This window comes from Clupea harengus, chromosome 15 (genome assembly GCF_900700415.2).
Source record: "Clupea harengus chromosome 15, Ch_v2.0.2, whole genome shotgun sequence".
NCBI lineage: Eukaryota > Metazoa > Chordata > Actinopteri > Clupeiformes > Clupeidae > Clupea > Clupea harengus.
The window spans coordinates 56,838-127,443 of NC_045166.1; the positions used below are offsets into that span (position 1 = coordinate 56,838).

The 70,606-nt window shown below is 43.2% G+C and overlaps 6 protein-coding genes, 1 long non-coding RNA gene and 1 pseudogene across 10 annotated transcripts in view; 3 read left to right on the top strand and 5 right to left on the bottom strand.

The window, feature by feature from the left end:
- LOC116223776 overlaps positions 1-229 on the bottom strand; it is an 829-nt gene extending 600 nt beyond the window's left edge. The window contains exon 1 of the long non-coding RNA XR_004165264.2: positions 80-229. This is a non-coding gene — a long non-coding RNA (uncharacterized LOC116223776). The remainder of the gene's footprint in view (positions 1-79) is intronic.
- A 3,255-nt stretch (positions 230-3,484) lies between these two features.
- On the top strand, positions 3,485-7,711 carry LOC105896983 (annotated as a pseudogene).
- Positions 7,712-11,111: 3,400 nt separating this feature from the next.
- On the top strand, positions 11,112-14,030 carry zgc:153157 (uncharacterized protein LOC751674 homolog). Its single transcript, XM_031581637.2, has one exon. It carries the CDS (start codon positions 11,901-11,903, stop codon positions 12,912-12,914), a length of 1,014 nt encoding a protein of 337 aa, XP_031437497.1. The 5' UTR covers positions 11,112-11,900; the 3' UTR covers positions 12,915-14,030.
- Positions 14,031-15,392: 1,362 nt separating this feature from the next.
- Positions 15,393-27,358, bottom strand: LOC116223781. The gene is made up of 6 exons (XM_031581709.2): positions 27,174-27,358; positions 26,580-26,695; positions 24,505-24,714; positions 24,295-24,387; positions 23,767-23,864; positions 15,393-17,472 (listed from the first exon to the last, which is right to left on the bottom strand). The coding sequence occupies exons 1-6, from the start codon at positions 27,187-27,189 to the stop codon at positions 17,247-17,249; spliced, it is 759 nt and encodes a 252-aa protein (XP_031437569.1). The 5' UTR covers positions 27,190-27,358; the 3' UTR covers positions 15,393-17,246.
- Positions 27,359-29,113: 1,755 nt separating this feature from the next.
- zbtb1 (zinc finger and BTB domain containing 1) lies at positions 29,114-35,321 on the bottom strand. Of its 2 annotated transcripts, none has more exons than XM_012823981.3 (2): positions 34,986-35,321; positions 29,114-33,615 (listed from the first exon to the last, which is right to left on the bottom strand). In XM_012823981.3, exon 2 carries the CDS (start codon positions 33,609-33,611, stop codon positions 31,572-31,574), a length of 2,040 nt encoding a protein of 679 aa, XP_012679435.1. In that variant the 5' UTR covers positions 33,612-33,615; positions 34,986-35,321; the 3' UTR covers positions 29,114-31,571. The 2 variants fall into 2 exon arrangements, with proteins under 2 accessions (XP_012679435.1, XP_031437475.1); XM_031581615.2 differs by lacking the exon at positions 34,986-35,321 and adding an exon at positions 34,039-34,248.
- Positions 35,322-35,353: 32 nt separating this feature from the next.
- Positions 35,354-38,652, top strand: zbtb25 (zinc finger and BTB domain containing 25). 2 transcript variants are annotated; one of them, XM_012823824.3, is made up of 3 exons: positions 35,354-35,826; positions 36,816-37,013; positions 37,261-38,652. In XM_012823824.3, exons 2-3 carry the CDS (start codon positions 36,841-36,843, stop codon positions 38,462-38,464), a joined length of 1,377 nt encoding a protein of 458 aa, XP_012679278.2. In that variant the 5' UTR covers positions 35,354-35,826; positions 36,816-36,840; the 3' UTR covers positions 38,465-38,652. The 2 variants fall into 2 exon arrangements, with proteins under 2 accessions (XP_012679278.2, XP_031437479.1); XM_031581619.1 differs by lacking the exon at positions 35,354-35,826 and adding an exon at positions 35,841-36,139.
- Positions 38,653-41,344: 2,692 nt separating this feature from the next.
- Positions 41,345-45,463, bottom strand: si:dkey-1h6.8. Its single transcript, XM_031581703.2, has 2 exons — positions 44,116-45,463; positions 41,345-43,288 (listed from the first exon to the last, which is right to left on the bottom strand). The coding sequence occupies exons 1-2, from the start codon at positions 44,226-44,228 to the stop codon at positions 41,662-41,664; spliced, it is 1,740 nt and encodes a 579-aa protein (XP_031437563.1). The 5' UTR covers positions 44,229-45,463; the 3' UTR covers positions 41,345-41,661.
- Positions 45,464-45,553: 90 nt separating this feature from the next.
- Positions 45,554-68,724, bottom strand: mthfd1a (methylenetetrahydrofolate dehydrogenase (NADP+ dependent) 1a, methenyltetrahydrofolate cyclohydrolase, formyltetrahydrofolate synthetase). Of its 2 annotated transcripts, none has more exons than XM_031581577.2 (27): positions 68,379-68,724; positions 67,995-68,060; positions 67,815-67,899; positions 67,042-67,101; positions 66,387-66,440; positions 65,831-65,967; positions 64,549-64,649; positions 63,375-63,511; positions 62,283-62,394; positions 61,744-61,871; positions 60,949-61,046; positions 58,861-59,034; positions 58,445-58,581; positions 58,185-58,231; positions 57,877-57,984; positions 57,528-57,602; positions 57,346-57,441; positions 56,813-56,953; positions 56,217-56,285; positions 55,049-55,160; positions 53,850-53,989; positions 51,853-51,953; positions 50,738-50,915; positions 49,038-49,145; positions 48,727-48,879; positions 47,782-47,867; positions 45,554-47,342 (listed from the first exon to the last, which is right to left on the bottom strand). In XM_031581577.2, exons 2-26 carry the CDS (start codon positions 68,027-68,029, stop codon positions 47,796-47,798), a joined length of 2,658 nt encoding a protein of 885 aa, XP_031437437.1. In that variant the 5' UTR covers positions 68,030-68,060; positions 68,379-68,724; the 3' UTR covers positions 45,554-47,342; positions 47,782-47,795. The 2 variants fall into 2 exon arrangements, with proteins under 2 accessions (XP_031437437.1, XP_031437436.1); XM_031581576.2 differs by having other exon boundaries at positions 67,995-68,104; positions 68,379-68,723.
- Between the last annotated feature and the right edge of the window lie 1,882 nt (positions 68,725-70,606).

Here is a 70,606-nt window from a genome sequence, read left to right on the forward strand (position 1 = left end):
AACCATTCATAACTTTGTTCAGTGTGGTGGTCAGATGCCAACTATACTCACAATGTGAGGGTATTTAATGAGAACTCACGTCCCCATCCCCAGTTCCCGAAGAGCGAGAGGGGCCAGGCTCCGGCGGATCAGGCCGTGGTCCAGCAGGATTTGCCTAAAGGAATGCATTGATGTAGTGAGTGCCAGGAGTGAGTGGGATAGGAGTATTAGTTAACACAACTTGCATTTACCAAATCGCTGAGAAGGCGGAAAGTGTGTCCTCATCGTCTAGACCGACCTCCTGTTAGTGAATTAGGAATGATTAGGAACTGTGGAAAATTGCCTTGGGTTTTAAAAGACACACACAATGAACATGTTTAGAATCATTACACAATGATGCAGCAATATCAACTTACATCAGCAGTGGGCTCCTCTCCCAACACATTGGTAGGTGGCTGCAGGAGTGTGAGTGAACCTTCTACTACTGCAAAATGTGACGATGGTTAACCAAATGACTAATTATGAAGGAAACTCATAGAATGAAATGCACCTACCTTGGACATAGGGATTCTCTCCTGCCACCACCTCTCCAGAGGAGCTGCCCCCAGCTATGCCCTGCATAATGGGCCTACCCCTGTTATTGGCCAGGGCCAGCTCCTCAGCAGGCGTTAACTCGGGACCTCTGGGTCCCCCCCCCCCGTCTTCGCCATGTCAGCCCTTTTCTTGTTTGCTAAAATATGAAGGATATGACACTGACAAGCTGTTCAATACATTACCATGGCACATATTGTATTGACTCACCAGCCTGAATGATGTTTTTGTGCTTGACTTTGACTTGCTCCCAAGTCCTTTTAGTGGCCGGGTTGCAACTACATTGCAAAGCACTCATAATTATATGACAGTGTTATTAGTACACCATACCATATCATTATTGTTGAAAATGATTAAAGTGGACTCATGATACGAAGAGAGAATCTAACACAATTTCTTTTCACTGCTTCAATTGATTGAATTTCTGATTATGAATAATACATACATACATACATACATACATACACATACTGTGATCCGCCCATACACAGATTTGCACTTAAATATTCAAACTCCTACTTCTATATGGTCATCTACACATACATGCATATACACATAGTACGTGATATATAAGCGCTTTCAGTACATATATGTGAATTCGTATCAATTACATACTCTTTGGCCTTGTTTTTATCTACTTATTCTGAAAGAGTTGAGATCATTATTTTCGCTAGCAAGATCTCATTCAATGATTATTTCCATTAAGCCTACTGCCAGCAGGCACATTTAAAGAAATGTGATCTGATTGATTGGGGTAATGAGGCACTTAAGATGAGCCTATACATTTTCCCAAAACGTACGCATTTAGCTTATCGGCAATTTTTTCCAAGCTGCCTGTCTTGCTCTGCCAGCGGTGGCGGTGTTTGATTTGGCCATAATAACGTCTTTATGGTCTTCGTATAGCAAAATTATGATAGCTTGCTCGGAAGCGGAAAAAATGACAGCTCTCTCCTTTATCTTTTCCGCCATAATACCGTTAGAAAATCATGGTTTTGGTGATCGACCTTTCCTGCCTTTTGAAGTAGGACGTGCACGCGCAAATGCCATGATAAATTTAGCCTGGTTGAAATTAACCACATGATTAGGATGCGGATCAGCCGTTAACGAACCGATATTAGCTGTTCTCAATCAGCTCGTTATCATGGCATTTGCGCGTGCACGTCCTACTTCAAAAGGCAGGAAAGGTCAATCACCGAAACCATGATTTTCTAACGGTATAATGGTTCTAAACTCAAAGAAAAGGGCTCTTTTTTTCTCCGCTGGCGAGTAGGAGATGAACATGAACGCTTATGAAGAATACAAGACCATAATCATGGCAAAATTCAACACCACCACCGCTGTGAGAGCAAGGTGTGTTGGGATGTTTATAGGGTGATATCTATGTATGAATACCTGACGGCAAGTGTCCACTGGCACAGAGGTTTCCTCTACCGGTTTGAATCTGCATGGTTGCTAGTTCAAATGCCCTCACCTCCTTCCTCAATGTAGTTTTACATTTCCTTGGAAGTCGCTTTGAATAAAAGTGTCTGTTAAATGACTAAATGTATTAATAACAAATGCAATACATTGAAGCAGTGAAAATAAATTGTCTGTATTTCTCTCTATTCTTATCATGAGTCCACCTTAATCATTTTCTACAATAATGATATGCTATGGTGTACTAATAACACTCATATAATTATGAGTGCTTTGTTCTCCGCATCACCGACACTACAAAAATGTACCACTCGCAAAAAAGCGCAAGACAGTCAATGTTCGACTGTGGTGTTTGCAATAAATGACTCGAGAAGGTCTTGTAAATTAATAATTCCTTGTCGGCTGAATCGGTAGCGCTCATACAAGAATAATGGATCTTGGCGATCGCAAAGAACTCTCTCCCTCCGCTAATCTAACTCTAATATCAGTCCTTGGTCAATGGAATCCCTCCTTTTTCCGGGGGTGTGGCAAGCTTATCCAGCTACACTTAAGTTAGCCTGCCCTGGAGCAGGTTAGTGCTAATCGATATGTAACTATGGTGATTTATCAAACCACAAACCAAAAAGAGGGGCGCTTTTTATCTTAGCCTGAAAATTAGCTCGCTAAACCGCTTAGCGAGCTACGACAAATACCCCCCTGGCGGCCAGCACCAATTTTATCCCCGGGGGGTAGACACAAACACTAAACAATACACAATGACAAGACAAGACCCCGAGACACGAACATAGATTTCTTCAAATTATAAAACAAAGAGATAACTACCGTAAATCCTCAAATAGTGGCTGGGGCTTTTATTTACTTAGGCTGCACAGCGCACCGGCCTGTATTTGGGGCAGGCTTGTATTAGGGGCAGGCCTTTATTTCTTACGGCTCTTCAGAATGTTCAAAAAAGTTCAGTTGATTTGAATGTCCAGTGTCCAGATTAGGCATCCGTAGATGTATGTACACAGTGAATACCCTGAGTGATCAGTGACAGCCAGGAAAGACTGGATGACAACCATGAAGAGTGTGGTGACTACTGGAGAGTCAGTGACAATATACCCCCAGGGGTGCCCGAGAGGGGGGGAGGATGAGCACCTCAGTCGGACGGACACAACGGTAACCAACCCAGGCAACGGACAAATGACTATGAGCAAGCAGTGTACAGAACATCCATGGCTTAAAGATCCACCGAGCGAGGATGAAGTGCCCGTTGGGAGCAGATGCAACACAACGCACAGGTGTTACACCTGGTGAGACGCAGGAGGGGCCAGGCCCGGAGTCACCCCACAGTGCCCAGAACCTCCAAGTGTTGCAAACTAATCCCTTGAGCATCAAGTCTGACAGGAGGCGGATCAAATGGCCTGCAGCTAGCATGACCTCACTCTGGAAGCAGTTCGATGTCGACCAAATTCTGGAGGCAATGGTGGAAGGAGAGGCCGACAGGAAGCTACGAGCTATGACTACAATCATTGTCAGCATCGCAGCTGAACGGTTTGGCGAGGAGGAGAAGAAAAGCTCCGGAACATCTTACTCAAAGAATCAAAGAGCTGTAAGGATCCACAACATCAGGCAGGAGATGAAAGCGCTGAAATCCCAGTACAAGGCGGCAGGACAAGAGGAACGCATTGGCCTGGTCCAGCTAATGTGCATCAGACATCAGAGTTCTCCGCCGGGCTGAGTGGCATCGGAGGCGGCGGCGCGAGAGGGCACGTAAACGTGCTGCTTTCATCGCTAACCCCCTTCAAGTTCACTAAAGGATTTGCCTGGGGCAGAAGCGCAGTGGCAAACTGGCCCTCCTCGCAGGAAGACATAGACCAACATCTTGAAGCAGAACGTACAGCGACCCCCGCAAGAGAGCAGGAGTTGGGAGTGTGTAACAACCTCATAGAACCCCCTGAACCAGAAGTGCAGTTTGACATGTCGGAGCTGCAGCTAAAGGAAGTCAGGGAGGTTGTCCGCAAAGCAAGGGCAGGCTCTGCACCAGGACCGAGTGGCACTTCATAACAAAGTGTATAAGAACTGTCCCAAACTCCTGCTGCGTCTGTGGAAAAATCCCGCAAGTCTTCTGGAGAAGAGGGAGGATCCCTGAACAATGGAGAGTGGCTGAAGGGGTATGGATCCCGGAGGAGGAAAACTCCACTCAGCTAGACCAGTTCCGCATCATCTCCCTGCTATGTGTTGAGGCAAAGGTTTTCTTCAGTGCTGTTTCCAAACGGCTGTGTACCTACCTGGCAAAGAACACCTACATCGATACATCTGTCCAGAAAGGTGGCATTCCAGGAATGTCAGGATGTCTGGAGCATACTGGTGTGGTGACACAGCTCATTCGGGAGGCCAGAGAGAACAAGGGCAACCTGTCAGTGTTGTGGCTTGACCTGGCAAACGCATTCGGTTCCATTTCACACCAGCTGGTGCAGCTCACCTTGAGAAAACATGATGTACCCAGCAGGTGTAGAGACCTCATCGCTGATTATTACAGGAATTTCAGGATGAGGGTCTCTTCAGGAGCAATAACATCCAGTTGGCAAAAGGTTGGAGATCGGTATTATCACAGGGTGTACTATCTCTGTGACATTGTTCTCCCTAGCCATGAACATGCTCACTAAGTCTGCTGAGCCAGAGTGCAGAGGGCCCCGCACGAATTCCGGACAACGGCAACCAACCATCAGGGCATTCATGGATGACCTCACAGTCATGACAGAATCAGTCCCAGGCTGCCGGTGGATTCTGAAGGGACTTGAGAAGCTGGTGGAGTGGGCCAGGATGCGTTTCAAACCCGCCAAATCCAGATCAATGGTGCTGAGGAAAGGGAAGGTGGAGGACAAGTTCCGGTTTAACATCACTGTGACGGTCGTGGTGCGACCGCACATTAACTGCACACTCCTGCCCCATATTTGCACCCACTAGCGCACCCAAACAGACATGGTTTGCGCACACACGCACACACAAACACTCATACCACTGATTACAATTGGATCCACCTCATGGACACGGCTAATTGCTTAGACTGGCAGAGGAGACACGGAAAATGGTCTGGGCCAGGCCACCTGGATAAAGTGGTTGGTTTTACAAACCTTTCGAACATTATTTTAATACATAGTTTATCTCTTTGTTTTATAATGTGAAAGAAATGCTATGTTCGTGTCTCTGGGTCTGTCTGTCATTGTGTATTGTTTAGTGTTTGTGTCTACCCCCGTGTGTAAAAATGGTGCTGGCCACCAGGTGTATATATGTTCATTGTTCTGTCTTGTTGGGAGAGTCAAGTCTTGTCAGGTATGTGCATTTATGTGGACCCTTATGTTAACTGCTGATTTTTGTCCTCTACCCCATTTAGAGGCTTAGCAGGTATTTTAATAGAGATTGGTACTGCTGCATGTTGTCCTCTACCCCATTTAGAGGCTAAGCAGGTGATATTCCTGGAGACTGTTGCTTTTTGTCCTCTGCCTATTGAGAGGCTTAGCAGTTCTCCAGAATATTTGGATGCGTAATAAAACTTTATATTTGAACCCTCACTCTGTCTCTGAGCTTTTGGGCCAAACCCACAGGCTCGGACCGTCACAATCACAGGCACAGCCATTCCAACTATCACAGAGAAGCCAGTCAAGAGCTTGGGCAAAGTTTTTGACTGCTCTCTGAGAGACACAACATCTATCCAGTCGACCTGCACTGAGTTGGATGGCTGGCTGAAATCCGTGGACAAGTCAGGCCTACCTGGGAAGTTTAAAGCCTGGGTCTACCAACATGGCATTCTTCCCAGGATCCTGTGGCCCCTCCTTGTCTACGCGGTCCCTATCTCAACAGTTGAGATCTTGGAGAGGAAAGTCAGCAAACACCTCCGGAGATGGCTTGGATTACCAAGGAGCCTGAGCAGCATTGCACTCTCCAGGAACACCAACAAACTGCGACTGCCTTTCAAAACCTTGGAAGAGGAATTTAAGGTAACTAGAGCCAGAGAAGTGGTTCAGTACAGGGACTCAAGTGATCCGAAGGTGGCTAACGTAGGGATCCAAGTGAGGACTGGCAGGAAATGGAGGGCAGAGGAAGCGGTTCAAGAGGCAGATGCAAGGCTGCGTCACAGGAGCCTGGTGGGAGTGGTCACACGAGGTCGAGCAGGGCTAGGATCCTTTCCAACTCCCCAAATGAACACCAGGGGGAAAGAAGGGCGACGACTTGTTCAGGAGGAGGTGAGAGCAGCAGTGGAGGAGACGAGAACCTGCAAGGCAGTGGGAATGAAGCAACAGGGAGCTTGGACGAGGTGGGAGAATGCGGTTAAAAGGAAAGTGACCTGGGCTGAGCTTTGGAAAGCCGAGCCTCACCGCATCAAATTCCTCATCCAGGCAGTGTATGACGTGCTTCCAAGCCCGTCAAATCTGCACATATGGGGCATAGCAGAGACACCAGCATGCCCACTGTGTTCCAAGCGAGGAACCCTGGAACACATCCTCAGTTGCTGTACTAGGGCACTTGGAGATGGTCGGTACAGGTGGAGGCATGACCAAGTCCTCAAGACCATTGCTTGAAGCCATCAGCGCAGGACTGGCGTGGGCAAAGCAGTTCCGATCCTCCAAGAAAACCATCACCTTTGTCAGAGCTGGGGACAAGCCAACTCCTGCCAGAAGAACATCATCTGCAGGCATCCTGACGTCTGCAAGAGACTGGCAGTTGTTGGTGGACCTTGAACATCAGCTGAAGTTTCCCAGCCATATTGTAGTCACCACCCTGCGACCAGACATTGTCCTTGTGTCTGAGTCCACCAAGCAAGCAGTGCTGCTGGAGCTGACAGTCCCGTGGGAAGATCGCTTGGAAGAAGCCTTTGAGAGGAAGCTCTCCAAATACGCAGGACTGGTCAGTGACTGCCAGCAGGCTGGCTGGAGAGCAAGGTGTTTCCCTGTGGAGGTTGGATGCAGAGGATTTGCAGCCCGTTCCTTGGCCAGAGCCTTCAGCAGTTTAGGCATCGAGGGTGAGAGAAAGAGGAGAGCCATCCGCAGTACCACCGGTGCGGCAGAGAGAGCCTCAAGATGGCTGTGGCTCAAAAGAGGGGAGCCATGGAGTCATGGTAGCTAGCTAGCCATCTGGACACAAGCTGGGGTCTGATCAGCCCCGGCTGGGTCACCTGGAGGAGGGCGTATGATGTTGAAAGACCCGAAACGTCCAATGATTCCAGGAACATCACTGAAGATGTGTCCAGATTAGGCATCAGTAGATGTATGTACACAGCTAGCATAGGGTATGAGGTAGAGTAAGTGTACGGCAGTGCGGTGGGTGCAATTGGCCGAGGGTTTCTACGGGTAGACCGACAGCACTACTTTTAGGCATTTCATTTTTTTTTATTGAAATAGAATGTTAAAGAGAATGAGTGGTCATGGCTAGGGACTTAAATACTTTATGAATGTCTTTGTGCTCTGTAGGTTTCTGTAGGTTGATCTGTAGCTTCATCTATAAGCTGGGGAGTGCTGAAGTATTTTCAGAATCTAATCACCTAGTTGGGAGACTGAATTCAGCACAGAGGACTTATGATCCAGATGTTTATCTTTTCACTCCCATTTACCCTCCAGCATAATTATCCATCTGTGATGGTCGGCGTCGTCCCCATGGCTCACCTGTTCTGCTTTATTCCCCTTCTTCCTCCCCTCCTCTTTTACCTTCATCCTTTTTGTTCTCATACATTATCATCTCTTTACTGTACTGTTGACATGAGGCAACACAATTACTCTGAAAAGTGCTTTGAAAAATGATTTAAGTTTTCTAGAATTCAATCACATTTAAAGCGTTTTGCATAGTTCCCTCTCTATCTATAATTGTATTTTCTTTAAAAAAAATGTACAATTCACAATTCTCTTGCCATAGATGCAGACTTGGTGCATCACTTACCATTCCAGAAGCTTCTCTCTTCCCATTTCTTTCCCATCTTCACTTGTGCTGCTGTTCTAGGCAGGGCAGTGTTGGGGGCCATGTTGGCCACCCTACAGTCCCATGGAGTGTTGAAAGTTTGAACATGGAGTTTTTCACGATTCAAATGATTAGCTTTAATACTCTAATAACCTCAGAGGTTGACCTCTCAATTCTCCTTTTTCTTCCTTTTTCTTCTTTCTTCTCCTGCTGTACGTATTACTGTGAGTGGCAATACAGGGTGACCCTTTCTTGTCACGATGGAGATGGTCAGAAAGAGTCTGTTTGACTGGTTTTGGCTTCATCATCTTCCTGAATGATTACTGGCTGTCTGACTTTGCAACATCCAGCTTATCACATGACAACTACAGGTAAGAAACAAACCACAAACGTCTAGGATTTATTATGCTCATCATTGAGAATCTAACACATGGTTTCCTCGCTCTGGAAAACCCCTAGTTCCCCATGATGGCATAGTTGTACCACTACAATGGTAATTATAAAGGAAAATGTAGGTAAATGTCTTTATGTCCTAATGGATGGAGCTCACAATTACAGTCTTTTATTTATTTATAATTTGCATTCCTGCTGCTTTCGAAAGGCTTTCTCCTAGCACCATGTTTACCACATATCTCCTCAGGTGTTGAGAGTATTACATGAAAAACGTGTGTGTGTTTTTCAACACTCAATCACATTGCATTGAATTAATCAGTACACCCTTTCCTGTTTCTGTCTGCTTTCACCTTCATCTCCTCATCCTCGTTTTCATTCTTTTCATCTAATATTACTCCTTCATCTTTCCTCGCTAATTCTCTAGGCTTTCATTTTTTCTTTCCTCTGGTCTGATTCATTACAAAGACCAAGGCCTAATTGAGCTGAGCACAACGAGGAGCAACTCATTTACATTTAGTCATTTAGCAGACGCTTTTGTCCAAAGCGACGTACAAGGGGGAGAACAGTCAAGCTACGAGCAATAGAGACCTAGTGTAACAGTAATACTATTTTACATAAGAAATAGAAAAAAAAGTGCACGAATGTCACTGCTGTAAGTGCAAGTTAAGTACAAGTCGAAGTGGGAGGTTAAGAATTCCTTAACCTAACTGACTACAAATTGGCATTTTTCTTGGAGTGTGCTTCAACATAATATTAGCAGCAACTTTGGATATGCAATTTGAAACGGTCACAATCAGAAATGTATGCTGTATTGCTCTGCCATTTTGTATACCACATGTCAATGGAGAGAAAATGACCATTGAAAGGTTAACTGTCTAGTAGTCCATGTAATGCTTGCTGGTATTTGGCTTTTAGTCAGAGATAAGAAATGCATTCAGAAGAATTTTTAAATAAATATGAATTAAATAGAAAGTTGCTTTGTATTTGTTAAGAATTAATGACAAGCTAGGATTACTGGCCTGATTTCACTTCATAATTGGACTACTAAAATGCCATTTAGCGAAATTGCACTACTAGTAATATCCAACAGGAGGAGGTATATTCAATGTCTTTGCACGTTTTCAGTTTCTTCTGATCACCATGTGAATCTCTGGAGCAGGTAAAGTGCATGTCATTACATTTCAGAGACAGGACTACATATGAACACTGGAGTTTATTTGAACGCACACACTGAACGGACAGCAAGAGGACCTTAAGAACTAATTTGCTGAATTGCTGACAAAGTGCTTTGGGTGAGAATCATGGCCATTAAAGGGACAATTCTGACAGAGAAATATTCAAGCATTTTCAGAAACCTGCATTATACCTCATTATACCTAATAGACTCAGAAAGATCCAATAGAACAGAAATCCAGTAAAAAATAGTGATGATTCTTGATTTAATGATTTTGTTGATTACCAACAATGGTCTTACAGTGTGCTAAAGGTTTCTATTTCAATCTCAAACATTAGAGGTGCTGGGATACCAGTACTCTACTTTTAGGTTGATGAGGACATCTTGGACATGGTTATTATTTTTCTCTAGGGTGGTCAGGAGATGTAGGGTACTCTGATCAGAGGAAATTATGTTTTCCTGGTCAGCCCCTCCCACAGCTATCAGAGCCACTCGACTCTCTATACAGACATGGTAACAACAGGAAGAAGCAGAAAATAAAACATGGTTATACCTTATCATTAATGTTAGGAATGACTAGCAGTCTAACAAATCAGTTGTATTTTGACATGATTTTCGGAAGTTATTTTGAATTCAAATGAAATGGAAAACAATCTCTAAGTGTGAATGTCTTCAGTGTGTTCCAGAAGTGATCGTAATTGCACTTGTGAGGTGTCGTCTTTATAAAATTGCATTAATGAAGTGATTTTTCTTTCAATTGTAGATAGTGGTGACAGCATAGCAAGATATATTTCCAGTACATTGTCATATTGTAGACTGCATTTAAATGAAATATCGACGCGAGTAGTCAGTGCTTCTCTTTGTGTCCTCCGTCTGAATGAGCAGCGTGAGTGCCAGACACAGAACACATGTAAATCAGTGACAACCTTGCCTTTGCCTAAGGCACACTGTATGAGTGTATTCACCCACCCTTACAGAGGAAACTACACCCGGGGCATTTACATGTGACACGCTGACTTCCGGGTATCTAAACCATATCTAACATCAATGTCATATCAGTCAGAGGGGAAACTTGAATTGATATCCACGCCACTCTTTCAAAGGGGAACACTCAGAAGACATGTATAGAAAACTAATATAGGTAAAATAGCTTTTAAGTTCTTTGCTTCCCATAAATGGAACACTGTTCAAGTGGAGTTGAAATGAACCAAGTATTTGTCTGTCAACCAATTTAAGAGCCTTTTAGATAATAAGGATGTGCCTCAATGCTGTTTGTCTGTTTTGTTTTGTTATGCTTTGTTTATTTATTGTTCTTCTGTACTATGTAGCCTCAATCAGGGCATTGCTGCAAAAGAGCAAGTCAATTCTCCCTGAATAAACAATGATGATGTGTATCAGTGATGACCATACCATTTGCCTAAGGCACCCAGTAAGGGTGGACAAATCCATGCAGATGCCTCTGTGTAGTTTCCTCTGTATTAGTGTAACACACTGACTTTCAGTTGCTAACAGAAGATAAATGCAGACCTTAACAGAACAGGGAAGCACGATCACTTTCCAAAATCGAGCATTCCACATACAATTCCACATTAACACTCGACACAAATTCCTGCGTGTAGTAGCTTTAAACTCGCCATACCAGAACTCAAACACAGGAGCACGTGGCTGTGTACTTTACAATATGTAATAGATGACTCCAGATTGACTTAAATAACTATCCAAGATGCTGAATCAATCAACCGTTGAAAATGTTCACTTTTTAGATTTTCAGTATTCTGCCCGACATTATTAAACGCATCTTCTGTGCATGCCAGCAGAATGTTATTAAATCACATAGGGTATAAACACCACACCACGTTACAACAGGGGTGGAACGTAGATATTCATTTTGTTTGTTTTCAGAACGAGCCACACGTCAATTCCGTCACGGACGTCATAGGCTACTCATTGGTAAGGCCCACAGATACTGGCAGACGGTGCATCTACAACACAAACATGACGACACCTGCAACGGAAATAGTCTTTGCAAGACGTTGAGTGACGCCACAATGCTGTGTATTTGAATGCCCGCCTCTCTTATTGGGTTTGAAAGCAAAACCGCTGCCTCATTTGCTGAGTATCGTTGAGGACGTCCATGTGTACGCTCTGATCTCATTGAGCAAGTCTTACAACACATCTCCTTGCCATACTGCGGAACCTACTTGCTCGGTCTTTGTATGGGGTTTTGGTGGCAATGATGAAGACCTCGGGAAACAGTTATGCAAGCGTAAAGTAAACCAGGATAGTTTTTGTTATGATACTGGTACACTGACAGGCGGGTTTGCGAGATGAATGACAAAAACAATCGTTTATTATAAGATACAAAGGGAGTGTGACTTGACACGTTGCATCGTTTTTCTGGGATTAATCAGATTATATGTTCAAGACGGGAGACGCAGAACGGAATACAAAAAATCGCAGCCACATGAAGGACAGAGACTTCATGCCTAATATGGAGCGGGGGAAACCCGCCACATATACTGGGGACAAAAAGGCTAAAATGGCTGCGAAGACAAATAAAAAGTGGGTGAGACTGGCTACTGTCTTTGCTTATGTATTGTCTGTTTCTATTGCCGCGATAATTCTGGCTATATACTACAGCCTGATCTGGAAGCCAACATCTGGCTCAACACCGCTGTCAGGAGGAGCAGATGTACCGGTGACCATCGCAGCCACCACTGAGATTGTCACCACTGGCATGAATATCATCAGTATTCCTCAAGAAAATCAGAGCATAACCGACAGTCCATCACAAGGTTATTTGTGGACAACATTACATGGGCGCGCAGGTGCCCCTTCGGAGGTACTGCCCCAGAGGGAAACTGGATATGCAGGCCCAACAGTCGTATCAGAGGACGCGGCTCTAGAAAAACATAGTGATAGTGGAACTGATGTACGATATTCAGCGACAAACAGGACGCCCTCGACAACAAAATCAGTTGGTACAGAAATAGTTGAACGGACGTCTGAAAGCGCCGCCAGCGAGCTAAACTCCAAGACGCACGTTACCGATAATACGCAGTACAAAAATGTCTCACTTCAGAATGTTGACTCAGTTCCAACAGCTGGGATTAAGGAGGCAATAATAGACGGATCTGGGATGAATTACCCAGAGGAACGCGCACTCTCGGAATTTATTGTGTCGAATACGCCTGAGCAGGAGGATTCAACATCGCCTACCACAGGTTCACAAGGACCCGTGGTCAGTGCCTCTTCGCAAAATGCAGTCAGGTACACCGAATTGGAATTCACAGAGGGATCCGCTTTCATCTCATCGGACCTCCATACCACAGAGGATGCATCATCTGCTAGAGCCACGCAGGTTGCAGAGAATGATCAAACTTCTACCACGCGAAGCACGGGGTCTATTGTGGCCGGTGATGAGCATTGATTTATGTTAGTGCGTGAAATGATGTCTCCCACCTCTGTTCACTATCAACAATTAAAAAGACTTTACATTTGTAATTGGTGAACAAACTGTAACATTAACTATATTAGAGATTTGAGGCGGGACATCTGTGGACTAAATGCGTAAAAAAGACTGAGCTGTTAAACAGCGACGAAGACAAAGCCATCCTTGACCGATGTCCAATAAGGTCGGGATTTTTTTGGGGGTGGGGGGTTATGCGCTGTAACAGGAGGTCGAATGAAAAGAGAAACTTGTAGTCCCACTCAGGTATGTGTACAAGTCTACAGTATAACTGTGAATACAGAAAGAAGGGCATGAGATGAAGCTGTTTTTTGCAAGAGAGCACAGCACCCTCCGGCCTATGTTGACTTTTTAGCCAAATTATGTAGCCTCATTTTTATGAAACAATGTGCAATGCATACAAATATAGATAGAAATAAATTTAGTTTTGAATGAATATATATTCATTATATACACTGAATATAAGTGCTCAGGCTTCCGCAATATCAATAGTACATACTTACAAGTTTCAGTTTTCAGTACTTACAAGTTTCCTCAGAGCAAATAATGTCATCCAAATACTACGGTTGTAGTTACTCAATATGTTGTACCATCACTGTTTTTTAGTAAGTCATTTTTGAACAGTTCTTAATAAAAACAAATGAGGAATACAAGCAGACCATTGGACTCCTTGGGTTGAATTTTGAACATTTCTGACATCACCAGCATACATAAACCACAAATGACACCGGTCCAAGAAAAATATCTTCAGTTTTCAATTAAATTTAAAATTCAGGACACATTCACATCAAAGGAGTGATGCAATGAAATGATCTGTTTGTTATTTTTTGCAGATAACATGAATAGACCTTCAGATGTATATGAATGACCAGTATGTATTTATGCATTTGCATTGTTGAAATAAGGCATGAATCTATCTGCTTCCAAGCTCCTGTCATGTCCCAAATTGCTGAGTTCAGCGTGTTTGTTAACTCTTCTGTTTATATCAATCTGGGAGGACAAATGACCGTAAACCAGTGGAAAACTGAAAGAGTGGAAGCCATAAAGGACAATAACACGTTTCATGTCTTGTGAAACCACTGTCAGAAAAAAAAAAAAAAACTCGTTGACCTCAGCCTGACAGCAAGGTTGTAATTGCTGTGCGTGGGCGGGGCAGTCACTGAGACGGGTCTCTGGAGGGGATACTCCATGGCAGCAGCAGCCACAGTGGGTGAGGTGGCACAGCTTGCTGTGCGTGGGCAGGGCAGTCACTGAGACGGGTCTCTGGAGGGGATACTCCATGGCAGCAGCAGCAGCCACAGTGGGTGAGGTGGCACAGCTTCCATCAGGACACCTTGGGACACACATCTCACATCCTCAACAACTCCATATTGTCCCTTTTCCCTCCGCAGGCATCATTCATGTACAATGGAGTGGGCCTCAGTTGCTAGTGGCTTACCAATACCTAGAAGTATTTTTGAGCTGAATGTGTGTAAAATATCCAGCCTCTTACCTGTTCAAAACGCCTTAGTTTTTAATTTCTTATGTTTTTATGGAAGAACCTTAGAAGACACTGTACACCATATGCTGTATCTATATACTCACACATCTGGATGTCTTATTGTTATGCAGACCTGACATAACGAGGCACTTTGCAAACAGACCTGTGGCTTAAGCATCATAGTCTCTGTTTTAATGAACATTTTTTACAGAAACTGTATGGTAGTGGTTTTTACTGTAGGTTAGTGTGATATACATTATTTAATGAAAATATGTCTGTATAATATATCTAAGTCTGGATTACAATAAAAAAATAGGGAACTATATTTTAACTAGCATTTGCCACTGGACATGAACTTAACAAATACGTACAGCATGTAGACATACTTACACTAAACAACTGAAAATAGAAGAAAACTGCCAGTGGTCTAGTTTTACTGTTTTAATCACTGGCAACATTTATGCTTTGTTGTTGTTGTTGTTGTTTGAGCCTGTACCACCGCACTAGGATATTTCCTAGTGGGCAGAGGCCCAAGGTAACTGTGGGTCATGGCCAGTAAATATTTTGCTGTGATGTCCCGTATCAGGCAAGCACCCTTTGTAAAACACCAGATTTAACAACAGAATGTTCTTGTAACGTGGCATGTTAAGGCAAAGCACAAGGTCAAGACAGAAACACAGGGAGGAGGGGGGGTCATTTAATCAGAAGGTAGCTCCCCTGAGAGACTCTCTTAATTAACATGGTCTACAGTTCTCCCATCCTGCAGTTCGAAGTGTGTCCGCCGCCAGTAAATGATTTCCTCTGTGAACATGCAGATTAATTAACATCCAAATGGCGAGAAGTGTCTTCCCTGGTTCTTTTATCGGTGTACTTGATGGAGAGGCTATATTAGAAACACAACTGCACATACACAGCTGCCACTGAGTAGCCCATGAAATACTGTTTTACATAAAGCGCAATAGCCAACAACAGGAGAGCATGAGGTTTTTTTTCCTGAATGGCGGTCACATGCAAATATTACATATGATTCTATCTTTGTATCTTTATGCTGTATGTGATATAGTTAGGATGTTTCCATGTAAGCTATTGGAGCTTCACAGTTGCCTCTTGCCAGTAGCAGCAGATCAGGCATTACAATGTCATGCTCAAGGTAAGCTAATACATATCTTTTTCCAATTCAAACTGCAGTAACTGAACTGGATTTCGAATCCAAGTCTTCTATAGTGAAAAGAAGCAGATGGGGAGGAGAGAGGGAGAGAGAGAGAGAGAGGGAGGGAGAGAGAGAGAGGGAGAAAGGGAGGGGCACATATCAAAGGAAGACCATGCTACTATGGATTGCCTTTTGATCTCGATGAGACTTTGATATTTGAGTGTAAAGAACCTGAACACACCTGAAAATGGAAACTCTTAGACAGTCTTCAGCGACTAGGTTGTGCCACAACATGAACTATGGACATTATGTTGGGCATGAATGTCTAAATGACTAAATCTAAATAGTGTAGTGGAAATAAATCTGACAACTCTTCAGCTTGTGGTTATTATGTATCTTGTAACATGCTGTAGTGTATTCCTACTGCGTACAAATACACATGGTGATCAATTATGTATTCAAGGTTTCTCATTTAATTGATCAAAGCACGTGAAACTGCTGCAGCAGGTGGAGCCGTCTCCTCCTCACCATGACAACGGTCCACGATGGACTCCCTGCACCCAGAGCAAAATTCAATAACGGTCACAATCATGACCACCATTATGGAGATTTACAAGGTACTGAATATGGAAACATGAAGTCTAGAAGGCGTGTTAGGCAGAGGACTGTGAATACATGCTTAGTCTCTATTCTTAGTTTCAAGTCAGATTAAAAACCCAAGTCTTGCATTTGATGCAATGACTTCTGCTGTTATCATGCAAGGTGTTGAGGCCTTGAATACCTATGGCTAAAATACAGTTATGTGACAAGGGAAAATAATAAACAAGGAAACTATACTATCCTTAATGTCTTAATTTCCATTAATACTTGAATTGTGGTTCAACTTTAATCTTCATTACAGGGACAGCTATGGCTGGTTGGTTTCTAAAAGCTATTCAACGGCTTTTGTACTGAATCCCTAATTGTTATTTGTTCTAAATGTCTGTAAAAAGTGTGTATATAAAAGGAATGTGCGTGTCTCGAGCTAACCTTGTTGCATTCGTTGCTTGAATTTTTATGAAGGGGAGTTAAAGGAAGGCGGTTTATGACCTCTGCTGATCTGTTCCAGGAGAATATTTGGCATAGATGACATGAGATGAGATGACATTTGAAACCCCAAATGCACCATTGGGAGCACCGTAAGGTTTTCAGAGGTAACTGAACAGCTTGTGGTGGTGTTGGATAAGTCTGAAGCACATGGCATTTACTGATCTCCGAAGTTTCAGCAACAGAAGTCAGTGGAAGTGTTTCATATTTGTGAGTGCATATGCTACCATAGGTTATTACAAAATGATCCATTTCATATTTTTTTAAGATTTTTAAAAAGTATATCTTTTTTTAGTTTTTACGTTATTCAAAAAATCCTGTTAATACAGTTCTAATATGACACAGTAAACCTGTGATCTGAAAACACCCTGGGGCAGGCAGAGGCACTGCTGTTTCTGTGAAGGAATAACAGGAGTTTGCCTTCCGATTGCCTTGGAGCTGTTGTTTACACTGAGCTGGCGTAGAGGGCCAGGGGCCAGAATCTGTCAGACTCCCTGCTTGTCCTGGTGTGAAGAACGGTCCCTGGGGCTTTCTTGACATTATCTGCCCCTTGTTGGTTGCTCAAATCTTGCAAATATCAGACAGCAGTGTCAGGTGGGACCTTCAGAATGCAAGCCTGTGTGTGTGTGTGTGTGTGTGTGTGTGTGTGTGTGTGTGTTAAGAATAGACTCCAGCAGCGACCCGGAGGTGCCTCCAGCACACAGATGAGGACCCAGGAGGAAGAGAAGACGAGAACACGAGGGGACCGTTCACGAGGGGACGAGGCTACGTCTATCATTCCCACATCAGGTGTGGTGCTCATGCTGCAAGACAAAATCAAATAGGTAAAGAAATGCCCTAAATAATACCGCATTGTTTTCCCCTTTTCACTATACTCTACTGTTCACTACATCTCTACGCTTTAGTTTATAAGATGATTGAAATTGTACATTAATACCTGTCAGGTGTTTCCCCTCCCCTCCAAATAAGCAGCTTATGCAGAGGTGTATTTATGTTAATCACTTCAATGAGGAGAGGAGAGGGCACGCACGCACGCATGCACACTTCAATGAGTGGTATGGGAGAGGAGGCTTTGGATGGTGCCGCCTGACCTTACCTTGCTGTCTGAGTAGTGCCAAGGACCTTTTTTTGTGGTAAAATAAATGAATATTTACGGAAACAGACACATACACACACACACACACACACACACACACACACACACACACACACACAAAATGAGACTAAACGTACTTAACGTGTTTCATATTTAGTAACAAAACACACTTTTGTTAAAAGATTGTTAGAACATTATGTCTAGGTCACAAAACAAGGCACCAATTTATCAAATGCATGTGAATGTCCCCTCGTCAAAAAGGCACATGGACAAGCAGCAATACATTAGCAATAATCAAAAACTCTTAGTTTTTTCTGACAGACACAAAAAAGGGGCGGAGATTGTGAAATTGTGAAATTGTGGTGGGGTCGGGGCAGAATATTACAAAAGGACAACAAATCAACATTCACTACATTTTAAAAACTTACAATGAAAAATCTTACAAAACTAACATTTTCATGTTTATTATCAGTGAATCATGAATGACATTTTAAACTTGTCGTTGATTTGTTGTCCTTTTGTAATATTCTGCCCCGACCCCACCACAATTTCACAATTTCACAATCTCCGCCCCTTTTTTGTGTCTGTCAGAAAAAACTAAGAGTTTTTGATTATTGCTAATGTATTGCTGCTTGTCCATGTGCCTTTTTGACGAGGGGACATTCACATGCATTTGATAAATTGGTGCCTTGTATATATATATATATATGGGTGTATAGAGTATATGAGAGAAGACTGCTCTGGAGAATACGCCAGATTGTATTCCACTGCTGCAGACTGAAAATACCTCAAGATCATTCAGCGCTGGAAGATCAAGTGTCTACTTGAGCTTTGAAATAACCATCTATACTCCTTTGAGTTTTTCAAATCAATACAATGAAGCTCCAGACTCACTGCAAATGTATGTGGTCTGTATTCGGTGAGTATTTCAGTGGACATTCCACTCTTTGATCTAAGGGCAAGGCAGAAGAATTCTAAACAGAGAATGTTCTGAGACGTGCCTGTGATGCGTCATAGACAGATGATACAAAATGATATGGGAGTAGTCTGGTAAAGCTGAATTCTATGAATTAATTAATCTTTTAAGGAGTGTACATCATGCTAGATCTGCATGTTGCTGATCCATGCTCCTTCCAGACAGATATGTACCACGAGAGTTTACATGCATCACTGTAGCTTCCTAATAGCAGCACTGAGGTCTTTTATGGCTACTAGCGTTAGCATCCGGTGGGACATTAATGGCAGCAGCAGCCGCTGCGTCCAGATGGGGCCTTTATTGTTGCTGAGGACCTCAATCATCGCATCCTACGTACCATGCTTTCAGGATTTGACCAAAATGTGTCACGCGCCACAAGGGGACAGAAAACCTTGGATCATGTCTACGCAAATGTGGCTGACGCCCACAAAGCCACCCACTCCCCTACCCCACCCCCGGGGCAGTCTGACCATCTTTCATTGTTCCTGCTTGTACAGCGCGGTCATTAAACATGTGAAACCAGCGGGGAGCACCAGGATCTGGCTCCAGAGTGGCGACTGTGTGCTGGACCCTGGTGCTGAAGAGTGCTGGAGTGTGTTTGCTGCCTGCACCACCTCAGACGCTCAGATTAACATTGACTCATATGCCAACTCTGGTCCACACACCTATTGATATGATCCAGGACAGAGTGACAACACAAAAACAAATAACAGCTTTCCCAATCACAAACCCTGGATAAACAGAAAGAATCGCCTCCTGCTGAAAGCCATAGATCCAAGAGCCATAGAAAGCCATAGATCCAAGTCTGGAGACAGGGAGGCTTACAGCTCAGCCAGGGCCAAGCTGATGAGGGGAATATCCCAGGTTAAGCACTCGTACAAACAGAGGATCGAAGAACACTTCAACGGGAAACAAGGTGGTCATCCTCAAAATGGATCTCCCATCTGGTGAACTTTCCACCCTGAGCATTGTGTCTGTATAGAAGGCAGCTGGCCTAGATGGAATACCTGGCTGTGTGCAAAGAGCATGTCCGGAGCAGCTGGCCGGGACCTTCAAAAGACATCTTCAATCTGTCCCAGGCTGTACCATTGAGCGCATACTCACTGTACTCACTCACTCACTAACTCTACCTCAGTGTGGTATGGCAATTGCTCCACATCATACTATAATGCCCCTCAGCAGGTGGTGAAAACTGCCCAACGGATCACCGGCATCTAGTTGCCCACCACTGAGAACATTTACCATAAACGCTGCCTGTGCGGGCCAGAAGCATCATTAACGATGCACCCCACCCTAACCATGGGCTATTTACCCTCCTCCCATCTGGCAGCCATCTTACAAAAACCTGCGCTCCCGCACCAGCAGGCCTTTGAAGAGCTTCACTGCTCATTCTTGCACAACATGAACCCCTCACATACTACTACTTACTACTATTAGTGGACATACAACCAAGTGTACATACTGTCTATACTGTACATACAACCCTTATATATACACTCCCTTTTCCAGCTCTCTCCACTTCACCTCCATGTATTACATATTTAATATATTATATATTTATATATATATGTATAATAATCTGAATATATCTTGCTCACCACCATATATTAATGCATAAGATGTTTCAGAATTCAACCAAATGAACAGGACTAGAACACAGAACACAGGCTTTCTCTTCATGATGTTTATTCTTTATAATTTTAAAGTCTTATTCTGTCCAGCCGGGATTACCTTCACTAACTTCACATTTTCTTTTGGTTCATCAGAGGCCACATGAAAATTGGTAACTGCTACAGACTCGTCCTTCTGATTCTCTGTCCCTGCAAAAACAAAATGAAACCTTTTATTCGCAACTTGCGATTTTCCTTGCAAAAATCTGTTCCTGGTGTTAAGACCTTGACAACTGACTTGGTATTCAGTTCAGACCCCTTTTTCTCCTGTCAGTGTCAAACTGTCTCAACTAACCTCAAATTAAATCAGCGGGTTTATATTAAATACGAATCTGTGACTGTATCTCTGGATGCCTTCACTAAGCTTTCATACTATAACACTACAAAGGTGTTGCAAAGAGTACTCACTCAAATTTGAATTGTTCCCACCCATGATTTGCCCACATTTCACCAGATGTCCACGATGATAAAAAAAAAAAAAACACATTCAATGGGGAATCTGACTTCTAGCTTGAGCCTCTGGAGTCCATTAGGTTACGATGCATTAGCGGACACATTTCTGCACATTGGAACAGGAAGTGCATTAACAAGACTGAGACTGAGAGAGCAATCAGTGAATTGAGTGGCATCACCACCCCTCTGACCCTGGCCCAAGGTTGCGCCTCCATCAATGAACACAGATTCCCATTGCACAGAGAAGGGGGGGGGCTGAGGTGTGATCAACACCGAGCTGATGGTTTTTATTTCTCATGTGAAAAGCACTCAAGCACATATCCCCTTCTCCCATCGTTCCCCATGCGTCCATTCACTTTCACTCCCTGCACCAGAGTGTCAGTGCACAAGTAACACGTGAGACTTTGACAATCACTACTGACACTTCAGGGTTGACTCCATTTATAGTAACCTCCTACCTTTTCAGGGGATTCAAAATGAAAAAACAATGTTCAGTGAGGTTTCTCTTTTATCAGACTCAAAATGCAAAATTTTCAATCTTGCACAGGTACAAACTAGGTTCTGAAGACTCAAGGAGAAATGACAGTTGAGCGAAGGCTGCTCCTCGGGGAATCACATGACCAATCAGGGAGAGGGTTATGATCAATGTAATGGAACAGAGCTCTGCGGATTGGGAGGAAGGGGGGGTTTAATCATCAGTCAGACCCACAATGCACCTTTGCAGAGGATGAGGCAGGGCCTGTAGCTCAGTCATTTATGGGCCAGGTTATGAAAGCGAACTGACTAAATTACTTTCTGATGGAGCCGAGGTGGGGGTGTGTGTGTGCACAGTTTCTACAGCGAGGAAGATGATGTCACAGGGCTATGATGAGCTAAAGAGAATTGAAGGACTGTCATAATGCAGGTGAAACTGGTGCTTCTAAGACCCTTCCGGTAAATCACAGCTGTCTGGCTATGGACTTTTTCCCTGTCCTTTCAACACTTCCAAGTAAATGCCTCAATGTACTGTCAACGCTGCTCTAACACACCTGAACAGTGCTTTGTGATAATAAGTCACAAGCAAATGACTGGTTGGATTTACTTGCAACCCAACAGACCGTGAGGAAGACAACAGAGGGCAGAGTCAACAACTAGAGCAACAAAGATGATATTGTCTCATGAGATCTAATATCAAGCACACTGCTAATATCCTTGTTAAGGGTGAGGTTGACAGACTTTGAGGATGGATGGGGAGGGCGGAGGGGTGTTGCGTAACCTTGGTTGCAACAGCAGCAGTGGCAGCATCGATGCAGCCTGCCTTGTTTCCATGCCACCCGCAGGGGCTCTCCCCATCAATCAAAGTCAAGTTCCTGCCCCCCCCCCCCCCCCCATACGGACTGCATGACCTGGGATGTGTCGGAAAAAGAGTGGCTTACTCCGTAAGGGACACAGCGTCAACAGAGTGGGGAGGGGGACTGACTGGCTGACAGACTGGGTTAGTATCAGCCACAATCTCTAGCGAATAACATGCTCTCTGCCGCTCTCTGAAGACATGTAATTAGGACTAATGGCCAGGAATTTGATTACATGGGTGTGTCGTAAAACGCAGACAATTCATACAGTGCTCTCTAGGCACATCTGATACTGTAATGTTTATACCACTAAAATATACTATATACTACTACTGCTACTGTAACGTTTATACGACTGAAAAACATTCCAAATGTATAAATCTGGAAGCATATACCCAGCAATATAGAAAAACTGAGAGCTTAAACATCATGGATAAATAAATATCACATCATGTATTGGTGTAGGCACTGGTAAAAAAAAGCTGTATTACTTAATTTGGCTTGGATCATGGATGTTTATTTTAATTTTCAGGTGACTGTTTTCCATATATTTATGTAGCGCTGATGAATTTATCCTTCCTTGAGAACAGAGTGCAACAGCGCCCTCTAGTGTATCCATGTGAAAGTAGCACAGCTAATGATATTCCCTTTCACTACACAAATAGGCGGTTACCAAAAGAGACTGGTTAGGAATTTCTACCCTTCAGCAATCACACATAATTGCATACTCAACAACAATTTCAACATGGAGCAGGCCACCATGAAATGGCAGTTGTGGAGATTGAGATCTGTCTCCCTCAGATCTAAATAAACAAAAAGACATACAGGCCTCTCCTAGTCTACTCCTACTTCAAAAACACAGACTACACATGTATCCTGAGCTTCCAAGAAGAGGGTGTTTGTGATATTGTGTGCTCCATCTCCTTTTAGCCCACATATTGCTCTCGTTGCGTTTGGCCATCATTTGGACTGCCTGCGTCACTGTGCTCACCACAAGAGGTTTCCAGGCATTCCATGGCGGTTTGGGAAACCACGAGCTTGTTAGGCAGGAGTTAAGGATGGAGAGCAAGAGTGATCGCTGCACCACATACCAAGCTGGGGGGAACCGACCAGAGGCCTTTTCAGTTTTCGACAGGCTTGGTAAGAGGCACACATGACGTTTTTACTCATTGCTATTTGATGCACCTAATTCCTGCTGTCCTTAATATCAGGACTGTACATTGCCCTCAGTGTGCAAGACCATCTCTCTGACACTTAGTCCCATGGTCCTTAAACAATTGGTGAAAACTGAAGATGGGTTCTATGGATCATCTTCAGGCTAGTTCAATAACCTCACCTAAAGGTGCCCCTGCCCCTGATGTTACCTTACAGATGCTGAATTGAATTGCTACTAAACAAACATATTTTGTTATTGAATTGTTATTGATGTCTAGCTTGAATGTTAAAAGAATCACACCTTGGAATGACTGAGAGGATCCCTAGTCCAAGACATTTAAGCACCACCTACTGTATGCATCACCTGAACTGTCATTTTTGTCATTAGCGAGCTGGCTTGAACTGTAATGGCCTACCCCATAATGATCACCTCCCTGTTGTTTCTTCTGTTCTTCTTCTTCTTCTTCTTCTTCTTCTTCTTCTTCTTTTCGACCAGTAACACAGAGCGATGTCCCTATTTCGAAGGGGGGGAGAAAATCCTGGATTCAGTTAATGTTTCAGAGCTGTAAGTACAGTTCTTCAATGAAAAACGAATTGCTGTGTACCGGAGATATGAATACTGACATAGGATGGCGGTACTGTTTCAACTACATTATTTTCAATTTACAGTAAACTGTCATAAATGGGATTATTTGGTTATCCCTACAGTGACGGAGGTAAGTTCCAAGTGCTCCAGTGGGGATCTACCCTTAGCTTTAGTCAGTGAGCCCTTACAACACACTTTACAAGTGCCATCTTATTTCTCATCTACAGAAACAAAAGGTGCTTTTTTTGGACTATTTGGACTACGTTCATATCCCAATCATACGTGTTACACATTTCAAATGTATTTTATGCTGCTTACTTGTGGTGTTCTGAACACATTAAAGAAATTAAGCTCTCACATTCAGTGGTGAAAATGACACCCTGAGGGAGACAGTGTTCCTCCGCCATCCCTCATCCCTCCATTCCGCCTGCTTTCTGTCGTCTTGGACTTCCTGTCAACCCCAGAAGCAGACAAAATGCCATTATGAGGTCATTATAAAGGCTAACAAGTTCACTTTAATATGTTTCTTTGTTTGTTTGTTTTTCCCAGAAAAGGCATTGAGACTTACGTAAAAACGCTGTAGTATTCTGACATTGTTTGTCTGCAGTGCAGCTATGTCTTTGTCCAGCTGGGCTTCCTTACTTTCCAAAACCTCACACCTCACACTCCCTTTCTCCTCTGTCCTGTATTTGGCATCATCTTCCTCAGCTGTGCATTCAACATCATCTAACAACAGGCAAGAGCCGCCGTCACACTCATTATCCTCAAGAAAAGCAGTCTACAAAACAAAGAGAAAAGAGACACTATTTATATTCTGTTTCTATACAGTATCCCTCCCCCACCCCCCACCCAAGTTGAATCTATTATGTAAGACTGACTCTTAATCTGTAACTGATTAAATGCATGATGATTTTGCCAGGATGCCTGTATTATAAGAGCATGATTTTGTGTATACACTGGTAAATTTAGTACTGTCATTGAACTCAATAGCATTGCAATGTTCTGAAATATGAATTCCTCCGCTCCCAGCTTTTAGACGGCAAGAATAGATTGAGAACACATAGAGAGACCGCAGGCAACTTCCCATGATATCTGGAACAGCATTCTAGAAGTGAGGCAGCATAACAATAGTGCATTTTATGACATAAGCATCATATCTGGCAGAACAACTAAAAAAAAAGGGGTTAAGGACTGTTAAGGAACTCCGACCATCCACAGAGGAAGTGCAATAAAAATGCAATAGTTTATCCCTACAACAAACCCCCTGGTTTAGACTAGTCCCTTAAGTGTGAGGTAGGAAGCAAACTGGCTTCCTTTGGACTTCTGGATGCCCACTGAGGGTAGTAAGCTGTCTGCTTCATAATCCCTCCCATTGCTTGGAGGGGTGTGGTCATGGGGTGGGCTTGGAGGGGTGTGGTCATGGGGTCATGGGGTGGGCTTGGAGGGGTTTGGTCATGGGGTGGGCTTGGAGGGGTGTGGTCATGGGGTGGGCTTGGAGGGGTGTGGTCATGGGGTGGGCTTGGAGGGGTGTGGTCATGGGGTGGGCTTGGAGGGGTGTGGTCATGGGCTGGGCTTGGAGGGGTGTGGTCATGGGGTGGGCTTGGAGGGGTTTGGTCATGGGGTGGGCTTGGAGGGGTTTGGTCATGGGGTGGGCTTGGAGGGGTTTGGTCATGGGGTGGGCTTGGAGGGGTTTGGTCATGGGGTGGGCTTGTCCATCTCAGGGGGCTCTTTGTGTGCTGCTCCTCTCCCCACAATGGAAAAGACACTGGCCTCTGGACCTTGTGTAGGCCCTTCTGTATCACCCAGAGGTGTTTGCGCTGCTCAAGGCATGGAGGTCTTTGAGTATCTTGCCATTGTCTGCTTCTCCTATCCCCACAGACACAATCAGGCACCGGTGGACAGAGGTCGAATAGTTTCCCTAATAGTCCTTTGTGGGAAAGGCACTAATACATCCATTGCTACGTACTGCTCTATAGAACAACCTGACAACCTGACGCTGCGGCGATAGCGCCTGAGACTGTCCTGCCGACCCCTCCCTGGCCCGGCAGGACCTCCAGCAGACATGGCAGCCAAATTTACATCAGGTACGGTTTTTGCTCTCTATAGGCATAGTCTCTGAACTTTTTGATTGCATCTTATAATTATGGCTACTCGATGCGGTCGTAGATGACTACATCCTTTTGGAGGTTGCTACTGGCACACTGTAAATTCTCCTACACGCTTGGAAAGGGAGGGATATTCGGTTGGTTGCAATCTGCAGTCTCACCGCCCGATGCCACTAACACCTACACACTGCACCTTTAATACATTAATTTATGATTTTGTGTATTCTATTCTTATAGCAATATAGGCTTGATCATGGATGAAATACCATTATTTTATTGTGTATTCTTTTTCCATTATTGTGGATTCTATTGTTATATCCCTATAGGCTTAACACGGGATAAAATCCCTGGGAGTCCTATTTCAGGCACCTCCATTTCTAAATCTGATTAAGACCCCTTTGTTTTTTTTTATTTGCCAAATTTGATGCCCTTTTCATAAAATGCGCAATTGTTATGCAATTTTGATTAAACTCACAGCTTACATTGCAAACTGTCGAGGTAAGCCACAATTTTGACCTAACCGTGGCGTATTACTGACCTCTAAAAAGCCTCCATCACAGTAACTGCAGTCAACATCATGCATGACCACATCGTCTTCATCCATATTTGCGAGGATGCACGAACACGGCTCTTGCTGCGATCCATTCTTTGTGACTATGAAGGCAGGGGAAAGCCTGTCAGTGAACTGCCTGTTCCACACACACAAACCTTACTCTAACTGACTAACTACATAGTCATGTGCAGGCTTACAGCATCATACACTCAAAACTCGAAGCAAACCTTGACAGAAGAATGAAACTCGCTAAAATGAATAATTACCTTCACAGATAATGTTTTCCCACGAACTTGTAAAGCTAAGCCCTTCTACCTGAACCTAACATTATGTCAGCTAGCTAACAAGAACTAGCAGCCAGCACGCCAACAACAACACTGCAACTTCACCACATTGTAATTTGCCAAATTTAGTTAGCAAAACAGAAAAGAGCAAACAGCAATCGCACAATAGTTAGGAACTGTAACTTCCAAAAAATAATGAAGCGACAGCATAGTGCTTTGTTTAGAGTTCGTATATTTAGTTAGCTGGATAGCCATCTAGCCTACAAAACCAAAAGTTGTATTGCTTAGAACTAACCTCCACAGAACTCCATTATTATGATAGAAGGACTATTTTAATTCACGCTGTGTCTTCTCCTACGTGTAAGGCTCTTGGACGTGTAACAACTACACATGTGAGTAAAAAAATTGGCAATGTTCTCTAAATACATCCATATTTGGAATGTGTTGTAGGGTTGTTGTTTCCCAAGTTTCTTTTTCCAGGATAAGATTGGCTGTCAGGCATCCAATCAGAATGCGTCAAATCATGGATAACCAATTGAATACTTGAATTAAAGCAGCAATAAGGAGTTCTGTTTCAAAACTAGCAAGCTAACTGCCTAAAAGTCATGTGTTCCAGCCAGGAAACACAGAACTACATAGTGCATATCTTAGATGGCTAGTGGGAAAGACACAGGTGTTTATCTGTCCTTCACATGACCAGGCGATGACCTCGTTACCTGCTATAAAAATGAATTTGAGGATGGTACCTATAGTTGCCTATAAAATCATACCTCAAAAAGTGTTAAATTGTTGCATAGTGTTACTTTAAGATAAATAAATAAAAACAACCAAGCACACGGCTCCTGTAAACTACTAGGCCTTAATTTGTGTATTTGCTTAATTCATAATAAGTGGCTTCTCTCTGTCAGATGGACACTAGTGAACCTGATTTTAAAAAGGAATATAGAAATAGGGCAGGCTACACTCAAAATAGGATTTAAGTCTCTGTAGCCTTTGTAACATGAAGTTATGTTTTAATAGGCTATGACTGCATAAGACCTATGTCTACAGCAGAAATGAAGCAATATAGTATTTTTCATTTCCTATGGCAATTTGAAGTGCAGCGCAGAATAAGTGAATGATAGTATCATCCACACTTCGTTGTGTAAAAATGGGTCTTGGAATGGGGGTATTTTAAAATGTACAGCAAGAGATGTTATGTGGCAGAAGAAAGTTTACCTGAAATATTTGCCTTGCAAACATACTTCCGTCATGGCTTTGGTCTAATCCCTCCACTCGGCATAGATTATACAGGCTGACCACACAAATGCATGCAAATACACAAAGGTCAAAGGTTAGAGAGTATTTAAATCCAGGGCTAAAGGGCTAAAGCATGTTGCCACTCTTGAAAGCCTACTTCAGGCTACATGTTTCAAATGATACCTGTAGCTTTCAATTAATTGATCATTGTGACAGGAAAATAACAATAAATGATGATGCCTGTCATACTATTTGAACTGCCTACCTTGTCACTATATGCTCAAAACATTTGGAAATGATTGCTTTAGTTTAAGAGAAACCTCCTGCAAAGGAGCTGGATTCAGCATAGTTCACCTTTGGACAGGTAAGATATAAACCTCAGGGTAACAAACCAACTCTCATACATCTCCACCTGTGAAGCATGTGGCATGAAAGACCGATGTACTTTACACACACACACACACACACACACACACACGTGGCATGAAAGGCCGATGTACTTTTAGGGAATAGTACATACATGAATGCTATTGCTGTATATTGGTGGACTCATTTATATTTTAATTTTGTTGCTCTTGATTGAGCTGAGCCATGCATTATAGTGTTATATTATTGTCTTGTGTCCACAAGGACAGAGGTAATGAACTCCAATCAGAGTTAATCCTGTGGGGATTATGCCTATGTACAGTGAGCTGTTGCCTCCTAAATAGCAATACTCTTGATTAGTACCACACCCTTGAGTTCTGTCAGTTTGTGTGTTGGGATAAGAGATGAGCCATTGAACCTGGATGCCATGAGCCTGGCCATTGTGTATAGAACAAGCACAATTAACATTCCATTACCTTGAGTAAATGTAGTATTAGTAGTATGTTTGATAGTATGGCCTTGAGATGTCATTTTAACAGTTTAATAAAAGCTCAACAATTCAATGCACCAAATTTCCCAAGTGAATGAATTCATACTCAGTACAGGTGAAAATACACTCTATAGATTTCATTCCAAGATAATCCATGTATCTTTATTTTTATAGCTTGAAAAACAAAGCTTTATCGAAAAGGTAAACATTAACAGACATCTTTGTTGTTGTTAGAGCAAATGACCCTTGACCCCGAGCCATAACAACCATCATGATGCAGAACTCTTTCCATTCCATATCCATTTGGAGTTACATGATGCAAAAATGTGAAAATGACTGATTAAACAAGACATCAACATATACTGCAATGTAGACATCATCTTAATTGTGTGAAATTTCTCAAATCGTCCAATCACCCTGTTAAATTACACTCTCTCCACACAGCTACTGTACGGTATGTCTACGCTATTTACCACCTTAGATAGAATAATAGGATGTTACATTGTCTTGGCAACAGAAATATCTATGCCTATTTTCATAGTATGACTTACAAACAGCGTGAAATTAAACAATATCCAATAAACACATGGATTCATACGTTTTAAGGACTTGCATGGCCTAACTCTTCTCTCAACCTATGTGTTTTAGATGGAAGCTGATTGTTTTGATAAGCCACACAGTGAAAGCCACACACACCAGTCTGTAGTCAAGACTTAAAAATATGTCATTGTGGTGCTCCCTATAGAAACAGCTCAACCCTGAGTTCTCTATAAATGACTGAAAGTGTTTGGTAAGTCCAAGAATTGAACTGTCCAAGAACTTAACTGTCCAGGGATGGCTTGAAAAAAACTTGGAACAGCCTACATTAAAAAGGTTATGTACATGGAATTGGCTGACACCAATAACACGATTAACATTAATGAACCCATGGTGGGGAGCGGCTGTAAAGCTATGGGTGTGAAGATCAGAACAGAAAAACACTGCTGTCAAGCCCAATAGAAAGAAATACATTTTAAATACTGCATCACTGCATTTGAACTTTAACAGCATTGGAGCCAACATATCTACCGATCTCCAACAACCTAATCTAGTGCGGCCCACGCCCATCGTTTCTGATCCGTTACCTTCAATGGAGAGTATGTACTTAAATACAGTTTAGTCTTTAGACAGTAAGAGAGAACCAACAGTAATGATGAAAAAAAAGCATCATAACAGAATGTGATATTTTCCTGACAGTAATAATCCACTGCACCTGACTATCTGAGGGTTATCCTAAACCTGCATGTACATCTAATCTGATTAGAATGTGTGAAGCATTCAGAATATGACTGTTTTCCTATTCTTGCAGTTTGCCTGAAAACCTTAACTTCTTAATAATACTAAATGTAGATTAAAAAGTATTCAATTTGGCAGCTCTTTCACTGGTAGTTTGAATAACAAGACAGGCTGTTTAACATTGACCTGAATATAGACACACTGCAGTATATGTTTTGCAATCATTAAAACTTAACAAAACCAAAAGCACAATAGATTTAAAATAAAATATTCCAAAAATAACTTCCCAAGTAATACTATCCCGCATTAGAAAAACATTCAAAAGTTAAGACATAGAAGAGGCAACTGAGATTGTCTTTTGTTTTAAAAAAAAATCAAACATGCTCAAAAGTGCGCCTAGGGGATCAAATGTATATTAAACCATTTCACCTGATCATTTTTACATCACAATGACTGATGCAGCTGTTCCAGAACCTATCCCTGGTAAAGCACTACTTGCTTGAGCAAGACATTTGAAAACAACAATGAGAAAGACCAAATATGTAACAGCTTGATTTGTGATGCTCTACACTTGCATAGTTAAAATATGAACTTCAAATTGTGTTGAAACAACATTACTGGTGCTTATAATGGATATGAAAAATAGTAATTGGTGGAGAACAGTAGAGTAGAGTGTTTCTCCATAGTTTGGCCTACTTAAGTTCAACCACACTAGTGTTTTGGTGTCTTACATTTAGTGCCTGTACCTTGTAATGCAACTTTACTGGAGTCCTCCTGTACCTAAATTGACCTGTTCAGCTAACCATGACATCACAACAAAAGAAAAGACGTCTCAACACATGACCCCTTACTGCTACAAAAGACAAGCACCAAATAGGGAATTAACGATGACATCAAGGTTACCAGAGGTCTCATATGTTGGCCACAGAGGAAAAGAATATCCAGGAAAGAAAACCATACAAATTTAACATGTTTTTACAACATTTTAAAACCTAGAAAAAACCCAAGGTGCTTGACATACTCCGTTTGACCTGTTTGACACTCATAAGTATGTCTTCCACCATTCTAATCGTGCACATACAGTACTTGCTAGGTAGAAAAAGAGGCCTTGAACCCATTTTGTAAGCTTGAGGCACTATATCCCTCCACAAAACCCAAATACACTGAGACTATGCATACCATTTGAAAGTGCATGTTGAATAGGTTATTTTTGGTGTAAATAAGTGCATAGATTGGTTCTCACATTTACAGTATGGCTTTTTTTTCTTTTGTTTTTCTTTTTCATTTGTCAGTATAATACAATTCACACATGGTGGTAGCTATTCACTGTCTCTTGGTGTGTTTTGAATTATAATGACTCCGCATGTCCTTGCGGAGACGGAACTTCTCGCCACAAACGCCACAAATATACAGGTGCACATCCATGTGCTTCTCCAGCTGATCCCCACTAGGAAAGATCTGGAAGCACACCTGGCAGATGGTCTCACCTGCTGACAAGTGCGAGATCATATGACGAACGTGGTCGTGCTTCAGGAAGGTGCCCTGGTCACAGACTGGGCACACATAGCGCGCCATGCCCTTGTGCATGTCGGTGTGAAGCCGTAGTTGCCGCTCACGAAGGAACTGCTTGCCGCATGTCTGGCAGGTGAACTGTTTCTCCTTGGTGTGCACCGTGTAGTGCTCTCGCAAGTGGCACCGCTGATAGAATCCCTTCCCGCAAATGGCACAGAAGTGTTTACGTCTGTGGTCCAGCTCACCCCCTTCATCAAGCAGGGTGGGACGAAAAGGTTCTTGCTCAGGGCACACCAACGTGTGCTCCACCGCCAAATTCTCGCTCTCGAACACAAGGCCACAGAGAGGGCAACGGTAGCCCTCCAGAAGCCCCTCGTCCATTGCTTGAGCATCTTCTGGAGGAGGGGAGTCTTCCTCAGGTGAGTCAAGGTCAACACTTTGGGGCTCACCACAGCGCTCGGCGTGCTCTTGTAGCTGGCGGCCTTTGATCAATACCTGGCCACACCTCCCACATGCGCAGATGTGGCCCATATGGTTGGAAATGTAATGGGCCGACTGTTCCTCCTCTGTCAGGAGAGCCCCACAAAGCTCGCAGGGTGAAGATTCCTCATCCTGTTTCTCTTCCTTAATCCTGAGGACCTTTGAACTTGAAGCACCAGTCTCATCTCCGCTGACTAGAGAGCCCTCTGTGTCTTCTTCCATAGCGGAAACACCAGCTGCTTCTTTGTCAAAGCGTTTCGTGTCCCTGGCTATGTCTTTGTAAGATCCGAGGCGTACACTGCAGCTTTTGATGCTATGATTCCCCACCTTGATCACTCTGATGCTTGCCATCTCGGGCTCTGAGTCGTCATCTTGTTCCACTTTGATTGTTACATTCTGGCTGGGGATAGCCTCGTTGTCTGTCCCCGTTCCCACAGACCTGATCACAGTTTCTGAATCAGACTTTTGGTCTGGCCAGTCATCCTCTCCTTTGCACATCACTCTGTGTTCCTCTGGTCCTTCTGAGGCTGAGCTCTCTGCTTTGCTGGAGTCATTATCCACCTCACTATTGACCCTGGGAGGCTGAAAGGCTTTGCGGTTGGTACAGGTAAGAATATGCTCAATAAGCAGCTTCTCACAGCTGAACACAAAACCGCAGTCGTCACAGGTGTAGGTGCGCCCAAATCGAGGTCGCTCCTTCAGGGTGGAGCTCCTGCCGGAACCCCTCTTCCGCAGGTCGCATGGTTGCTCATTCACACTACTGTCAGAAGGCAGTGGAGGCAGAGGTGGAACCACATCTTCCACTGGCCTGACGGTGGACACGTTCAGGCTTTGTCTGGTGGTGACGGCAGGAACCTTGGATGGGAGCTCAGGCTCTGTTGCACTGGGTTTGTTGTTCTGGTCAAACATACGAACACCAAATATCATCTTCCCTGCCGCCACGCTTGCTGATGAGGATGAGCTTGAGGACGACGAAGATGAGGCGCAAGATGATGGGGTCAGGTTCGAGGTTCTGATGTCCCGCAGATCCTCCAGCGAGTCTGGGATGTAATACATCTGCAGGTAAGCCATGGAGGCCTTGAGCTCCTCAAACTCATAATGACCCACCATGATGCGGCCAAGGTACATGAGCTGCAAGATGAGGTCAAAGCATTCTGCACTGATCTGCATGTTGCTGAGGTCTAAACGAGCTGTGGCCTGCTGGTCCCGGATAAACAGCATCCTGAAGTAGGAGCTACAGGCAGCCAGCACGGCTTTGTGGGCCCTGAAGTATGTATCACCAATGGTGATACAACAGTCACAAAGGAAACCCCATTCACGCTGGTTGTTGAGCTGCTGCAGGACATGCTCACTGTGACTTGGCCTCGCCATCACCCTGGGAATGTGGAAATGGAGAAAAGATACATTAGATCATGGCTCGAAGCTAACTGAAAATGAGGATGGGAATTTTTTGGGTTGAAATGTAGAGACAAAAATCTAAATTCTAAAATGGTCAAAGTACGGTCAGGCTCTGTAGCGGTAGTAGTAGTAGTAGTGGTAGTAGTAGTGGTATTAGTGGTAGTAGTAGTGGTATTGGTGGTAGTAGTAGGCACAGTAACATGAACATAAGGAATATTAGGCTAATCATTATAAAACACTGCAAACAAATGAAAACTGCACATACAGTTTGAGTTTCAGTTTCAAAGGAGTGTCTCTCTCCAGATGCGATTATAGTAAAAGTAATTTAAATTTCAAATTAAATACATTAAATAGTCCTTCAAATAGACTGTAGGCACATTCCACGATCGTAATCCCTTACACTGGTTGTCAAATTCAGAAAATTGCTCCTCACGGTCTGTTTGTAGTGTTTGTTTCCTGTTTGCAGCGCCAGGGCTGTGTATGAACACCTGAGTTTTTTTCTTTTAACCTAGTGGCTCGGACCGAACCATAAGCCAATCAACACTGTGCTTCAGGATCACGGAAGGGAAAAGTGTATTTTGATTGGCTGTTGAGCTCAAATATCAACAACCGTTCGCGAAACCGAATCACGGACTGTGTCTTTAAGATGGCTACAAGTCAGTAGCTCTGCGGACAGGTGTCATGAATATAAAACGTTTTAATTGTTCTCTTTTCAAAGTGAAAAGCCACTTCACCTCGCTTACAAAAATGAGCGAATTATTAAGGTAGGCCAGGCACATATACAGCGCAAACAATGATCACTTCCAAACTTATTTCATTCCCAAACATAATAGTAGTGTCGAGGAGCATGTAACTCTGTTTTCGATTTCCGTGAAAGCAAAGCTATAAACATCGAGAAGACTGTCAACGTGTAAAAACAAGTCATTGTACGATTGCCCGCATGGCTAAATTTACAGTCATGCTGAAGCAGTTCCTTTTGTTGAGACTCGTCGTCATCTCAAATTAGGAGGTTTACATCCCGCCCACGCATTTTCATTGGCCTAATTCGGAGACAGAAGCGTGCGGGCGTTGTGGCTGTCAATCATACCCTCAAAAGTATTTTAAACTGTGTATGTCATGAAAGTAACATTTGTGAGCATTTTATTTATCGACTTGATGAACTATCTGCTGTTGTACACGGTTTTGTCGGTATCGAAAGTGTAAGGGACCAACCGCTTGTGCTGTCTCTGATCTCACGCAAGCACGCACTGCCACCCCCGCGCTGCTTCCCGCATTCACGCTATGGGAAAAAAGGTCTTCGCGCTTAACACTGTAATGTTTATACTCAAAGCCACAGGAAATACTCACCGAAAACAATGGGTGCTGCCAATTAATGAACAAAAAGTCAAGTTGCGGAGCACTGGTTCAGAAGTTCCACCTTTTCTGCCTTTATCTAAGCATGAAGTTGAGTCGAGAATAATCGCGAGGGCGAAGCCCCTTCTGCTACACGGATGAAAGAACTTCCGCACAGCCGCTCTGCGAGCTCTATCACCGCACCGAGGCTGCCTGCGCTAGATCCAGCCCCACTCACGCAAATCCAACCCTCCATAGGACGGGGCTCTTCAGTGTGAATGCAACCGTACATGAAAATATGCACATTACCTTGCTGAAACGACAGCGTCAACAGACCAGCGTTTACATATAAGTTAAAAAAACACAAGATATTAAATCAATTTCCTGAGGGACAACGCTTTGGGAACTGTATTTCGTTTGGAAGAGGTTGTAGCACAGTACAGAGGGCAGACCATTTTAAAGCTGCGAGGTGAAGCATGTTAACTCATGCATGACCTCACAGGGCAGCTGCGGCCAGGTTTACGGTATTCGTGCAAGCTTCTTCCAGTTGTACACAATATAGGCTACATAGATATGAGTGATATAATACATTACAAAATAAACTGTTGTGCAAACCAGCGTAATACTTTTTCCCACCCTGTCCCGCAAGAGGGGATATTTCTTAGCCTACTTAACAAGAGTAGTCAGACCTTAAGAAAAAGAAACAATCAGTTTGAGACACCAAAATGTACAGTATGGTCACGTGACGAATAACAAGCTTAGTTGACAATCGCATAGGAAGGAGCGCGAGACCACACGAGATTTTTTTTACCCGCAGCAACAAATATAAATCTAAACAATTTCACCTATTTAAATGGTAAGGAACCACTCGTCGATTGTGTTTCAGATTGACTGGATTGCACAGCTACGTACAATAACTGTGCACGCAGTTTATCTCAGATTGCATGAACCAAAATTCTAGATTTAATTTCGACAGCCCACTTGACTCGGTGGGCTAAAACGAGTGCGAATTAACATGATGCTGTCGTGAACTGTGATTGTCACGTAGGCTAGCCAAGGAAAATTTAAAGAAAACGAGTCGGTAATATCGTGCATATGCAATAGAATGCTTCTCCTAATTCACATAGTGTTTAAGGAGTAATATACGTCCGAATCGTCATTTTATACAGGTAATGTAGCGAATGGAGTATCCCAGGTATTGTCTCGTCAGCTTTTGAAATCTACAGTGCCGTAAGCGAATGTCTAGGTCCACTGGGACCCGTAGTCTCAGCATAACAATGCACTCGTACAAGTATTGTATACTGTTTTCGGCTATTGTGAAATCTGCGTCAAGGTAATCGAATAGTAAACATTATTTCTTGCCAAATGTTCCATAGTCTGACATGGTTTCGAGTCAGCTGTATGTATGTTTTTGCTTTGAGATGTTGCAAGACATGTTAAAAGAGCTCATTTGCAAGCCATGTATACTGCAATAGTAATTGCATGCACACAGGTCTTGCATCAGTCGGTTGGATTTATGGCAGGGTACATTTAGAAGGCTGCTGTTCCATTCAGAGGCAAACCTCAGGTCTGTTGGTTTCAAACACTGTCCAAAAATGGAAGGGAAAAGAAAAATGTAGTTTGTCACTAGAGGTCACCATATTCAGCAAAATGAGTTTCTCTTAGTTGTTGTGTGAAGAGAATGTTTTGTGTTTGATTCACTCACCTGGAGGGTGAAGAACAAAGACCAAGTAATGCAACAATAGCTGCTATATTTTATTTCATTTTATTGTATTATGTTGGTGGGTTGGGGTCCTAAACATTTCTCTCTCTGTCTATCTCTTTGTCTGTGTGTGGTGTGTGTAGGTGTAACAGGTTGAGAGTGGGCGCCATGGACGTGTCCAGCCACAGCCTGTACCTCCTACAGCAGCTGAATGTTCAGAGGGAGTTTGGCTTCTTGTGTGACTGCACTGTTGCCATTGGCAATGTGTACTTCAAAGCCCACCGGGCAGTTCTGGCGGCCTTCTCCAACTACTTCAAGATGATCTTCATCCATCAGACCAGGTTCAAATATCAGTTTCATCACTGCCATTACGTTTTAGGCTGCAGCAGAATAGGATACTATTACTGAAGACTATTACTTATTTATAAGAGCTTCCTCATCCTTTTCTGTGCTTTGTGACTTGGTTTGCATGTACTGTTTCTGTACTTCCAGTTGCTACCTCAGGAGACCTGTATTCAGTTTGGAATGATATAATGATTTTCATATGGCTAACATGTAACTTACATCTGTATTTGTGAATCATTGCAGTGAGTGCATCAAAATCCAACCGACAGACATCCAGCCCGATGTGTTCAGTTACCTGCTCCACATCATGTACACTGGCATGGGGCCAAAACAGCCCGTGGACAGGAGCCGTCTTCAAGAGGGGATCAAGTTCCTTCATGCCTACCAGCTGTGCCACAAACCGGGCGAGGCAGGTCCAGACGCGACCTCTGACCTGCGCATGTCCAACCTTTACGGCATCCAGATATCCTCCCAGCTCCCCAATAAGGATGGCACAGGGCTGAAATTGGGTGGGCAGCGGGACCCTGAGGAATCACGCTCCAGTGGTCGGGCGGAATGGGCTGAGCGCTCCCATGCTCGATCCTCTCAGGCGGTCGGCTTGGAGGGCATCTCTTCTGACCACCAGCCGCCCGGCATGCGGCCCTTATCCTCTGTGGCTTCCGGGGATGACTCGGACATCTCCACCAGGATCAAAGAGGAACGCCTGGATGATGAGGAACAGGAGCAGGAGCAGGCAGAAGGGGACATGGCTTCGCTCCCTCCTCCGGCTCCTCGCTCCTCACACTCCCCGGCACAGGGGCACCCCTGCCAGCCCACCCTGGCTCTTCTGTGCCCGCGGTGTGGAGAGCGCTGCCTGTCCCCCGAGGGACTTCAGGAGCATCTAATCAGCCATGCAGCCTGTTCCCTAGAACCACTCATGGAGGGGACTCCTTCTGAGAACACTGATTTGGGGGGACCGGTCGGGGCAGAGGAGCATCTGGCCACAAGGGAGCGCCTGGATGCCGGGTGCCTAGAGGAGGCCCTAAGACAAAGCCAGGCTCTGGCTGATGAGATCGCGGCCGAGCTGAGACGCGGAGGGGGTCCGGGAGGCGTCGGGATCGGGGGGTTCACCGGCAGTCCCCCCATGGTGGGTCTGTTCACGCGGAAGAGGAAGATGGCGTGCGCCGTGTGCAACCAGCGGTTCTCGCATAAGAGCCAGCTGCAGGAGCACATGTTCTCACACGTGGGCAAGACGCCGCGCCACCAGCACCAGCGCTACAACCGCTTCTGCAACCAGCTGCTGCAGGTGGCGTGTGAGGGGATGGGTGATGGCACACAAGGTGCTGGGGCAGGACCGGGGGAGGGGTCGGTGGAGGAGAGCGGGGCCGCACAGGACAACGGCAGCTCCTGCTACTCGCTGGACTCGGAGGTGTCGCGGGAGAGTGTGGATGCTGTCGCTGTTGAATAGCGAATACAAAAAAATACATTTATGAATGTAGAGTAGGGAACAAAGACAAAAGACAATACAAACATCATACGCACTCTCTTTCCACACAGACAGGATCTGTTTAAGGAAAATGAATGGCGCTTTCTCTCACTCTTTTCCTGTCTCTTTTTGTCTGTCTCCAGTAGCCTGAATATCTTTTCTTGTATGAGTATAATGAGTATAATCATGAGTATCATCATGATGTCGGAGGTCCCCATATGTTGGACTGTTAGTGCTTACAGTATTTGTGTTTCAGCAATGTCTAAGTTGTGATGTTTTGTTTGATGAATAACTAAGAACGGCATATAATGCTATCCCTAAACATGAATATACTTTGGATTACGCAATTCTTTTTCCCAATACGAATGTTGTATGAAAATACTGATGTCCGAGACTAATCTTTTCATTTTCTAAAAATGTAATTTGCGTCACTTTGGATGGAATGCTTCCTACTTGCTAATGAGTATGGAAATGAAACGAGTTTGCCGTGCCTTAGTAGGTTTTGTCGAAGAACTCTCACTGCCCCAACTAAAGCACTAGCTTCTCAAGCTCTACCAAATCCTAACTAAGTTTGGCTCATGTTTTGGAATTCTTGTGATGTTCAAAAGATTCTGACAACAAAGCTTTTGGTGAAAACTTTTCTTTGAAAAGAGTCGTACAATGCATGTTTTGTCAAAAACAATATATATTTTTTAAATCGTCGTAATGCAGCCTTTTGACCCGACACATGTTGCTTGTTCACCTGAGATTAATGCTATTGTGTTTGCAAGACACAGCAGTCACGATACAAAACTAAAACCCACGATACGCTTCTCAAAAATTTCAGACGACAGGCTGTAAACTGATCTGACATACCCCTAGAGCTATTATAGTTCCTATTTGGTGAAGTACACACTCTAAGTTGACACAAAATGAAACCCGAGTTAATCTTCAGCTTTAGCTTTTCTTCTGGGCGTTAATTATACTGGGCGTTAGTCTCAATGTTTTGTCTTAAATGTCAAATTTCAATTTGTTTTGAACTCATTGACCCAGATGAGCTATATATTTGTGCCAGACAGAGCAGCCTTGGAATTATGGCCTAATTTGATAGCTGGTGAAATTTAATTTGTCATGCCCCTGGATGCTTCAAGATGGTGGCAGATGAGTTATTTATAATCGACAGCCGGAGATGTCCATACTGGAGCCATATTGACTGTATGATGCAGTAACTGAGACCAGCATGCCTAATGTAGATAACTCATTCTACACACCCCTTCTATCCGCAGTATATTTGAATCATGGCACTACAGTACCCCAATCATATCAAGGACAACATGCGTTGATGGTGCTAAGCATATTTTGTTCCAGATTTGAATATAAGTAGTTCTGTTTTTTAAATAATCCATTGTACTGGTTAGTCCATGCTATTGGAATGTGCTGGTTACTGCAGTTTTGTCAGTTTCATGTTTAGTGTGCTGTGATTGGTTTGTAGAACCTGTGTAACAGTTACAGATGTGCTCTTCATCTGTGTAATTTGTGACCAGTATGGTGTGTTTGTATTAAGTTCACTTTGCCATTAAGTATAAAGTATACATCATTACGTGGCACCCGTTTTCAGAATAATTTTGGTAATAAACATGTTTTTCCAAAAATGATATGGCATCAGCAAAATGGAAAATATTGTGTTATCTTATGTTATATAGTATCCTATGGTCTTAGTAAGTAGGATGTTGTTGAAGTGGTAGGAAGCACTACTTGTCCGAAGCACTCTCCACCTGAAATCATGTCTTTTTGCTGAATTATCTTGTGATTTATTGTGTATCTTGTGAATTATCTACACATGATATGTATCTATATGTTTATCTCAATTTAGAACTTTTATTTAAGTAAGAGGCCTTACCAAAATCCACCCTGCCCCGGTCAGTATTCTTTTAAAATGTTACTTCTGATCAAGTTTAATCAATAGTTACAATAATTTCTGTCTCTGTGGTTGAGTCATATGTTGTATATTGCCTTACTTGAAAGTGACGGGGAACAGCATCTGCTAAACTGTATGTGAAAAGCATTTGCTATTGTATGCCACTAGATGGCAGTGTGTTGTGAGTTAGGATAGCTGTAACTATTCATGAACCATTTAACAAATGGCTCTACAGCTCTACAATATCATTTTTAATTCTGTCCCCTACTTAAAATGAGGTCAGAGCGTCTGATTCCTGATCTAGGAGGCCCACCTCCAACTGAGTTAGCTCATCGCCCCAAACCCAGTTTGGGCTGGGAGAGATCAGATGGGCAAGAGCTAGGTGGTTCTGTGCCACACTGGAGATCCTTAAGAGCACGTGAAACATTAATAGAGATGTCATTTTAGGTGAAGCATCACTAGTTCTAGTCCTCATCTACAGAACCGTGAGGCTGAATGTATTATGCATTCCTATGTGGCATTTCAAATTTAAAGATTAATCAGACCCACTGAGAGACACTTAAGGTCTTCTTGATGGAGCATTTCATGTTAATAATTTATCTTTGTTCCGTCTAATTTCTGAATTTGCTAAATCTGTAGCAATCCTTTGTATTAGAAGGTCTCAATTGAAATAGGTACAGCTTTATGCATTTCTTTAGAAAAAAAATAGAGAGAGAGATGCGAGCCAGAAAGAAAAGCAGTAAAAAACAAGGGAAAGGTTTTGCTTTGAGATTGTGTAATTTGAATGTAAGTGTGGGTTCTTCATTGCTATAGAAACTAGATCTGATTCCAGTAAAGAGATAATGTCACAAATCAGAGCTAAAAATATCATACTGTGGGAGGACACATATGTCACCTTGTATATTTTTTAATGAGGAAAAAGACCACATAGGGAAAGTTTTGTACTTTAATGACAATCTGTAGCACATTTGACCTTATTTCAAAAGTGATCACACAATATTTTGAGACCAAATCATTCAAAAGAAAATGTAACATAATTTCTGATCCAAATATTCTATAAAACAAAAATGTCAGGGTTGGGCGAAAACAAAAAAAACACGTTATTTATTCTTTCTACGAGTGTTTAGCACAATAAATGTGATCAGTACACATCTAGATCCACAGGGCTGTAAAATGACACATACACAAAGGGATCCCATATCAATTCCACAAGGTAAGGAAAACATATCTCTGGATATGTAATATATATCCAAAATATCCATATCCATAAACTAACTGTAACTCAGACCTCTTCCACGTGTGCACATTCATCTCTGTGGCAGTTTGTTAGGGGAGGCTGTATTTCCCTTGAGAGCTGACACAGGGCACTTTTGATGGCGGCTCGTACCAGGGAGTTAGCGGTGAGTACCAGTAGGCTCTCACCACTTACCAGGCTTGTGTCTTCAGGTGGCAGGCTGTAATCAAATGTGTTGCAACAGGGTTTCACGTCTGTGCTGTTAGCCTCACACGGACTCCAGCAACCATCCACTGGCACAGTCAGAAAAGACATGTTGCTGGGGTTCTTGCAAGGTGCAAGGCTGTCACAGTCAGGTCCCGTCGTGTTGTTTGTGTTCTCAAACAGTTTAATTTCATCTGGCCCATTCTCGAACACCTCATCCATGGCCATGGCAATATCAATCTGTGGTCTGAAGCCTGAGTCCAACTCAACAACACAGGTCAAGGTGGCAACACCGTCAGAGAGGCCTGTGGACTCTTTCAGATCCAGCTCGGGAGGCTCCTGTGTATATACACAGTTCTCCAGCTTGTTTTCATCCTCCCTTGAGGTCAAATCCCCTGAGATCTCGCAGCTAGCTTCACTGGTATCTTCTTTGGATTCACACTCAGTATATTTTGCACTGGCGGAGGTCACCTCAGCACTAATAGTCATTTCACACTCAGTATATTTTGCACTGGCGGAGGTCACCTCAGCACTAATAGTCATGCTCTCTGGGCACCCCACCTGCCCATCACCATCTCCTTCTGGGATGTCTTCCTCATGGATTCTGGGCAGGTCCTCATTATATGCCAAATGGCTGTCTACCTGTCCTTCTACACGCTCAGGCTGTGTGGTCTGTGTGCTGCCACATTCAAACTGGTTAGAGGAGACTGTCTTCTTTCGTCTGGTCAAGAAACCTTGAATCCTTTTTCGAAGTGTTTTTGTTCGTGCCTCTGGGTCTTTTGATAATGACTGTGACTTGTTCAGGCATCTGCCTTTATCTGCACGGCAGCCAACTAATGGGAACCAAAATGTTTTGATCCTCCTCTTCTCTATCCTAGTTCCAGATGGGGCAGAGTGACACGTGGCACCTGGTGTGTCATCACCGGTACATTCCATAGACTGTAGAGTCATTGCGTTCTCCTTTTTAATCTCAATGTCACCATGTTTGTCTCGCTTCTTCCTGACACACCCAAACACATGCGGAAAAAGCCTCTTTAATCCCAATCCCTCTTTAGTGGTCTTTTTTGTCTTCCTGCTGACATCAACATGTTGCTCCTTCACTGCGTCTTCCTCATCACAGGCAGAACAGTCATTTTGGAGCCTTGTATGGTGGCTTCCTTCAGTTTCCTCCTTTATATTTGTTTGAAGATGTTCAGGGGCCAGCACCAACGTTCTACCTTCCTCACCCAAGGTGTCCTGGGATGTCTGAGGAGTGGAGTCCTTTGGTGTTCCATTGATGTCCATTCTTCTTTGGTGTCTCAGTACTCGTGCGTCTGACCTCTCTCCGGTTTGGTTCACGGTCTTGGTTTTGCCAAGGAGAAGTCTTGGTGGACCTGTCAGTTTCCTCTTCAAGACAACCTTATGCTGTCCTTGGCCAGTGTTGGAGTCATGCATAGCCATGGCTCTAAATTGGACCCACGTCAAAGGTACCCTGCATGTAAAAAATTAAGCATTACAGTTTCATAATTGAGAAATGCTAGTTTGCACAAGCACATAAATGCATTTTTGGAGACCTTCTGAACATGCTGGTCATATAATTTAATGTGAAAAAACAGATGAATTATTATTTAGACTTTTAAAATACTTAAAGTATAGTCTGTATATCATTTGTTCTCTCCATTGTATGTCGCTTTGGATAAAAGCGTCTGCTAAATGACTAAACGTAAATGTAAATGACTGACAAAGCACACAACAGTATGTTGTACAGCAGTGTATAAAGTCATAAAAACTGTTCTCATAACGACTACTTTTATAGCAGCAGTTGACATTACAGGAAGAAATTGGAGAATGACCAGAGCCGAGGCTGATTACTTGAGTTCTTACTACTGTGCAACACGTCATGAAGCGCGATCTATTTGTGATTACACGTAAGTAGCTACTTATTAAAAATGACAACATAAATTGCCCAACTGCAAATTAAATATTAACTGACAAAATAGTTCGTGAGATTAGTAGATTTCAAATACTTTGCAAATAAAATAAAATTGGTAGAAATATCTGGCAGCCTCGTGTATCCAAAAAAATATATTGCCCGTTTGAATAGTCTATTTGAAGAGAAATCTTTAACACCTTACACCATTACATTTCTCAACTGATGACCTCAGCACGCGCGTGAAGATTTTCAATCATTCGCACCGGATTTGACCTTAACAAGTGCAAGCTCATCTGAGTAAATATTTTCGAAGTTATATACCAATGTATGAATAACATCCCTTGACATGAAAACTCTTGGACTCGATTTAAATGTCTAGAACATACCTTAATGTACTGAAGTTCGTGATAAGATGAATATCCAGGGGAGGTGGGAAATGTTCTCCCTCCACCAGCGCGTCTACACCCAAGTGGTCGCTGCCGCCAACATGCAGTCGCATCTTGCCCAGTTTCCATAGTAACCTGCTGATTGGCACTTTATTTTGAGAAAACTATGAAGATGCACTCCAGACAGGGATGTGTGATGTTGATCTAAAAGGTTCTGTTACGTCAGCTACAATGTAAACAGTCAAACAAACCACTTTAAAAAAAATGTAACCAGCATTTTCCAGCTTTTCATAACTTTATTGAAACGTATGCTTTCAAATGTATTCAATATATTATGACCACATTCCTCATCCTTATACTAGATTATGACATAACTCATAATTTTCCTTTATTACATTGCACAGAGACTGATTTCATTCCCCTATTTGTCGAATAAAAATGACAGAGGGTAAGATGGGGAAGGATAAGGCACCTGACGTCAACCGTGACGTGCTGTAAGCCCTTAAATTCACCATCTGACACGGGCAACAGAAATATTTCAAAGTTATGTTTTCCAGATGGCAAGGTGGGTTAGAGCTGATCTCACAGGGATCTCAAACCATCCCCACAGTATAGTCTGGTATGAGGCTTATAGACATTCAGTGTTTGAAATCGAGATTGTTGTCAAATGTCCTCACATCCAGGCAGAGTGGGTCGCAAGGGTTTATGGGTAAAAGTAGGATGAGCCTTTTAGTATTCAGCTGTGGTGTTGGGTTCCTGCTGTGATCCAAATTAGAATGGGTTACCTACAGTGTGTTTACACGGCAAACCAATTTGGACTGTGCTCTCTTTGTCATAATTCTACCACTGGAGGTTTGCTATTGTTTGCAATGACATGCCTGCCTAAACTGGCTATTTCATTCACGCCTAGACTTATGTCACCAAAACACCCGAGATTGATGCCACAGGAGAAAAGCAATCAATATAAAGTGCAGCCTTAGCTCTGAGGATTTTTTTTCACACTTGTATTCCATCAACAAGGAGCAGATGTCTATGTTCATCAGTTCAACAGCCAGGCTCTGTCATATCTTACTTAAATGAAGAAAATCTTCAGAGGATTACAGCACACAACACTTCTTTATACATTCATTTCAAATCAATTCACCAGATACTTCCTGAAATTGTTGAAAAGACAAATAACTGACAAGTGTGTGCTGCATGAGAAGAAATCTCAATAGGATATGCAACACTAACTCTGGCTTCAGGATACTAAATGTTAAGTGACATGAAATCCCAGTGGCTGGCCAATGAGTGCCCAACATACGCGGTGAAGCTGGTGCTCCATGTCTGCACTGAAAAGTGTCGAGAGGCTTTAGAGTAGAGGGATTTTTCATCTCAACACACGGTTACCAACCCACTAACAGACGCTGAACCTCTGATAAAGATTTAGTCAAGCACATTTCATTTGGAAGATGTCTTTATTATTAAAATGGAGCATTTTACAGTAATCTAGCGAGAGTGGCAATGGAGACAAAACTTAGTTATGATATCTTCACATATTTTTATATGGAAAAGCTAGTCTTTGGGCAATTCCCCAGAACCATTTTCACAAAAGCTATTTGTAAACAAATGCATTAAGACATGTTCTTTAAGAAAATCTCTCATTACAAAAGGCACCCCACAAGTAACTCTAATTTTTTTTTAGTCAAGTCAAAAATACTCTACAAGACAAAGTTATGGCAAGTGTGCTTAGATTTGATGAAAGCAAAACTATAAAAGCTGCTTGTCATGCATCAGCTGTAACAAGGCACAAGAAAGACCACTTCATGCGGTCTGATAATTATTGCAAGAGCAGTTTTTGACTAGACAAAGAATCTGTGATTATCCCTCTCAATATTCAGGGTCGTCACATAATTGAACTTATAATCATGCCATGTCATGTCACGTGTGTGTGGCCCCAGGGTCTTTAGAACTCACCATCTGCTGTGCATTTGCTCTCAGTATGTTCTTGTAAGCACTCTTTAAATAAACACTGACACTAATGAACTGGGTCTAATAATACAATCACACCATTTGCTTTGTAGTCATAGCAACAGCAATCATTTTTTATCAAAGGTCACCAACAGAATTATTTGGAGGAAAAATGACACTAGAGATAGAAGATGACAGTCCAAAGTGTGTCATGTGACCTAAGCTGAAGACCAATTAGACATTTCTTTCTGCTTTGTGAACAGTACCTTCATTTTGTTCACAGAGTTGCAATATTGTCTTCTTGAAAAGTCAACACTAATGAATGTGTTGAACTGATGATTCCATCTATTTCAACTCATCACTCAGAAACCTTGTTCGATTCAGATGCTGAAAATCATATCACCCCAGGCTGCTAGAGGGACCTTACAAATAGTCATCAAGTATTAGACCACAATTTGTGACTTTGCTATGTTCACCTTTGCCTATATGACGTAAGCAGGGCTTCATCACAGCAGGGACTTGGATACATCTTCCTTGAACTAGTGTTTTTTGTGATCCATCAAATGGAAAACAAGCAGACTGGAGTTAACTGAAACTTGTTTTTGTTGCTTTCCACTGATGACAGGAACACAGCATGATCCAAAACGGATTCCTTCACAGCAATCAGTTTCCTCTTAACACAGGGTAACATAGTATTATGACCTTCACAGTTTTCAGTTCCACTTGAAACAGCAACAGACAAGCAGGGTATTTAATCGAGGCAGCTAGATCCATGGTGGAGGATCCTGATTCCGGAGAAGTGTTGCTGCTATTCTGGGACTGGGAAGCTCTGAGGGCTAGTCAGTCGATTCCAACATGTGATGACAACATGTGATGACAACATGTGATGACAACAGGCTATCTGGAGTAGTCTGGAGGAAGACGTACCGCTGAAACAAACACGCTCACCGAGGAGGAGACTAAATGGAATAGCAGAACCTTTCTCCATTTTCAGAAAACATGCAGCAAAATAGGTTTTCTTTCTAAACTACTTTCACATTTGGGGCTTATAGTGACAATGACAATAAAGTACTTTGAACTTTGAACTTATAAAATGTGTCGGTAGGGGATGGTGACCTCACAAAAGCACACCGGATGTGTTTGTGAGCCATGCTTGCTTGCTAAGGTCTGATCTCATTGTGAATCAATCAAGGTACAGATGAAAGTGCTGATCCATCCATTCTCTTTAAGTGCCTGGTGTGTCTGTGGGAAAATTGTACCTCACTGGCTGACCACACCTAGGGAAAGAGACTGAATGAGTGTACAGCATCAATTGAGTACTGAGAGAAGAAGAGAGTAAGCGAGCGAGGAGAGAGAAGGATGAAGAGAGAAAGAAGGATGAAGAGAGAGAAGATTGAGGAGAGGGAAGGATGAAGAGAGAGCAGGAGAGAAAAGCTAGATAAAGCAAAAGCAATTTAAAAACAATTTAAAAGCGCAATCTGATCCATGATAAAGATTAAAGGTCCCCGGCATCGAGTGTTTACTTTGCAGGTCGCCATATGGCTCTATGCCGTGTACTGATGTAGTTACTATGTAAAGGCTAGGGTCCTTTTCAAAGGAAAATGAGAGGATGGATTTTAAAACGAGCTGAGGCAGGACAGAAAAACAGGATCTAATTTGTGTGATTTTTTTTCACAGTTAAACAAGTCTGTAGTTCACACTTTTTTCCTCACTTACCTTGGGATGTGAACCTATTGCATGACAGAATAGAGGTCATTGTCATGGTAACAGGGCCATACTGGTCTGTGCGATGGTGCCATTGTCTAGAGAAGGTATATCAGTAGAGAGAGGAGAGGAGAGGGTGGTAGTTGACAGTGAGGAGTGAGTAATTACTTCTGTTCAACCATAGTTCCAAATTCACACCAATTGAAAAACACTAATATGTGATAAAATGTAGGCATCAAAAACTAAACAAAGATAAAACAAAACACAAAAGTGCACAAGAAGACAAAAGCCTTAGAAAAAAAAGCAATGCAACAGCTGGCTTGGGGCCGTATTATTTTCAATGATATTTTCTCTCTTTTTCTCTCTGTGTGAGTGAGTCCATGTTCACTGTCTCTTTCTCTCTGTGTGAGTGAGTCCATGTTCACTGTCTCTTTCTCTCTGTCTCACTCACTCACCTCACACACAGATGAACACACAAGACAGGCAAACAAGGTGAGCACCTGATTAAACCAAAGCATGTGTTATTCACACTTATGTTAAGCAAAGCTCTGCAACCTAGCAACTACTTTCAGTATGGAAAACAACATGCCCACTCCTATCAAACAGATAATGTCACACAAACAACCTTCTCATATTTCATACCATGGGTATACAGGATGTTTTATACCATGGGTATACAGGATGTTTTTCAGCACCATTTTCCGTACCCTCTACATGTCACATGGCTGACAAAGGAGATGCTCACTTTGAAATTCGATTCATAAAGTTAATACTTCAAAAGATACTGAAAATTATACTGTGAAATAAAAAAAAGCTTATCATTGTATCAAAACCAGTAAATCATGCGAGGAAAAACACATTGTCACATATACTAAAACATATTTCTTATAGCCCACTTGGCTTATTAATCTTCATCTATCCACAGGGGGCGCTGACAGTGTCAGACAGTGCACTCACGGTGTCGACCACAGGGCAAAGGAAACCAGCTCCCACGTTAGCCTGGATGTCCACGATTGGTAGGGTGAAGTCTTTGGGCACGCCCGCCCTCTCCAGCTCGTGGCTCAGAAACAGGTGGGTCTTGGCAATACAGACAGGCAAATTAGCCAATCCCTTTAAGAAAGAAACAAATCATTAAAGAGCACAGCATTGACCACCGGCACACCAGTGATAAGAGGAGGACTGAAACAGAAACCTCTTATATCAAGTGGACACATTAGAAACTGATACATGTAGATAGTGTTAAGCTGATTTCCAAAATGGTCACTAACTTGTTTAGTGTAAAGTGTGATCTTGTCCAGTGCTTGTGCTGAAAGCTGTATGTCTTTTGCTCCATACATCCTCTGGGCCACCGTTCGAATCTTGTCTTCAATGGGCATCTAGAAAATGATCAGCACCTCTTAGGATCTTTGAGTAATATACCTTTTTTGTTCCTTGAACTCATTCATATTCAGTGATACTCTTTTGCGTCACAGCAATGATGGGACAACGATTGAGTTAGACTGCATATCCCCAGGTTAAACATTTAAGTTTTAATAACTGCTTGTGAAAATCATCAACCATAACGGGAGCCAGGCTCAGGTGATGAGACTCACACTCAGGTGTATTAAGGTGGCGCGGTAGTTTTAGTCGGCGAGTGCTAATTGCATGAGGCTTTGTTGTGCGCTAAGAGCTGAGGAGTTGAAACAGCTGTGGTTGTGTGAGTAGGAGTGGGTGCTGTGTCTGCCAGGCCATTAGTTAATGAGAAGCAGGTGTATAGTCGGAATCAGTGTGAGGAGGGTCATATGGCTTTGGATTAGTTAAGTAACCACCCTGACATGCAGACAGCATGTAGCCCACTCATTCCCCCACAGTGTAAGATACACAATGATACACTTGCACGACACTCACAAACACACACACACACACACACACACACACACACACACACACACACACACACACCACAGGCTATGTTCAGACTGCAGGCAAATCAGATTTGTTTCTCAAATCAGATCTTTTGAGACGACTGGCCACACTGTTATTTGCAAGGGATCAGATTGGATTTGTGTATGACCAACCTATCTGCATGGGTTGCTGTGGCAACGGCAAACAGTGGCAACGTCAGTACGTTCTTTGGCGCTCTGCAAGTAGCAGCATGAACTCTGCATGAGCAGCACTTACGTCACTCTAAATTTGACATCATCATTGTATGTTGGGTTGTGACGCAAAAGACACTTTGAGATCCAATTTGAGTGTCCGAACCGAGAGGCATCTGTAGAGATCCGTTTAGGATCGCATTTCAAGCCACCTCCAAATATGGCTTGGATGTGATTTGCAAATATCGTGTATTTTTTACTGTCCAGACTTTCAAAAATGAATCTGGATACATTCTGGATTTGCCAAAAAAACAGGATTTGGGCTGGCAGTCTAGACAAGGCCTAACAGAGGTCTTAATAATTGTTGTCCTTTCCTGGCAGGGATGAATATGCAGTCATTCATGTTATATATTTGCTAGGTACTGTCATTTGTGATCAAATGAAATTTAGAACTTAATACAAATATACAATAAATATACAATAGTTGTATTGACAACTGAGATATGTTATTCAGTCAGTATATGGCATTACATATCAGTGATAATTAAAGGGAAACTTCAGGATTTTTTTTAACCTGGGCCCAATTTTCCCATCTGTTTGGGTCCATATTGTTACTAGGGACGAAAACAATAGAAATCAGTCCAGTATTGACTTAGAATGCTATAACGGCAAACACAGGTAAACAATGTTCTGCACTGGGGCATGCATCTGTGACAAAGTAAACAGGTTTCTAATGTAATTATTACACAAGTAAGTGTCTGACTACATGGGCAGGATTCCTACAGAGATAGACCAGGTTTCTCTGAAGTTCTGAAGTTTCTCTATCATTTCACTGTACACATCTGTACGTATATGAGAGAAATGAAGAAAAGTAAAGCCATAGAATTCTTCACCTCCAGGGGGTAGAGGTACTTGAATGGGTGGGGGATCTCTGCAGCCCTCTGCACAGCCTTTCCCAGAGCCACAGCACCAGCGCCCCCCTCAGTCCAAGGAGTGCAGCGCACAACATCAAAAGCCCCGGCTAGCGTTGCCTGGGCACAGACCATCTTCAGATCGGCCTCGGAGTCAGAGCTTTGTGGACACAGAAACACATTTATTTATTTCCACATGTGCAGGAATAAACACAGAGTTGGCACTCGCTGACTACGCTTACGAACCTAATGATTTAAAAAAACACATGTTTATTTCCACATGTGCAGGAAAACACACAGAAACACACGTTTATTTCCACATGTGCAGGAAAACACACAGAAACACACGTTTATTTCCACATGTGCAGGAATAAACACAGAGTTGGCACTAGCTGACTACGCTTACGAACCTAATGATTTAAAAAAAAAGGCTAACGATTATTTTCATTTAGAAGAGCCACATTTTCACAGTGTAGAAAGGGATTATGACAGTGTTCGTTTATACGAGTAGACTTTGTGTCACACCTGTGTCAAAAACAGGTGTAGATTTCACCGAAACCCAATATAGCCTAATACAAGTTTACCATGGCCTTCCACCACACAGTATAACAGCAGATACTATATGAAATGTTTTGCTAAAGAGAAGTTGAGAATAACAAGGATGGCAGTTTCACCAGACCCTGACCACAGCCCTCAAGACATAAACCTCTTGTGTCACACTAACAGAATACGCATATCATACAGCAGTTAATGAGATTTCAGCTGAACTTCAACTGAACCTCCCTCTTAAATGCAGCAGAAGAATCAGGCATGCAAACTTAATAGAAATGCCAAAGAAAAGGTATTTATATATGAGTGAATCATACTGTCACACAGGCAGACCTGTGCCATTTTTAGCAAAAGTTGTGTGTGTGTGTGTGTGTGTGTGTGTGTGTGTGTGTGTGTGTGTGTGTGTGTGTGTGTGTGTGTGTGTGTGTGTGTGTGTGTGTGTGTGTGTGCGTGTGTGTGTGTGTGTGTGTGAGTACGTGTTTGTGTGTGTGTGTGTGTGTGTGTGTGTGTGTGTATTATTCCAGGTATATTTAAATGACTGCACTTACCTAAAGGTATTGATGGCTACCACCACCGGTAATCCATACGCTCTGGCATGTTCTATTTGCCCTCTTAAATGGCCACAGCCGAACTCCAGGAGGTTGATATTCTACAGGAAAGATGTAGCTAAATGTCATGATCATTGGGATGTGTAATCCACACATGTCCCTGTCCTTATGTTACGCTAGTTTTTTTACACCTGCTTCAAGTGAATCTTATCAATACGTATTATTTTTAAAACTACATCTAAGCTGATTTATGTTGAAAATGAATACCATGTTTGTGTCAATCTCAGCTTCACTGCATGGCTACAAATATGGATTACCAATTTTAAACCATGTTGCGAAAAGACCATTACTTTATCTCAAAGTATGTTGTTTTGTGCTTCATGGCGTTTTAAAGTTTCATTTCTATTATTCATCATCAAACTGTCATGTTGTATTAAGCACGCATACATAATATCACAGCTGACAAAACCCCAGCCTTGTTATGTCATATTAATGTGTTGATGCTTCATGGAAATACAGAGCTCAGGCAACTGTGGAGTTCATCAGGTCTGCTCATAGAAACACATGAGGGATTACTCCTGCTGTGTAAGGTCTAGCAGGCTGTGACCTCTAGCAAGGAGCACTGGTCAGTGGCAGAGACATCTTAACTATGCAAAGCCAGACCGGACAGTAAATATGCCCTGGCGACACTGAACTCTCGCATTCTCGCTCTCTCCTCTCTCTCTCTCTCTCTCTCTCTCTCTCTCTCACGCTTGCTTGCTTGCTCGTTCGCTCACCATGTCAATGAAAACGGTTGAATGTATTTTGTTTTCCCAGATGCACTGTGGTTGCCTTGAGTGACTCGACGGTTCACATCAGCCTTCCAAGTGCCTCAGGTCCTGCTCACCCAGGAAACCTGTCCCTGTGATATGTACTTCTATGTACAGAATGATCTATGTATCATTCCCCCCTCTCCCCCTCTCTCTCCCTCATCTCTCCATCTCTGACACTTATGAATGTTTTTGTGCAGAAACCGAAACCCTTATGTGAGCAACCCCATAATGAGCGTGTCTGCGTGCCTACAGCAGCCTCACCGCCACTGACAGCCCTCTGGGAGGCCAGCACTGACTCCGGCATACATTAACACATCACACACCAGACCTCCGGAGTGCAGCAGGCATCAGAGAAACAGATAGGTAGGCAGAGAGCGGGCTGAGATTTTAATGACCTAAGTAGATGTGCTTTACCTTTTTGCTCCAGAGAGTAATGGTGTACTGTGCAATGAAACGGGTAACAAGTCAATTCAACTGCCTCATTGTGAGATTTGAGGAGTCTCTGAGAAGCAGGTTTCTCATTGGGAATATCTCAGCACCCTGTCAAGCCTGCAGGTATAACAAGCTACGTGCTCCAAATACCTCCATACCAAAATTGAGATTATTTTGAATGAAGAGTGCATTACAAATACAATTAATTATTATTATTATTATTATTATTAAAAACAACAACTATTAATAACAACCAGCATTGTGGCCAAATGCGTCACCATACCGAAACAAGCGGAAAAAATACTACAAAATACTACAAAAATAAATAAAAGCTGTGGTAATGCTTCATCCCCTTAGCATCTATTTATAGATTTGTATTCAACAACCACAAACTTGTTCGAGCCCTAAACTAACTACCTGTCAATTCAACATAAACTAACCACAACCATACCATACCATTACCACAAAACTATTTCTCATATAAACCCCAACCAAGGCCTTACTGTTGACTAGGCCCATACCATGTGTCTAGGTCTGTTTATATTTCTCATTATCTCCCGAGTTTATGGACAGAAAAATGGTTGCATCATTCAGAACGTATCCATGTCCTTTTCGATCCATTATACAGTATCTGATCTTAAAAACCAGCATTAGCTTTCACTGCCCATTTTATGACACCTCCTTAAGTGAACTGTACAGCAGTTATATTTGTCTATACTCCTGTGCCCTTTCCATGTTTCAGAAGTGTCCTACCTGCTGATCGCCCCCGTGCAGCTTGAGAGCTCGGACAGTGGCCACCATCAGCACCACATCAGGCTGCAGGCCTGAGTATCGACACTTGATGTTGAAGAACTTCTCCAGACCGACATCTGCACCACAGCCTGCCTCAGTCACTGCGGGAAATAGTGAGGAGTTAGGTCACTGAAGGTCACTGAAGGTCACTGAAGGTCATTACACAAAGGCAAACCTCGGCTGTGGGGCCTCACAACGATCCAGTTTAGTGGTTTCTTTGATTGAACCTATATACGTAGTTTAAAGCAACACTGTGCAACAATTTGCCACTTTTTAAGGTATGTTTTTATAGGCAACTACTTTTGGCATTATTTCTCAAATTAATTTTGATGGCATATGGTCATATGACGGACAGATAAACACACCTGTCAAATGTTCATATGATGGACAGATAAACACACCTGTCATATGGTCATGTGATGGACAGATAAACACACCTGTCATATGTTCATGTGATGGACAGATAAACACACCTTTCCTTCCCACTAGCTGCCCATTATATGCTCTATGAACTGGTCTGGGTTGGAACACCCAGTCAAAATGCAAGAAAAGCCTTAACAGCATGACATTGCCAACTCTATTGCCAAATTGCGCCAGTTGGCCTGTTAGCAAGCGTTTATCAGTGCCAACTGGACAGTTGGTGGTGTTTGCTAGGTTTTGAGATAGTTAGCTCTAGTTTTAGATCAAAATTCCATAATGCCACTTTATAGGTAAGTACATTGACTAGTAACAATCCAATCAGACTCTCTTGTCTATGGACTATTACACAGGAGAGTCAGCAAGATGCTGTGCATTTCTAATGTGTCAGTCCTGCAGTTTATATAGTTATGTTATACATACATATACATAGTTATGTCATACGCCAATGCTTTGGTTACACAGTGTGTTCAGTCTTCATTTGTGTATGTAAGAAAAAAAACATCTTTTGATGTTGCTCCTGAAACCCACTAAATTTTGTTTTTCATTTTGGACTAAAAATGTCACTCTGACATTGTCAACCTGCGGCTGTCCTGCAACTGTGCTCGATACTAATGCGGTGAAGGGAAATGATCCCTCTCAATCAAACCGTGGACAACTTGAGAGCAAGCAGCAAACAAAATCAACCAGAGGCCAACATCGCACCCTTTCGAGGAAGACATATTGAACTGAAGATGACTCACCTACAAAGCCCGCAGGCCCCACCAGTTTCAAAGCCATCTTGTCAGCCAAGATGGACGAGTTGCCATGGGCAATGTCGACAGATGGGCTGGTGTGAATAAACACCGGAGCCCCCTGGGGTTTGGAGATATGGACAGAGCAGAGAGCAACAACGAGACAAACGCATAGAGAGTTATTATAACAATATGAGGATTAACAAGAGTCAATTAGAAGATTTCACGCTAGCAGTTCTGGTAGAGATCAGGCCTGATTTGATACTGATTTGATGTAGATCAACCACTGATCTGAACCTGATTTGACGTGGATCATTGTCAGGGAAAATACCCTAAACAGTTAGTTAGCAGATTAAAGACACCACCCAGCATGGAAGTGAACTGGACTTGTTTACGCCACGTCCGGCGGAGCGCAGACACCTTGACCAGGGTCTCTCTGACGTGCTATGCGGAAACAAGTCTCTTTATTGAAAATCCAATGTTTACACAGGGTGGCAGACAGGATTCTGGGATACACTTAGGATACCTGCACTTTAGCTGAATTTTACTTCTGCCCAGCAACAAGACATTCCACAATACCCCAATTCCTTCTTATCTTATGTAAACATATACATGAGGTATCTGGGTTAACATTCTTGACTCTGCTAATTGTCTTCCAAAGTCCAATCTACATGGAGAACGCAGGGCACACAGCATTTTGGAACAAACCTTATAACAGAAAGACATTCATGATAAAATATAATAATACTTTCTTTAACAATCATCCACTCCGAACTCAGGTGCTATCCGGTAGCTATGGCAGATCTGTTACAGCATTGCCTTAGGTCATAGGTCATGAGTTGAATTACCACAATGAACCACAGCCACGAACCGAGCTCCGCTACGAGCTGACAGCATTGGATTCATACGGCTGTGCTTACGGAACGGGGAAATACAAACACAGACATCACCACGGACACACACCATCACCACAGACATCACCACGGACACACACGCCTCTGTGCCTATTTCCAGAAGGTGTCATCACCACCGTGTTTATTCTCGCTAAAGAGTGCAACAGAGTTGCATAATTCAACATCTGTTCAGTCAGGTCGCCCCAAGCTCAGAGCCTGCAGGGAAGCACACGCTGAAATTGAACTCTTGAAAGCAGACGGAAGGTTTGAACAAGGACTCTCACCTCCACGGTTTGCATCAAGCATGGTTTCAAGGCATCTCTGAGGAGGACGGTCAACACACCAGTGACCTCCTGTGGGAGACAGCAAAGGTTATTACCAGTACACCATAACAACAACACCATATGAGACCTGCGTCTGGGTCATGGTGTCCACAACCGAGAAGGGGTCCAAGGTAAGGACAGAAAAAGATTTGTTAAAATACAAAAAAAAGAACCACGAGTGCTATCTAGTTCTATTCCAATCTGAGTGAGTTGCTACAATACATTTCACCATTGCACCTCACCTTGTGCAATATAAGTAGCCTGTTGGGATAAGCTTTTGCAAAATAAACCAAGCTCTTTGGTAAACATGCTCAACAAAGATGGAATGCTATTGTAATTGAAGGCTAAAGGATGAGAAAAATCGGATTTTTGTTTTGCTCCGATTGACTATTTCTGTTACCATACATGCTTGCTCTCATACAAGAAAACTCATCTGTAGGCAACCACTGTGTGTGTAAAATCAAATAGAGGCAAGCTTACAATGATGTGTACACACACACACACACACACAGACACACACACCTACACACACACACTGGCCTTCTTCAGACACTAACCAGGTCCTCTGTGGTGACAGGTTCTCCAGAGCGGTCACTGGTCACCACCATCTTAGCCAGACGCTCCTGCAGGTCCTGTACACTTGTGCTCAAAGCCAAGATGGCCATGATTTCATTCCCTATGGAGAAGTTCAGCTTGTCCTATTGATAGGAGACCCAAACACACATGGACTGAATTGGATAGCTGGTTTGTATGGCACACACAAACACATATACTCACACAAACATACACTTACAGCCACAAGCAGGCATGTGTGCAAACCACACACACACACACACATGCACGCACGTACACGCACACGCACACACACACACACACACACGCACGCACACGCACGCACGCGCGCGCGCACGTACACGCACACGCACACGCACACGCACACGCACACGCACGCACACGCACACGCACACACACACACGCACGCACGCACACACACACGCACGTACACACACACATACACACACATGCCCCATACAGCCAAAGGTCAGAAAAAGTCAAAGAGTTCTAAATCTAGCTCTTGTTTGCTACATACCACAGACACTTTGAAGGGATCAATATCCAGTTTCACAAATTGTCTTATCTCCTTGTCGGTTAGTGTCAGAGGGTCCAATTTGTCAATTCCAAGTTTCTGAAGGTTACAGAGTAAACAGAGAAGTTTAGGTCAATGCAGATGCTAATAGTGTGGAACAGGCTTTGGAGCATGCGTTTACTTGCCTCCATTCTCTTCAGTTGAGGAGGGGAAAATTCTCTCTGACCGTCTCGGAGAGGGACCAGGAGATCAAACAGAGTCTGGGAGAGGAAATTCAGGCCACTCCAACACAACCCAGAAAAACAGGATTCGACAAGAAATTTCATTAGATGGACACGCTTGTGTAACAAGACATCAAAGGCAAAAACGCTCTGAGAAAATATTCACACTCAAAAACAATTACAGACTCATGCATGGAGACACTCAGCTTCCACATGCAAATGCCAACACACATATATACACAGACGAACAAACAAAGCAAACATAAAAACATGCACATGTGAGCACACACACAAACATGAAAAGGTGAGTCACCTTGTGGGTCTGCTGGGATTCCCAGTGCATGCGAGAGCCAATAGCATCCACCACCAGGCTGGTAGCTGTGGAGACTGCCTGAGAGTCGCTGGTAAGGAACAGGCTCGCCTGAAATCAAAGTGGAAATAAACAACAAGAACAAGAACCAAAACAACATTAACTAATGCCCTCATGACACTAATGTTGTTAAAGTGGGTGCAGGCTCGCCTGAAATCAAAGTGGAAATAAACAACAAGAACAAGAACCAAAACAACAACATGCACTAATGCCCCTTATGACACCATTTATTCCAGGTAAAGTGTCCATACCTCCTCCATGGGAACGATTTGTGAATATCCCCCTCCGACCGCACCTCCTGTGGAGAATGAAGGAGAAATGGGTATTATTTCTGTGATTCCATTATTAGTGCCTAAATCACAAAATACTGAAACTGAAAATACTTACACAAAAAAAAACAGAATGTATGGTCACCCTAATTTACTGCATTATACTGACCAAAGAAAAGCAAACACTATGATCATTAAACCGTCTATCTGCCATATTGTAGATGAAAAAGTGAATTATTGACCTTTGATGCTAAATGTAGGCCCTGCAGTTGGCTGTCGTACACAAGCAATGCTGTTGATGTTCAGCTGCGCCCCCAGTGCTTGAACCAGTCCCAGGGTGGTGGTGGTGTTTCCCTCTCCCAATGGAGTTGGTGTGATTCTACAGAGGACAGAAAATTATCAAAATAAAAAACAGCAAAATAATACCTTGTGGTCACCCAATTGTAACCATTTTCTGAGTGCAGATTTAGCATTATTTTATATTCTACACAGTAGCTTTATTGTAAATCCCATCATCAATAGGAATGGGATGTGCATGTAGCTGATATTTGAACATAGTCTGCGCAGCATGGGACCAACTGGACTGTTTATGGCTGTCCGTCAGTCAGTATTGAATAATCAGTTGAATGCGGACTGAGCAGTTCCGTTATTGCCTCACCCTGTGACCACCACATATTTCCCATCAGGCTGTGCTCTCATGCGCGTCAGGACGTCCAGCTGCACCTTGGCTCTGTGTCGTCCGTACGGCTCCACTTCCTCCGAGAAAAGGCCCACCTCTCTGGCCAGCTTCATGATGGGTTTGGCTGCACACGCTTGGGAAATTGCAGCATCACTGCAGGAGATACACAAAGTGTCATTACATAAAACCAATATAACCCTAACCCAGTCTAAATGGAATTACATTAAACCAATACAACCCTAACCCAGTCCAAATGGAATTACATTAAACCAATATAGAGCCCAGTCGAAATGGAAAGATGTCAGCAGTATTAGATGAGAGCAAGACAATGTAATGTAATAACGTTGAGAAGAGGAAGATCAGTTGGAGGGAATTGTTGACTATGGATGTTAACTGTATTAAATTGGTTGTCGGAGCCAGTTATGATGCACTCCCAACACCACAGAACCTCAGAGCCAGTTATGACGTACTCCCAACACCACAGAACCTTAATCAGTGGGCGGAAGAAGCTGCAGGTTGCGTCCAGGTGTTGGCTCATTGAAACATATTCTCACATGGACACATAATCTGGTTTCAAAATCATTGGCGTATTTGTTTGTTTGAGAATAAACAAGTTGAGGTTAAATCTTTGCAAGGGAGGGAGGGCAAAGCGAGGGATTGGAGAGTGCTGGATGATGTCGAAAGGCAACTTCAAGTTCCACAGTGTATTGCTGTGACTGCTATGAGACCAGACATGGCGTTGTATTCTGAGTGTGAGCGCATTGTTTACTTTGAGTTAACGATTCCCTTCGAAGATGCGATTGAGGAAGCCTTTAAAGTGACTTGATGCAGAACTGGTTGCAGAAGCGAGGGAACGTGGTTGGCAAGCACACAAGACCAATGAAGATGGGGCCAAGAAGCTTTGTAGCGAAATCAACCACATCGCTTCTGTTGGATTTCGTTTTTTGAAGATGGTCCCTCAAAGGAGCTTTAAAGGAGTTGTCTGAGGCTGCTGAAAAAAGCGAGCCAGCGGTTATGGTTAAGGGCGCAGACTCACAGACTACTTGGGGACGTGAATTAACCTGTATTGGCATTGGTATTACCTGGCATTCGATCATGTTGTGAGGAAGTCTCTCAGTAACGCATGGGTGTATGAAGGGGGTGGGGCTGGGATGCCAGACACCACTGTTGAGCCTTTTGGAGGTGTCTAATCCTAGGCCTAATCCAATGAAACACTGACAAAGGAAGGTACAATCTTGATAACCCCAGTGAAATGCTTACAAAGGCAGCTTTGCTGCTGCTGCTGCTGCTTCTGCTGTTAATTATCGGTAAGTATCGGTATGATGGTTGCAGTGTACCTTGCTGTGTTATAATACAAGTAGATTGTTGAGTACTTGCATGGTATAGTGAGAGGTTTGGCCGCTGTGGAAAGTCCCAAACCAATACTTTTTACCCAATACCAAAATTAAATAAAAAAAATATCTTATCTGGCTGACAAGGACCATCCAGGAAAGTGACCCCATGACACTAATGTAGTTAGGCCAACACTCTAATTTAGCTCTAGACATTACAATTATGCATGTAAAGAAACGACAGCATGGTCATGACCAGAGCATTGCTCTGTGACATTATATAAATATATATATAAATATATATATATATATATATATATATATATATATATATATAAAGTGCTCTCGTGATTAATATCTCCAGGGATATCTCCCCGTGGTGTCTTCTCTTGCGACAGTGCTGAACCACCCACATGCAGAAGATGTCAGTTTTGTCATTAAGATGAAAACCAAGAGTTATTGCAGTTTACTAACGGTAGTCTTTGCAGTTCCCCCATAGCTCACAAAGTATACTCTTGTTCCACTAAGACTATAATGTAATACATGTTATAATACAAATATAGCATGACATAGCAATGATGAACCCTTCCCACTTCTTTTCATCATGTCATGAAAGCGATATATATATATATATATATATATATGTATGTATATATATATATAAAATGAATGCTGACTGTTCAACAGATGTAATATCTTGGAGCAATGTGAGTGTCAGGGGATCAAATGTGAAAACCTTGGCTTCGGATGCACTGGTCTCAGTTCGGTGTATGTAATGGTCCATTTTCCTGGATGATACGTCTTCAGAAACCGCTTGGCACTCTGAACTGTGTTCTAGCAAAAAGAAACAAAAGGAAAATGAATATGGTGTATATCATTTTGAAGGTTCACATCAAAATTAGTTTTTACATCAACAGAAATAATAAAACATTTGTATATTCGGCTATAGAAATGCAATTTTTAAGCATGTATGAGAGTGAACATTTTTAAGTGACATCTGAAGTCTGCAAGGCTTGTTAATCAATCATAAAATAAATGAATTGAAGGCCTCCTGGAGAACTGCAGTGGACAGAGCATTGACTTCTGCGGCTCTGGGGAATATATTTTGTTCCTGAAGGATGTTGTTTTTTCTCAAGCGTGCTACTAAATAAGATTCCCGCTGGATTAGCCACTCCGATGACTCATGGTAACCGTAAAAACCCTGTCATGTTTAATTACAGCAGCGTCTGTCACAGCACAGCCAGAGAACCACTGAGGTTTGAAGAGACCTGCCTGTGAAAGACAAACTTTATTCTTTCATTCTGTTTTCTGAATGTACTCCAACACTCTCACCTGTGTGAGTTCATGTAATCTTCTATTCTTGGTTTTGTTTGCTATATTCTTCACTGATTCTTTTTTTTTTTTTTTTTTACATCAGAGAAAAAAAAAAAAGCTAAAACCTGAGAACAAGGCTATCCTGCTAGCCTTAGAGTGAGACGATACACAGGCCCTACATTAAAAGATGAATAAAACAGTCTGGTATTGCTCATACCTCCATTAGCATGGCCACAGTCATTGGCCCCACACCACCCGGCACTGGGGTGATGAACCCTGCCCGCTCCTTAGCAGAGGGGTAGTGCACGTCCCCCACCACGCGCTGACCACTGGGCCTACTGCTGTCTGCAGGAGGTGGGGCAGGAGCAGCACGGGGGGGGGGAGAGAGAAGGGGCACTAGTTAGATTCGGTGTTCAAATCTTTCCCTGGGGTCAGGATAATGGAAAGAGGTGTCTGATGTACTGTAGGTATATGTGATGCTAATTAAAACAGTGTATTGTGTATATTACTCTGTTATTGTAAATGCATATAAGGCAGTTAATGAGCACTCAAACACTTCAACACAGGGGGATTGGAAAAGCTGTGGCAAACTACATCGAGGTCCTGGGTTCAGTTCCCACAAAGCAGTATTGATCAAATAATACAAAGTACGGGTTCAACGAACAACAAATGCTTTCAGACGAACGTGTCTCAGACATGCATTAGCAGGTAGGGTTCATGTGACTGTCAAAACACAGAGAGAAAGAGCACGGAGACCTGGAATGTAATTAATCCCACAGTCGATCACCACGGCCCCCTCCTGCACCCACTCTCCTCTCACCATCTCAGCCTTCCCTGCGCCCACCACCAGGATGTCTGCCCTGCCCACCTGTGAAGAGGCAAGTGCTGTTAGTCGCCACGGCGTCATTATGACACGTGCTATGACAGGCCCCCTCCAGCCTCTCAGTATGCCGTATGGCACTACAAGCGGCACGTTCAGTGTTGTACTGGTTGGACTGTTCAAGACTGCCTCCTCCTCAGGCTTCTTGTTCTGATAACTGCTGTTCAAGACTGCCTGATGATCTAGCAGTTGTGACCACTGGTGTGCGAGTGTGCGAGTGTGTGTGCGAGTGTGTGTGTGTGTGTGTTTGTTTATGACTGTGAATTTGTAAAGGATCCATTAAATCATTTGAACATAACCCCTTTATCTATCTTGTTTTCTAATATGTGTATGTAGTTCATTTTGTCATATTATATAATCTCTGCCTGCTCGGCTGACGTTGCCCTGTACCATCAATCCGCACCAGTGAAGCACATTAAGAGATAAAAAAAAAGAGTAGTATTCATTGACAACAGATTCAACAGTGGAGAATCCAACATTGTGACAAAGTAAGTATGCTGAAACTGCATCATTTTTCAATTATATTACAGCAGAACAAAATCATAGCATGCCACCAGGCACTAGAAGAAGTGAACAAGTGAGGTGGCGTTGCAGATGTCACATTTCTCCTCGACTCAAGCAGCCAGGCAATAATGTGCATGATTAGCTTCTGTTCTCCCCTCCTCTGATTAATGGTCAAGATGTCAAGCAGTACTTACAGCACACGTCTGTTTTTTTTTTTATCTTTATGAAGTTTTGCGGCATGAGCGGAAAAAAAAAAGACTGAGAGAAAGGAACATAAAGGGAAAATGAATTCCAAAGAGCCATTGACTATTCACAACCTCTCTTTTTATCTTTTAATTAGAGGAAGCGGTTTGTGAGATCACAAAGGAGGAGATGAATATAGGTTTTTTAAGCAAGACAGAGGACCAGACTGAGGAGGATATACAGATAACGGTAGATGAAAAGAACGACCGTTTTTTGATTACCTGTGCTGCCAAATCCCGGGTCTTTGAGTGACAGGTTGTGACGGTGGCGTGGCTCCACAGCAGGAGGTCGTACATGGGGGCTCCCACGATCTTGCTCCGCCCGATCACCACCGCGTTCTTCCCCGCCACGGACACCCCTGCGTGCCATTACACAACACCATGATCACCACCGCGTTCTTCCCCGCCACGGACACCCCTGCGTGCCATTACACAACACCATGATCACCACCGCGTTCTTCCCCGCCACGGACACCCCTGCGTGCCATTACACAACACCATGATCACCACCGCGTTCTTCCCTCGGTAGCAACAAACCCATTCACTGTCACACTGGTACTCCCTTGGCTACAGTGTAATGATAAAAGGCTGATGGCAACACCAAGGTCAAGGATTCAGTTCATGGGAGGCATCATTAACTTTTCAACGCTGATGAAGTCTATATGCTACCTTTATTGCATTTTGAAGAAGCATTATGGAGTTTGGTCTAAAACTAGCAAGCTATGTACCTGAAAAGCGTTCTAAAGCTCACCAACTGATACTGGCACTGAAAAAAGCTTACTAACATACTAATTGGCGTCTTTTGGCGATGCTGTCTGCAATGCCGTGCTGAGAAGAAGGCTTTTCTTACATCTTCGCTGGGTGTTCTGACCAGAACCACAGAACTACACAGTGCATAGCCTAGGCGGCTAGTGGGAATGACAGGTGTGTTTATCTGTCCTTCACATGACAATATCCCATCAAAATGAATCTGAAGATCATAGCAGAAGTAGTTGCCCACAAAAAAGACATAGCTCAAAAAAGGCAAATTGTTGCATAATAGTTGCTTTAAGCTTCTTTTGGGTAAACATCTGTTAAGTGAATTAATCTGGATGCAATCTATATGCAAATGAAGCAATAGCACTGAGGATCGGTGCTGTAGAGCTGCAATATACTTCATAGATTATGGACATCTCAGAAGTACAGCATACATTAGAAGGACACAGAAAGATACCTGTAAGCTACTTTGCTTTCATGGCACGACTTTGGCTTCATCCAGATTTTCACACTGTGCCTTATCCCTTATGTTGGTGCTATGTTGCGCATCATTTACATAATCATGAACTGAATTGATTACGAAGTCTGATCAAGGCTATTAGGAGTGCTTTAAGTGTGGAGCGTGCGTGACTCGACACACCTGTCTGAGCGATGAGCTCCATGCAGCCGTTCGGTGTGCAGGGGATGAAACAGTCGCCCAAATCCCCACGGGACAGCTTCCCGGCGTTGATGCTGGTGAGACTGTGAAGACAGGAAGCAACGGGGAAACATCCATGGCATGGCAATATGAATTATAAAAATAGATCATGAAGCACATTAAGCCAATAAGCACAAGCAAATTAGACAGACAAACTGTCAATACCGGCTACTTTTCACCACGCTGTCAAAACCGGAATGTCTACTATGTGTGTGTGTGTGTGTGCGTGTGCGTGTGCGTGTGTGTATGTGTGTGTGTGTGTGTGTGTGTGTGTGTGTGTGTGTGTGTGTGTGTGTGTGTGTAACATTCAGAGAGAGGACACTTGCCCTTTATGCAAAAAACTGCTGGCTATTCCTGTATCCCTGCCAACTGATTAACCCAGGTAAATTGGCAGCAGGCCTATAACTCCCTGTCTTATTTATGGTCCTTTAAGAGAAGCTTATAAAGTGTCATGGCATATTACATAACACAATGCTTGCGCCAGTGTGACAAGTGTAGTGAATAATAATATGCTACATTAACACTCCTTTACTGATTTCACTTCCAAGCCACGCATTCAGTTATTCACAGCTCCTGTTCAGCAGAGGGTAACCCTCTGTCTGTTGTGAATCGTGACTGGTGTATGGGCCTTAATCTCGTCAAAACATCATTCGGTCTCCTTCTGTCTGTTGTGAATCGTGACTGGTGTATGGGCCTTATTGCCACAGTAATATCCTTCACCAAACAGAGGATGAATCAGAAGGCCGTGGGCGTCCCATGTCGAGCGCCGGTTGGCCTTTACCCACGGCCACTGGCCATCTGGTCAGAGCAGAGCAGAGCAGAGCAGTCGATAAGGGGAGACTGAATGGAGTCGGCTTCAACTAGAAGAGACCGGGACTACTATCTGATAGGGCGAATCGCAGGGAAAAACACATGGGGCAATCCAAGGCCAAGAGGAGCACATACTAAAACGAACTGTACACAGAGAGGGCTGCATATCCACATAAACATCCCTTTTAAAAGCCTTTAATGAAGGGCTTCTTTTGAATCAGCGTTACATAATGTTCATCTGTGATTTTCCACAAATTGTTTATCTTGTGAAAGTTTTTTTTTTTTTACTTTTCTCCTTAAAAAAAAAACAACCTAAAAACAATTGCAGTCATGTAAAACACAAGACAAGCTGTGGTGGTATAGAATACAGACAAGCTGTGGTGGTAAAGAATATAGACGTAATTTTCTTCCTTACCCATCTACATCCTTCTCTGGAGCCACAGCGTTGGTCACCTTCTCTGTGTCGATGGGGTTGACTGAGTCCAGGGGCAGCTGCACAATCAGGCCGTGCACAGCGGGGTTCTCATTCACTGCCACGATGCTGCGCACCACCTGCAGGACACGCACAGAACCACCAGTCAGAGTACGCCACACCTGCATGGGTTTGTCCCCTTCAGTAAAACCACACACAGTAGGTCCTTCTTTCAGTTGATGGCTCCAAGCCTGAATGTATGACAGTTAGTCTCCTCAGGGGAACACAGCTGGGGAGAGAATACTCAACCTGGCCTTCTTAACAAAACAAACTACATTTGCAGTTTCTGAAAAAAAAGCTTCTTTGATTTGATTTGAATTGATATAATATGCAATAAAGTACCACTAGATGGTCAGATTGTCAGGTGTGTGTTTTTATTTTTCACTAAGCAATGATTGGCACGAATGACCTTGGCTGGTGCCACATTTAATCTTTGTGACTAACTGGATGATGTATAATGAGGCGGCTTGAGCGGTGGGCTCGTGCCACCGGTCCTTACTTCTTCTTCTGATGCAGTATTTGGCAGCCGGATGTGGTTGGCATTGATTCCAATCTGGGTGAAAGACAGAGAAGGAGCCGCAGATTGAAAATGGCTGTTGCAAACTGAAAGGTTCTGTGTTTAGGAATCTTATTAAAGCAATCCCATCCGTATAGCATGCAGTTTGTTTTCATACGAGTTTTTAGTAGTTTATCCTTTAAAGAGTCAATTCACTGTTGATAAAAAAAATAGGCTAAAAATATATGATCACATAAAAAAAATGCAAAACAAGGTTCCATATCGTCTGCTGTGCCAAAATACACTAACATTACAAACAGTCATCCAGTCAGCAACTGACATCAGTAAACAAAATACAACATCACAATATTTGTCAATATACATTCGGTACATTTTGCTCCTGAAACTAAGAGTATGTAATAATAAAATCTGCCCTCATTATTTATATTGCTTTAAATGAAAGGGTTTTCTAGAAAGGCAAAATTGTATCTCATAGCTCATATATCTGCTGACACATTCCTCCAATGTGAGTAGATCTGGGCACTGCTGGCAGTAATGACACCCTTCACCTTGGCATCGCCTGTGTGTACATTGAACAGCTGAAGCACAGCAATGACGTGTGTGTGGAAACCCTTATCGGAATCTTAGTCCTTCTCACCTCTGCCGCAGCCTTCAGCTTCATACTGATGTAGAGATTGGAGTCGTCCCTGTTGCCCACCTAAGACATACAACACCTTTGAGTGAGTGAGTGGGCGAGTGAATGAATGAATGAGGCAATTAAGTGATAATTGAAAGGCAAAAGGGGTAGGCTACAATTACATAAATGAATGAACCTATCAAAACAATATCCGTAATCTGACTTGTCCATCATCATTAGAGAACACTTGGTCCACTGGAGGAGATTGAAATGCTGCATGCTGTGCCCTCAACTCCTCTGACAGCATTCTAATTATGTCAATTATGATTCATGAAAATATATTATTGTGTCAGACCTATTATTCACCAATGACAAACATGTATAATCTCCTCCTGACAGCCTTTAAGATTTGTATTACGGAAAGCTAACATTTGGGATACCATGGAGAAACTCGTGGGTCACTTAATTAGGGCCGCTGGCTTGCCCTGACCGACACACGTATTGCACAACGCATGTCAACTGGGTCCCTCTTAGCATAGCGTTTTGTTCCCAGTCGGCACACAACACACTGTGCAGATGTGTTTTTAGGAGCCATGCCAAGTCACAAAACTGCACACACTTTAATATAGAAGACACAAACCCAAAACAAATATCAAATCCTCACAAATTTCACATTACCAGATAACTGTGTGAAGAAAAAAAAGGAAAAAAAGAGTAAAAGATGTTACAGTAAAAAATGAGAGTGCTGAAGTGCTGAGAGCTCTGAAAGTCATGAGGAAGAGTTAAGGCTTCACCTGGAGCACAACCAAGCCTGGCCTGAAGCCTGGGAAATGGCTCCTCATCTCTGCCACATCCTTCTTTAACCTCTCTCTCACCAGCCTGCACAGGGGAGAGAGAAAGACATGAGGCTCTGTGTAGAGGCCCTGTCATGCTTCTACCGCAGGCACCCAGGGGACCCTCGCACTCCAACTCACTGTGACGTCTTGTTGCCTGAGATAACCGTTGCCATGGCACGCTGGCCATTCCAGCATCTCACAGCCCTGTGTCGGAGGATGGTGGAAGCAATAGAGAGCATGTTGAGTTTCTGGAGAGAGAAATAGACGCAGAAAAAAAGGGAGGGAGAGAGAGAGAGAGAGAGATAGGGAGAATGTGAGGAAGAAGAAGAAGAAGAAATCCAATGTCTGGTTCAAGTGAGAAAGCAACAATGAGTTGGCAAACAGGCCAGCAGGCAGATGGACACATGATTATCACTTTATCAGCAGAGATCAAAACGCTTTTGAAAAGTATGAAAAGCACCACAAGGCTGTACGTGCAAGACGTGCAAGCAAGACATGGCCAGCAGGGAGGGGAGTCCAAACCTTTCAGCCCAGCCTCAGGCACGCTCTGGACTCCTGCTGTCTCTCTCGGTCCTGCTGTCTCTCTCCTTGTCCTCTCCCCTGCTCTGGCTCTGCACTACACTGCACACTGCCGCTCCTGCACAGCTGCAAACTCCTCCTCTCCACCACCTCCTCCTCCAAAGTTGACGGCAAACTTTTTTCGCACAGGCTTGGCGATCCCAGACGCTATCTTATCATGACGTGTGTTTTTTCCCATAGCATTCCTGCCGGCTCTGGCCGGAACATGAGCCAGGTAGATTGGAATAGCACTTCCCAACCAAGGCTGAATGCACACTGTGAGGCGCTCCCTCTGGCAGGGAGGGGTGTGTGTGTGTGTGGGGGGGGGGGGCAGAAGGGGGTGGGGTGGGGTGGGGGCAGAGGGGTTAAACAGCAAACCGCTGGACTTCACCAGGAAGTGGGCCGTCCCGCTGCAAGGCTACCCAGCAGCCAATCACAAGATCCTGCTAAGCAGGGAGTGTAGAATTCTTGGAGCTGAAGACAGACATGTTTTTCCTCTCTCTCTCTCTCTCTCTCTCTCTCTCTCTCTCTCTCTCTCTCTCTCTCTCTCTCTCTCTCTCTCTCTCGTGTCATTCCTCCTTCCCTCTGGAATGTACTGTGAGTAGTAGGCAGCCTCCTCCAAGAAAGTGCAGAGACTGTTTCTGTTTGAGAGTGAGTGGGGAAGGGCCAGCGGGAGAAAGAGAGCAGAGACATAAAAGAGAGAGAGTGAAAGAAGCTGATTTGTGGATGGAGTTGAGGCGCTTTTGTGGTGTGGACAACTTTACTGCACCCCCGTGAACTCTGCACAAGCAACTCCTCCCCCTCACCCACTGGGCCAATAAAATCTCTACAAACCTCCAGCAAACTCCTGCTCTTGAGATTGGCGGGAGTCCAGTCAAAAGGGAGGAGTTTCTCAGTGTTTTTCAATGTCACAAGTACCCGTGTGTGTGTGTGTGAGTTTTTACGGGAACTAGGTCAGACTGACCCACCTTTTGGACAGCATTTCACAAGCTCCATGTGAAAAAGCCTATTGAGTCTGTCCTTCTCATAAACAAGACCAAAACACTGAGAGAAAGTGTGAAGATGTGAAGTGAACAACTGACCATATTATGTGACATGAACTGCGTCACAACACTGTCACAAACTGACTTTGTAACGGCTCCTTTTAGAAGTGATGCAATACCTACAGGAAACATTACTGTCAAACTTGTCTTGTAGCCACATAAAAATAAACGACTCAGAGAGTTTCACAAAATATAGTTCTAATATTCTGAGAAGGACATCTACATAAACTTCAAATCACCATCACAAAACAGAACAGATTGAAACTATTTCTAACATAATGTAACAGCACAGAGAGTCAACGGTCTGTTGTATTTAGCTGGTGGTCATGGGTGACAGGTTGCGTTTGGCAACTTCCTCCCCGTGACTATATGTTGCGCAGACAAGATGTCAAGTTGGTCAGGATTGAATTGTGCACTTGGCTGCAGTGCAGTGCAATTTTCTGTTGGTTTTATGAGATCTTTCAGTTGCTGTCAATTTTGTATTTAATGTACTGCTTGAAAAGACTAAATACATAAACATGATTACCATGTTTACAGTTAGGAAAACATAAAGATATCCATATACAACATACGTATCCATATGTGTATATATGGCACGAGTTTAAAGACTTGACTTTATCAAGAAGCAACTGAAGTACAAGTAAACAAACAAACTAATATTTTTATTCCAATGCTTTTACAAGAAAACAAAATCAAGGATGCCTGTTGTAGTTAGTGAGCGAGTTATTGTGCAAGAGGAGGAGACCAGTAGGGGGAGGCAGTGCTCCATATTATTGCCTTGAAACTGGGGACGCCAAAACGAATTTAGTCAAGATGATCAGGCAAGACTGGTAAGATGCTGACGGATGTCTTTGTTCTTTGTTGAAGATTCGTTCTGCGTCTGGTACCTCGATTTTGTTGAATCTGGAATTTGTGTAATGTGTAATTAAAAGATTAGCCATTGTCTACAGATTTCCGTCTTTTACAGACATTGTAAAAGTAGTTCGAGACGGCGCCAGATATTTTCGTTTGATGGTATTATGTGGTTGCTTGACTTTTCAGCAAGGGTGCTTTGAATTAATGAGCCAGTCGCCACAGTTTGCAACCACTCCAACACACAGGCTACCCGCTTTGCGACAGTATCAACGTCATTCTGTGTTAAACAAAGAG

What these genes read in the sequence shown, in the direction of transcription:
- mthfd1a (XM_031581576.2), bottom strand. Translation starts at nt 68,095, where the DNA reads ATGCTCTCTATTGCTTCCACCATCCTCCGACACAGGGCTGTGAGATGC. An exon ending in CCAGTGCATCCGAAGCCAAG is followed by an intron (nt 59,035 to 60,948) that starts GTTTTCACATTT and finishes TATCTCCTGCAG; the next exon opens with TGATGCTGCAATTTCCCAAG. An exon ending in GGGGCCTGCGGGCTTTGTAG is followed by an intron (nt 53,990 to 55,048) that starts GTGAGTCATCTT and finishes TATTTCCCGCAG; the next exon opens with TGACTGAGGCAGGCTGTGGT.
- zbtb25 (XM_012823824.3), top strand. Translation starts at nt 36,841, where the DNA reads ATGGACGTGTCCAGCCACAGCCTGTACCTCCTACAGCAGCTGAATGTT. An exon ending in ATCTTCATCCATCAGACCAG is followed by an intron (nt 37,014 to 37,260) that starts GTTCAAATATCA and finishes GAATCATTGCAG; the next exon opens with TGAGTGCATCAAAATCCAAC.
- si:dkey-1h6.8 (XM_031581703.2), bottom strand. Translation starts at nt 44,228, where the DNA reads ATGCGACTGCATGTTGGCGGCAGCGACCACTTGGGTGTAGACGCGCTG. An exon ending in ACGAACTTCAGTACATTAAG is followed by an intron (nt 43,289 to 44,115) that starts GTATGTTCTAGA and finishes TTTTACATGCAG; the next exon opens with GGTACCTTTGACGTGGGTCC.
- LOC116223781 (XM_031581709.2), bottom strand. An exon ending in GTGATGGAGGCTTTTTAGAG is followed by an intron (nt 24,715 to 26,579) that starts GTCAGTAATACG and finishes TTTGTTTTGTAG; the next exon opens with ACTGCTTTTCTTGAGGATAA. An exon ending in GAATACTACAGCGTTTTTAC is followed by an intron (nt 24,388 to 24,504) that starts GTAAGTCTCAAT and finishes TGGGGTTGACAG; the next exon opens with GAAGTCCAAGACGACAGAAA.
- zbtb1 (XM_012823981.3), bottom strand. Translation starts at nt 33,611, where the DNA reads ATGGCGAGGCCAAGTCACAGTGAGCATGTCCTGCAGCAGCTCAACAAC.
- zgc:153157 (XM_031581637.2), top strand. Translation starts at nt 11,901, where the DNA reads ATGTTCAAGACGGGAGACGCAGAACGGAATACAAAAAATCGCAGCCAC.